This window comes from Camelina sativa, chromosome 12, assembly GCF_030686135.1.
Source record: "Camelina sativa cultivar CO46 ecotype springtype chromosome 12, ASM3068613v1".
In the NCBI taxonomy this organism is placed as follows: domain Eukaryota; kingdom Viridiplantae; phylum Streptophyta; class Magnoliopsida; order Brassicales; family Brassicaceae; genus Camelina; species Camelina sativa.
This window is the reverse complement of record NC_141891.1, coordinates 18805656-18876641: the sequence shown is the minus strand read 5'-3', so window position 1 is coordinate 18876641 and position 70986 is coordinate 18805656. Positions and strand designations below refer to the sequence as shown.

At 35.9% G+C, this 70986-nt stretch overlaps 5 protein-coding genes, 3 long non-coding RNA genes and 4 pseudogenes across 13 annotated transcripts; 7 read left to right on the top strand and 5 right to left on the bottom strand.

Annotated features, from left to right (window-relative positions):
• Window positions 1-6774: 6774 nt before the first annotated feature.
• On the top strand, window positions 6775-8507 carry LOC104723661 (uncharacterized). 2 transcript variants are annotated; one of them, XR_015574256.1, is made up of 6 exons: window positions 6775-6941; window positions 7301-7335; window positions 7470-7568; window positions 7706-7816; window positions 7899-8067; window positions 8237-8507. It is a non-coding gene; the product is annotated as an uncharacterized LOC104723661 (long non-coding RNA). The 2 variants fall into 2 exon arrangements; XR_757393.3 differs by lacking the exon at window positions 6775-6941 and having other exon boundaries at window positions 7197-7335.
• A 1393-nt stretch (window positions 8508-9900) lies between these two features.
• Window positions 9901-12209, top strand: LOC104723660 (putative F-box/LRR-repeat protein At4g15060). Its single transcript, XM_087478504.1, has 4 exons — window positions 9901-10075; window positions 10398-11386; window positions 11474-11614; window positions 11712-12209. The coding sequence occupies exons 2-4, from the start codon at window positions 10451-10453 to the stop codon at window positions 12006-12008; spliced, it is 1374 nt and encodes a 457-aa protein (XP_087334630.1). The 5' UTR covers window positions 9901-10075; window positions 10398-10450; the 3' UTR covers window positions 12009-12209.
• Window positions 12210-13142: 933 nt separating this feature from the next.
• LOC147930726 (uncharacterized) lies at window positions 13143-13658 on the top strand. The gene has a single exon (XM_087477002.1). The coding sequence runs from the start codon at window positions 13143-13145 to the stop codon at window positions 13656-13658; it is 516 nt and encodes a 171-aa protein (XP_087333128.1).
• Window positions 13659-25861: 12203 nt separating this feature from the next.
• Window positions 25862-28129, top strand: LOC109127298 (uncharacterized; annotated as a pseudogene).
• A 282-nt stretch (window positions 28130-28411) lies between these two features.
• Window positions 28412-30258, bottom strand: LOC147930725 (uncharacterized). Its single transcript, XR_015575547.1, has 3 exons — window positions 30040-30258; window positions 29477-29883; window positions 28412-29262 (listed from the first exon to the last, which is right to left on the bottom strand). It is a non-coding gene; the product is annotated as an uncharacterized LOC147930725 (long non-coding RNA).
• Window positions 30259-30518: 260 nt separating this feature from the next.
• Window positions 30519-32002, bottom strand: LOC104723658 (DNA-directed RNA polymerase V subunit 7 pseudogene; annotated as a pseudogene). Of its 2 annotated transcripts, none has more exons than XR_015574561.1 (2): window positions 31805-32002; window positions 30519-31222 (listed from the first exon to the last, which is right to left on the bottom strand). The product of XR_015574561.1 is annotated as a DNA-directed RNA polymerase V subunit 7 pseudogene, transcript variant X1 (transcript). The 2 variants fall into 2 exon arrangements; XR_015574562.1 differs by having other exon boundaries at window positions 30519-31384; window positions 31805-31935.
• A 1706-nt stretch (window positions 32003-33708) lies between these two features.
• LOC147930724 (uncharacterized) lies at window positions 33709-35643 on the bottom strand. Its single transcript, XR_015573845.1, has 2 exons — window positions 35428-35643; window positions 33709-35271 (listed from the first exon to the last, which is right to left on the bottom strand). It is a non-coding gene; the product is annotated as an uncharacterized LOC147930724 (long non-coding RNA).
• Window positions 35644-35879: 236 nt separating this feature from the next.
• LOC104728076 (DNA-directed RNA polymerase V subunit 7 pseudogene) lies at window positions 35880-36772 on the bottom strand (annotated as a pseudogene). Its single transcript, XR_015573685.1, has 2 exons — window positions 36750-36772; window positions 35880-36617 (listed from the first exon to the last, which is right to left on the bottom strand). The product of XR_015573685.1 is annotated as a DNA-directed RNA polymerase V subunit 7 pseudogene (transcript).
• A 266-nt stretch (window positions 36773-37038) lies between these two features.
• LOC104723657 (putative protein S-acyltransferase 19) lies at window positions 37039-41635 on the top strand. 2 transcript variants are annotated; one of them, XM_010442048.3, is made up of 10 exons: window positions 37039-37478; window positions 37582-37851; window positions 38031-38144; window positions 38418-38807; window positions 38920-38988; window positions 39089-39160; window positions 39236-39364; window positions 39455-39535; window positions 39847-40047; window positions 40158-41635. In XM_010442048.3, exons 2-10 carry the CDS (start codon window positions 37807-37809, stop codon window positions 41211-41213), a joined length of 2157 nt encoding a protein of 718 aa, XP_010440350.2. In that variant the 5' UTR covers window positions 37039-37478; window positions 37582-37806; the 3' UTR covers window positions 41214-41635. The 2 variants fall into 2 exon arrangements, with proteins under 2 accessions (XP_010440350.2, XP_010440349.2); XM_010442047.3 differs by having other exon boundaries at window positions 37258-37478; window positions 37579-37851.
• A 4793-nt stretch (window positions 41636-46428) lies between these two features.
• LOC104728075 (indole-3-acetic acid-amido synthetase GH3.17-like) lies at window positions 46429-49089 on the top strand. Its single transcript, XM_010447112.2, has 4 exons — window positions 46429-46724; window positions 47303-47404; window positions 47497-48320; window positions 48518-49089. The coding sequence occupies exons 1-4, from the start codon at window positions 46429-46431 to the stop codon at window positions 49087-49089; spliced, it is 1794 nt and encodes a 597-aa protein (XP_010445414.2).
• Window positions 49090-49340: 251 nt separating this feature from the next.
• LOC104723656 (putative F-box/LRR-repeat protein At4g15060) lies at window positions 49341-51014 on the bottom strand (annotated as a pseudogene).
• A 2071-nt stretch (window positions 51015-53085) lies between these two features.
• LOC147930723 (uncharacterized) lies at window positions 53086-55013 on the top strand. The gene is made up of 2 exons (XM_087477001.1): window positions 53086-54843; window positions 54927-55013. Exons 1-2 carry the CDS (start codon window positions 53944-53946, stop codon window positions 55011-55013), a joined length of 987 nt encoding a protein of 328 aa, XP_087333127.1. The 5' UTR covers window positions 53086-53943.
• The last annotated feature ends 15973 nt before the right edge of the window (window positions 55014-70986 follow it).

Sequence of the window (70986 nt, the reverse complement as noted above, 5' to 3'; positions counted from 1 at the left end):
TAGATGGTTGTTTGAAAAGCATAGCCCAGAATGAACCGTAGAGTTTTATCAAGAGCATTACCCGTGAGAAGAGAAAAAACTTCTTGCCAGTGACTTGTGTACTTGTCTGCGAGGAGCTTCTTCACTAGCCCTTCCCACACCAACTGTTAATAAGAACATTGAAAGAATAGGTGGTCTCTTGTCTCTAGCGGGTGGTTGCAGAGAATACAGCTCGCATTAGCCTGTGAAGACCACTGCTGCAGCTTATCCCCTGTTGCGACTCTGTTTTTAAAAACTAACCAAGTGAGGAAGGCATACTTAGGCGTTGCTTGTGGGAACCATATCACTCTGTATTCGGCCATGTGTGGGTGAGAAACATGGATATGTGACCAAGTTTCCTTCGTAGAGAAGCTGTTCCGGTAGTGATCGTTTTTCCCTTTCCAGAGTGGTATATCTTGTGCCTCACGAGAAGGATGTACTTGCAGTTTCTGTATCTCCTCGACAACATTGAGTAATGGGAGCCGATGTCGCTTTCGCCGTTTCCCAGTCAGAACGTCAGCGATGGTGCTTGTCTTTGAGATGCCGAGATCAATGAAACCCCGTTCCCTCAAAACATCATGTAAACATCCCAGTGAACACCAGTTATCAAACCAAAAGGAGGTTGATTCACCGTTGTGCACTTCCATCTTGATAAACTGCTTTGCTAGGCTTCTATATTTCAAAAGCTTTCGCCAAATCCATGAACCACAAGTTGTGCTTCTATATTTCAAAAGCTTTCGCCAAATCCATGAACCACAAGTTGTGTTATCCTTTTCTGCCCAGAAAGAACCACTGCGAATAAGAGATCTCTTTACCCAATCCACCCATAAGGAGCCTCTAGCCGAAGAAATTCTCCAGATAAGCTTAAGCATGCTCACTTTATTTGCTTCCGTAATTGATCTTAGTCCCAAGCCTCCTTCACTCTTTGGCATGCAGACTTCAGACCAAGCCACTTTGGTTTTCTTTGCGTTCAGAGAAGGTCCGGACCACAAAAAAGCATAACATAGTCGATCAATCTCCTGTATACAGGCTTTGGAGAGCCTAAACGCTGAGATCCAGAAGTTTGTTAGACTGAATAGAACTGATCCAATAAGCTGGAGTCTACCAGCAAAGGAGAGCATCCTAGCAGTCCACGAGGCAATCCGAGAATGAATCTTTTCTATGAGTGGGAGATAGTCCCCTGATGTCATCCGTCTTGGTAAAAGCGGTAGACCAAGATATCGTACAGGTAAAGAACCACATGCAAATGGGAATTGGTGCAGGATCTCTTCTTTGATGGTCGAGGGGATGCCAGCCGTATAGATGGTGGATTTTTCAATACTAATGTGCAAGCCTGAGTGAACCGCAAAGTCGTCGAAGACCCGTAGAGCACCCGTAACCGACTGTTTGGACCCATCAACAAACACCATAAGGTCATCAGCAAAACAGATGTGAGTGAGCTTCAACGGTTTACACTTGGGGTGATAGCCAAAAACTCTATTAACCGCAGCCACATCTAACTTGCGAGATAAGACATTCATGCAGATAACAAAGAGATATGGACTAAGTGAGCAGCCTTGACGTAAACCGCGAGAGCTACTAAAGTAACCAGCCAGTTCTCCGTTAACTTGAACAGAGAAAGATGCTGTCGAGATACAAGTTTGGATCCAGAGAATGTACTGCTCAGGGAAATCCATTGCTCTCAAAGTGGTGATTAAGAAGCTCCATTGAACAGAATCGAAAGCTTTTGATATATCAATCTTCAAAGCACAACGAGGGGATACTGTATCCTTGTGATAATCTTTAATGAGTTCTGTGGCTAGCAGCACATTCTCCATAAGCAGTCGATCCTTGACAAAAGTCGATTGATTAGGCGAGATGAACTTTGGTAGTATGATCTTGAGTCGATTAGCCAGGATCTTCGAAATAACCTTGTAGAGAATATTACAGCAGGAAATTGGCCGATAGTCTTTCATGAGCGTAGCTTTCTTTTTCTTGGGAATGAGAGCCAATATAGTCTAGTTAACCCCTTTAGGCAAGAAACCAGTACGGAAAAAAGATTGAATAGCAACCACGAAGTCTTCGCCAATAATTCCCCATGAAGCTTTAAAAAACTCTGCAGTAAACCCATCTGGTCCCGGAGATTTCAAATTAGGCATTATGAATAGCACCCTCCTGATCTCCTCCTTTGATACCTCATGTGTAAGCAAACACTTATCACTCTCTGCACATTTGAAATCCAACATTGCTTCCAAATCCTCTTGGGACCAAGAAGTGTAGTGTTCAGGTCTCAAGTTAAGAAGGCCTTGGAAATAGTTTGCAGCCTCCTGCTTGAGCTGGTTCTGTGTGGTAACAACCCTACCATCATCACATTGAATTTCCCTGATGCTATTACACGACTCACGGATAGTAGCTGCAGTATGGAAAGCCTTATTGTTTTGATCACCCACTTTCAACCAATGAAGCTTAGCTTTTTGTTTCAAGTAACGTTCCTCTATATCAGATAGCATCTTCCACTTATCAAAAGCAGCCGCCTCATCACAAACAGCTTGAGAGGAGGGGTTTGTCATCGTTGCAGACTGCAAATCACACAGAGCCTTATAAGCTGCTTTTGTACGGGTGGAAATTGAGCCCAACCATACGCTTCCCTAGAGATCGCAGAGAGGGTTTCAGTCCTTTGAGTTTCTTGGATAACTTATACATTGCAGATGTAGAATGAAACAGAGATGGTGATGTTTTCTAGTGTTCATCCACTTCCCTGGTGAAATCGGGATGAGATGCAGTGACATTTATAAACTTGAAAGGTTTCTTGATTTTTGGAGCTACTGCAGAGAGGTAAAACCGACAACGGAGGTGGTCTGAACATCCTCCCGGCTTAAAAACAGAGTATGAATGTGCAAAATGCGGCAGCCAGTGCTTATTCATTAGAACTCGATCAAGTTTTTTGCAGATAACGCCGTCCTGCCTCTTATTACACCATGTGAACCGCTGACCATGATAATGCATGTCAGAAAGATCGCAATATCTTGCACAATCCTGAAAATCCCTCATCCCGGGTGTGCAGAAAGGGACAGAAGCATTAAGAGAGTGATCATCACCATCTAAAATTTCATTGAAATCACCACAAAGAAGCCAAGCTTTGTCCCGAAACAAAGGAGAATCCTGGTGGTGTCGAAGATCAGTCCACAATTCCTGTCGCTCAGCAGACAAATTGGAAGCATAAATAAAAGAAACAAAGAACTCCTCCATTCCTTCAATGTAGATTGAGCATGTGATTAACTGAGCAGTTCGATAGACCGGAGTAACCCTGACATTGTTCTTCCAAACCACCCAAAGTCTCCCTAACCGATGCTCATCGTAGTTTGATAGAAAGGACCAGCCTGCAAACACAGATCTCACCACTCTATCCGCACGTCTTTCCTTCACCTTAGTTTCAATCAGACAACCGAAATCAAAATTTCCCTATCCCATCCATTCTCTCACAACACGCTGCTTTTCCTTTTTGTTAAAGCCTCGCATGTTCCAAAAGAACCCTGACATCAGAGTTGTTTTGGGATTTGACGTGGTTTCAGAGAACTAGGAGCTTGTGCCCTGGCACTCTGAGAACTAGTAGTAGTAACAAATTTATGAACCTCTTTAGATGCTCGAGGGAGTGAAGGTCGAAGAGATAGACCAGTCTCCTGACGCTCAGAAGTATTATCTTTTTCTTGTTTCTGCTTTTCCAGTAACAGTTCAACCCCCAAAGTTGCAGTATCAGTAGGGAGAGTCCCCTCTGCAGAATTAGTAATAGTCGGAGCACTACTCTCCGCTACTGTTGTATCGCCAACGCCTCACCCTCTTCCCCTTTGTCACTCAAACAAGAAAAAGAGTTCGACATATTCGACACGTCCATTGTACTAGAAACCTGTTTCATTGGGCTTCGCAATCCTTTGGTAGGAGTCGTCCAACCAAGGTCCCGTTCACCCTCCGTACTTGCAGTATTCTCAGCACCTTTGATGATCTTTAATGATCTTTGATGAACTTTGATGATCGTGATAGTTTTTAGTTTTTTAGTTTTTTTGTTTACGGAAATTTAAAAAGGCCCTTTTGGGTTCGACAAAGATATTGTTATGAGTTATAATTATGTGAGCAAAGCAATTGGTCTCTCACTTCTATTTTCATCGAAAATAAATGTTGGCAACAGTAGAGTAAAGTTTGTTACTTTTTTGAAATTTGTTCTTCATGCACGGTATTTTAATTAAGTAACCAAAAAAAAAATTGGTCAGGCTATTTTTCAATCTCTTACACGAGTTTGATCTAGCTATATAACCCTTATTGATACATGCATTGATAGATTCTCACACCCTCTTACAACTTTTGTAAATAAATACAAACTAGTAAATTTGAGTAAATATAAGTAAATTTAGATTTGTTTGTTACAAAATAATAGTAAAAACTTTATTTATTCTATACATTTTATAAAATTATATATTTAATTTACTTAAGATCTCCGATTTCGATCTGTAGTCAGTACTACTATTTTGGTTTGGGTTCAATATCAAATTTTTTAGTAAATTTGAGTAAATTTACTACTTAAAACTTTTGTAAATAAACACAAACTAGTAAATTTGAGTAAATTTAAGTAAATATAGATTTGTTTGTTACAAAATAATTGTAAAAAATTTATTTATTCTATACATTTTATAAAATTATATATTTAATTTACTTAAGATCTCCGATTTCGACCCGTAGTCGGTACTACTATTTTGGTTTGGGTGCAACAACAAATTCGTTAGTTATACATTCGGTAAAGTCTTAAACAAAACCCAACAAAATGTATTGACATGTGATATGGTATTACAAATTGATGTGATTGTGTTTAAAGATCTTAATATACCAAATTTACAAATTGCAGTTATTGGTATAACATGTTAGTATATATTAACTTTTATGTGAAAATTACAATTAGATTATGTATATGTATATTGTCAACATTATACACATAGTATTATTATGTATAAAAAAAATAAGTTTTAGCCAAATAAATTGTTAGTTATTGTTTCCTAAGATTTCTAAATCAATAAATAGAATCTGTTAAATAAATTTAAAAATATTGTTTCTTAGTTTGTAAACAAATATAAAATTTCTTTTGTTAGTTATTAGATTAATTAAAATAAAATAGCATTTTTTCCTAATATGCCACATCAAAGTTGGTTAAAGTTCTAACAACACTACTCAAATAAGAATATAGAAATATTTTTAAAATATAAGCAATGTTGTATCTTAGTTTTTTTTTTTTTCAACCAAAAATTAATTAAATTAAAAGGTAACTCCAAGATTGGTTGCCCAAACCGGGAGAAAAGAGTTTACAAAAGAATTTTCAGTAATTAAAGATCTTGAAGAACAGGCTAGACAATCCGCCCTTACGTTGAGCTCTCGAGAGATCCTGGTCAGGGAGAAGGAAGGAAAGCGTGATCTGAGCAAAAATAACTCCTCCAACAGGTTCGAAAAAGCTGGCCAATCATCAGGCGTCTGTACCATCGCCACCAATTCTGCACAATCTGTCTCAAAGCTCTGGCAGACAAGTCCAGCCGCCAATAGTGACTCCATAGCCCAGATCAAGGCTTGTAACTCAGGATGTAAGGATGTAGGATCGCGTCTCTGACTCCGTGCTCCCAGAAGAAGCGTCGAATCTTCATCACTACAATACCACCACCCCAGACCCTGTAAAGGATCTGAACCTTTCCATGAACCATCAATCTGACATCGAGGAAACGCTCCCCTGTCCTCCAACAGGGGCGTAGTATGCAAATAACTGTCCGAGTAAGATTTGGCCTCTTTCCACTGTACTTTATCAGTATTCGCCTGAAGTAAAATCTCCATCGGCTCGGCCTCCAACCCCTGAAAAACTTTTTTATTCCTGTCTTTCCAAAGTATCCAGGAAAGACGAAGAGCTACACCAGGATCCCCCGACTGAAAAGCTGCCCGCCAGAAAACAAAATCTAAATTTGCACAGATTGAAGCATATGGGAAACCATCTGGAGCTAACAAAACCGGTGACAGCCCCCAGACATCGCGCGAGCGAGGGCACTCAAAAAGAACATGATTAATAGTCTCTGGTGCATACTCACATCGTTTGCAAAGAGTATCACACCGGACACCCCTATACGCAAGCCGTTCTAACACTGGGAGAGTGCCCGAAGCAATCATTTAAAATATATCTGTCATTATTAATCATTTAGATATGTAAATATTTGATCTTTGTTTTATAAATAAAATGAAGTTTTATAATTGTTCTAAATAGTTTGTTATTGTTTTCTAAGATTTCTGAAACAATAAATAGAAACTGTGAAATAATTTTCAAAATTCTTTTTTCTTATTTTATAGACCAATATAAATTTTTTTGTTAGTTATTTAGTTAAAATGTAATGACATTTTTGTAATATGCCATATCATAGGGTTAAATGTTAACAACATTACTTAAATAAGTATATAGAGATTAATCTGTGTGCAGTAAAGATTTATTTTTAATATTAGTAAAAAGTTATTCCCATTGAGAAAATCACGCAAATGTCCGAGCTTTGCAGTTCGGAATCGGTGTTTCTTCCTGGGTCTCTGTCTTTTTGGTTTTCACTTCTGCTTCCTTATTGTGTGTGTAGTGTTATAGTGTTTGTTGTTCTCCTTAGCTTTTCTTCATTTCTGCTACTTGTAGTTCTTTCAAAAATTTGCGAAAATTGTAAAATTAACTTTGATACGGAAAAAAAAATCATAAGACCATTTCCTGCTATTCTGTTGGTCGAAAAAATAATACAAAAGGTAAAAAAAACATTTCCTGCGATTTTTTTTCTTTTTTCCTCTCTCTCTCTCTCTCTCTCGATTGCGATTGAATCGACGAAACCATTGATGAATTTGGAATCAGAAGCTTGAAGGTTGGCTCAATCATTTGAATCAATTGGAATCAGAAAGTTAAGTTTCTTAGTACAATTGTTTGAATCGGAAATTCTTTTATGATTAGGGTTCTTTGATTTTGGATAAATGAAGGTTATTTGAAGTTTGTTGGAAAATTAGGGTTTTTGTTGTGCATGTGTTCCAAATTGATCATTTTATTTGATATTGTTAGTGAAATTGATCATTTCAATGGAGTGGCAAGAATGCTCGTAAAATAAAAATCTCTTTTTTATTCTCTCTTTCTCTGTTTTGAAATTTAGGGGATTCACGATCAATTGATTTTTAGTGTAATCTAGGTCTCATGTTAGGGACTAAGCATAGTTAAGCGGTAATTGATTTGGTTTTGATTTGTTTGTTGGTCTTGTGTTGTGTTCAGAGAGGAGATAGTGATTTGGGTGCAAAAGAAGACTGGTGTGCCTACTATTAAACTTGATACAGTTGATAAAGCTTCAGGATTTATGAAGAAGCATCATACTGATTTGCTTATCTGCTCTTTGTTTTATGATGTTCTGCTGAGTTATTGACTTTGTTATGTTTCTATATAGGTGATTGCTGAGTATCTCCAAAAGGTGGACCCAGAATCAGATGGTGCAAAGAGAGATTGGGTTGCAATCTATGATGAATGTGCCAGTGTATTGTACGATGTATGGTGATCTGGTTTAATCATTCATCACTTCTTACGAATAAGTTTGTTTGTTTTTGTTGCTAATTGGATCTTTGAGCAGAAGCTCAATCAAATATTCCTTTCTTTTCCCCAATAACAATGTGCTATATTTTTCAGGAAATTGATTACACAAAAGAAGCAGCTAATTCGGAATTGTTTGCTAATAACTTCAAAGACTTGGAGTATGTAAAAGTTCCATCCATCTACTGGGAATAAACAACTCCTCAGGTAATTATTAACTATGACCATTATTTGTTTAGACTAAGACTGGTTTTATGTAATGTAAATTTTGGATACGTTGTTTCCTCAGGCTTCTTCTGGATATGATGAGTTTGTAAAAGCTGCGTCATTAGACAATGAAATCCAGTTTGTAGAAACAACTAGTAGTGATGTCGCCAAGCTTCTCTTCCCTGACCTTAAAACCAACAATGTGTTTGTTGGATTGGTTAAAACTGAGGCTGAGAGGTACACTGCATACGGTAAGCTCCCTGATGTTATAATATTCCCCTCCTTATTTGTAGCCTGAGATCAATTATAAGTTTCAAATACTGCTTCTTTTTGTCAAATTTATTTTGGTGGATGCAAAGCTTGTTGTACTGTTTGGTATATTATTTTCCAAATTATGAGTCTTATGAACTGATCATGCAGATGGACCTTGCCAAGCCGAGAAGATATTGGATTTTCTGAACAGTAATAAATTCCCGTTGGTTACAAAACTGACTGAATCCAACACCGTTCGTGGCTCAAAGCTCTCGTATTCTTGGCTTGCTCGGAATCTTCAGGCAAGAATAAATGAAATGTTTGCATTACACAATGCTCTCAACTATTTGTGTGTTAAACTGTTGGCTTTTTGTTTTTGTTGTTGCTTGTTGCAATATTTATACCACTTCTATTCTAATAAAAATGCAATATTTTCTAATTTTATAAAATCTTAAATGTTTACACATTTATACCACTTCTATTCTATTTCAAATTTTTAAATTTAAAAAAACAATATTTTCAAAAATAAGAGACCCAAAATAAAAACCTACCAATGAAACATAAAATTTTATCTAAGAGATCATGGGTTCTTAAAATCAAAAACTTACACAATTAATTCATATAATACTCAAACAGTGGTTTGACGGGTTGTAAAATTAATTTTGATACGGAAAAAATCACCACTCTTATCTCCAATGGACCTATATTGATTTTCCTTTGTTCCTGCGTCTCCTGTACACGTAGTCCAAACAATACGTACATTGTCCAAAGATCAGGTTCGTCTTTGCATGTTATTACGTTAGTCACCAAGAGGAAGCATTAAAGATGGATTTATAAACTTAACTGAACCGAGGTGTTCCAATTTTATCGGATACGGAAACTGAACCAAGGTATTTTTAGACCGTAAAAGAACACAAATATGTGAGACTAAATAATGAATATTTTTGGTACTTTAAAATAATATATATATTTTGGATACTTTAGATTTACCATACGTTATATTCATACATGAAAATCATTATCACTAGCTAGACAAGAATTACTATTCTCATCATCAATATCAATATTACTCAACATTAGTCAAATAATTACCATTATATACAAATAACTCTCTCTCGAAACATGGTCCGAGAAGAAGCTAAGAGGTTGCTGCAGTCCGTATAGGCTAAGTAGTATCTAAACACGCATGTTTCCTATGTTAAATCACAGTTTTTGGACGGTGTACGTACCTAGTCTATGTACGTACCAGAGGGTTGGGGAGTATTTGATGATTTTGAAATTGCATATATATATTTTTTAATTAGCTCCGAGTTTTGACCGGTGTACGTACCCGTTACCTAGTCTAAAATATCCTGGAAATCAGAGGGTTGGGAGTGTTTGATGGGAGAAGAATGAAGATATACCTATGTAGCTAGAGAAAACTAAAGAAAAACAACTTTTATTTTGTTTTTCAAGCTTCAACATAGTGAAGAAAGTAACATGAAGTGTTTAAACCCCAGCCTCATAGACAATCCGGACATTCTATTAAAAAAAGTGGGCACTGATAGCAAATTATAAAAGTATGGAATTTGTAAGTGCTATATATTAAGATGCTACTCAAATTTGGCCATATACCATGAACGATTACTGAAAGAATCATAGCATTTTTGTTTGACAATTTTAGATTTTTGTTTACATACTTTGACTGTATTTAAATAAGACAAATTGTTATTGAATTCTTACCGGAAATTATTTTATAAAATAGGACGACGTCGTTTTTTTTCTTTTCGAAATGACGTCGTTTGGAAATATTTAAAGCGTATTTAGATACTCCTAGGGTTGGAAGATAAAACATGCTACCTGCTTCGAAGAGAGAGAGAGAGAGAAAGAGAAAAAAAAAGGTAATTTTAATGGATAGAAGAGGGTAGGCGGAGTTTCTAAAGAGTTCATAATTAAGAAGCAAACGAGATCAAATCCGATTCTAAATCAAGACGCAGTTCGATACTCCATTTTCTTTGAGGACATGAGGTAAGTTGATACAATTAGGGTTTTTACATAATCGGAGAAATGGGTGTGACATTAAATTTGTTACACATGAAATTTTTGGTTTGATTTTGAATAGGCTGGTAGAATATATGGAACATAAAAGACTTTGTTGGATATATGTTTGTTCAAGATTTTACATAAATATGGTATAAAATATTGAGTGAACATTTAGATTAAATTTAAGGAATTAAGAGGACAAGCATGTTTGTCGGCCTAGTCCTTATATATATTATTTCAACTCCCAACCTATGACAATAAAAGATTTTCTTCGGTTATCTTATGTTCTTCTTTGTTACTTACTCAGGGAGACCCCAATATTGGTATTGCAAGACGGCGCTTAAGTCATTGACAAGAGAAATGACAAGAGAATCAACGATGATGAGAAAAAAAGAGAAATGTCAAGATTCTGAAGATAAGGATAAGATCAGTGGGTTGCCTGATGAATTACTCTTGAAGATACTACTGCTTCTCCCAACTAAAACTGCAGTTAGGACGAGTATTTTATCCAAGCGATGGGAGTTTCTTTGGATGTGGTTGCCTAAGCTTGAGTACGATTGCTCCGATTATTCTGCTGCTGAGCAAGAGAGATTAAAGCGTTTTATAAATCTGAATTTGCCATTTCATAAAGCTCCAGTCATAGAAAGCTTGCATCTCAAGTTCAATGGACCAGTTCAAACATTTGAGCCTCAAGCTATCGAACTATGGGTTGCATTTGCAGTTTCTCACTGTATCCGTGAGTTAAGTCTTGCCTTCAGAGTAATTCGTGACTTCTTTATTTTTATGAGGCAGCCTGTTAGATTGCCTAGTAGTTTGTATATCTGCAAATCGCTAGTGATCTTGAACCTGAATGACGATGTTCTCATCGATGTTCCTCGCATGGCATGTCTCCCCTTCTTGAAAACTTTGCTCCTTCGACGTGTGACTTACTCAGATGAGAATTCTCTTCAGAAACTCCTTTCCAGTTGCCCTGTTCTTGAAGATCTAGTGTTGGAACGAAGTGAGTTTGACCATTTTGGAACATGGAAGGTAAATGTCCCGTCCTTACAGAGACTAACTGTTGAGATATTAAGAACTAATGATTTTCGTGAGCTTGTGGTAAAAACTCCTTCTTTGAAGTATTTCAAAGTTACTGAGGATTATACTGAGAATGGTAGTTACTCCTTCTCTTCTAACACTATGCCCAAGCTGGAGGAAGTGGAAATTGATTCCGTGTACCTTGGTTTTGACAAGTTTGTTACATCAATCACATTTGTTAAGCGGCTTTCAATATGCGTAGGAGCCAATCCCCTTGAGGTAATATATGTTTTCATTTCAATCTCATTTTAGGACACCAGACCAGGTTTTCTTAATGTTGCATGAATCATTTGCCGTCGTGTGCAGGCTTTATACCGTGAGGGTATTGACTTCAATCATCTTAAACATCTTAAGTTGTGTCAATGTGATTATGATTGGTCAAAGTTACTTGCTCAATTACTCAAAGATTCTCCAAATTTACAAGAGCTGGAGGTCTATCTGCATGATGTAAGTTTGTTCGTTTTAAGTCATTTTTTTATGCTTTAATTTACTTCGATTAATTAATGTTCTCTTTTTTTTTTTCTTTTTTTTTTTATTGTCACAGGGTCATGAAGAGGGTTATTTCCATCCAATGCTTCCCTGGGAGGATGGACTAAATTGTGTTCCTAAATGTTTGTTATCGAGTCTTGAAACTTTCAAGTGGACAAGGTTGTTTGGGACGGAGAAAGAGAGACATCTGCTGAAATATATCTTGAGAAATGCTTGTTGCTTGAAGACTGGGACAATCTTGTTTATGGACGCTCCAGAGAGACAAGTTCCAGTTGAGATGATGATCCAGGATTTGTTACTCTCTCCTAGAGGTTCAACAACATGCCAACTCGTACTTAATTGTGAATTTTGATCAGTGGCTGTTTTACTTTCTATGAACTTTGATGAACTTTGATGATCGTGATAGTTTTTAGTTTCTTCCCTCCCAATTGTTTACGGGAATTTAGAAAGGCCCTTGGGTTCGACAAAGATATTGTTATGAGTTATAATTATGTGACCAAAGCAATTGGTCTCTCACTTCTATTTTTATCGAAAGTAAAGGTTGGCAACAGTAGAGTGAAGTTTGTTTCTTTTTTTTGTGTCAACTTGAAATTTGTTCTTCATGCATGGTATTTTAATTAAGTAACCAACATAATATAAAATTTGGTCATGCTATTTTTGAATCTCTTACACGACTTTGATCTAGCTATATAAACCTTATTGATAGATTCTCACACGCTCTTACAACCTTTGTAAATAAACACAAATTAATCGGTGTGCAGTGTAGATTTACTTTTAATACTACCAAAAAGTTATTCCCATTGAGGAAATCATGCCAATGTCCGAGCTTCGCAGTTCGGAATCGTTGTTTCTTCCTGGGTCTCTGTCTTTTTGGTTTTCACTTATGCTTCCTTATCTTATGTGCAGTGTTATAGTGTTTGTTGTTCTCCTGAGCTTTTCTTCATTTTCTGCTACTTGGAGTTCTGTCAAAATTTTGCGTCAGATAACAAACTGAAAAAACAAAAAAAGCTCTCTGGTTAAAAAAGGAAAGTGCGATACACAAGGCGATTCTAGGGTTTGCAGTACCTCCCTCTCGCTAGGGTTTGTGACGGCTCCGCCGGGGTGCTCTCATGTCAGAGCTGACTTCTTCGGGCCATCCTCAGGGTGACAAGGCCTCTTCTCACAATAAGCAACAGTCCTATGCAGCAGTGGTGAATAAGCGTGCATCGCTTAAGAAACATGATTTTGAAATAAGTTTGGTTGATGGTGTTCCAACGATTGCGGTCCTTGATGCGGTGCTTCAGGGCTCGGTTCCTCTGTGGGATGACTTTCTGGTGGGGAGGTTCCCCTCCACGGCTCGTCATGTGCCAAAATCCATGTGATTGTCAATAAGATCTGGCCTCTTGGTGACAAGTCGGTTCGCGTTGACGTCTATGAAAACTCAACAACTTCGGTTTGGTTTCGTATTCGTGATGAGGCTACAAGGTTAAGAGTTTTATGCCGAGGGATGTGGAATATTGTGGGGGTTCCTATGATGCTGGCTAAATGGTCCCCTATTCCCGAAGATGCACAGCCGGTGATCACCTCAATGCCCTTGTGGGTTACTCTGAAGAATGTCCCTCATTCTCTTTTTTCCTGGGAAGGTCTTGGTTTCTTGACTAGATCTATAGGAAACCCTATTAGGCTACACCCGGATACAGAGCTCTGTAGTAAATTTGATGAGGCTAAAGTTTTTGTGGAAGTTAATCTCACACGAACCTTGCCAAACACGTTTCGGTTTCAGTTAACGAAGGAGGAGGATGTCACCGTAGAGTTTCTTTACCCATGGTTACCACCGCGATGCTCCCGCTGTCAAAGGTGGGGTCATTCCGATGACAGTTACGTGACTACACAAGTTTCCCCAAAAAAGGGTGCTGCAGAGGTTATCGAGGAGGGTGAGATTGTTTCTCCATCTAAGATTCTTGAGTCTGAGGTTCCACCTCCGGTTTTGCCGACTGCAACTTGTGCACTTCCAGAAGGGTAGGGACAAACATCTAAACAATTGAAGGAGGATGCAGTGGGTTGGTCAGTCGTCTCTCCAGGGAAGGGTTGTAAGAGTGTTGAAAATTTTTGTAGTAGGTCTGCTGTTAGCCAACCTATTCTCGGGTTGTCTCGGTACTCTGTTCTACAAGACACTGGGGAGATTTAGAGGATGTTGGCGAACCGGCAAAGGATACAGTTGACTCTCGGGATTTGGCTCCCACAGGAGCACCTGTAACTGTAGCTGTTTAGGATAAGCCGGATCCTGCAGTGGAGTCAGCCATTCGAGTTTTTTTAACTCGGCAATCTAAGATAATTCATAAGCCTGCTTCGGAGTCCTCTTCTCAGCAAGCCAAGAGTTTCCCTCCTGGCATATCGAGCAAGAAGAACTCCAAACCGCGTCGTTAATGTCTGGTTTCTCCTGGAATATGCGTGGTTTTAACAAATAAAAAAAACATTCTATTGTTAGGGACTGGGTGCAAGCTGAATCCTTGCAGTTTGGATGTCTACTTGAAACACGTGTCCAGGACATAAGGCCTCTCGGATTATCTCTTCTGTTTTCCGTGGTTGGTCTTCACTTAATAACTATGAGTTTAATCATCTTGGGAGAATTTGGGTGGTGTGGAAGGAGGATGTGCGAGTTACCCCGGTTTTTAAGAGTGGTCAGGTTATTACCTGCTCAGTTCTATGGAGTTTTTTTTGTCTCTTTTGTGTATGCTTACAATCTGGCTGATGAAAGGAGGGAGTTATGGGAGGATCTTAAGCATCATTTTGATTCTCCTTTGTTCGCTAATAAACCTTGGATGTTAGTGGGAGATTTCAATGAAATCCTTGACAGTGAAGAACATTCCAACTATGAGCAATCTCCCTCTCTCACAGTTGGAATGAGAGATTTTCAGGATGTGGTGCGTCACTGCTCTTTATCATATATGAGTTCTCATGGTCCTCTGTTTACGTGGGAAAATAAGAAGGATGAGGGACTTGTATGCAAGAAGTTGGATCGTATATTGGTTAATGAGGAATGGAGTCAACTTTTTGGTGATACTTATGGTGTATTTGAATCCGGTGGGTGCTCTGACCACCTCCAATGCAGGTTTACGATGGGAACTCTAGTAAGTAAACCGAGGGGGCCGTTCAAGTTTTCAAATGTTCTCACGTCTTTCACAGACTTTATGTCTACGGTGTAGACGTTCTGGGACAGCTCAGAGAGCCTCTATCACTCCACCTCAGCAATGTATCGCTTTGCCAAGAAGCTTAAGGCGCTCAAGCCAATTTTGCGGTCTTTAGGTCGTCAAAAGCTGAGTAAGCTTTCGAAGCAGGTCGAGGATTCTCACAAGATCCTCTGTGAGCGACAGACTACTACATTGCTTACGCCGAAAGCGGATTCAGTGGAGGCTGAAGAGCAAGCGTTTCAACGATGGGATCATGTTTCTGACTTGGAGGAGAAGTTTCTGAAACAAAGATCGAAACTGCACTGGTTATTGGTTGGTGACAAGAATAACAAATTCTTTCACAATGTTGTAAAGTCTAGACAAGCTCTCAATGTCATTCGAGAGATACTCTGTTCTGATGGAACTATAGTTAAAACTCAACCTGAACTAAAATCCGAGGCGGTGAGATTTTTTGAGGAGTTTCTAACACATACACCTTCGGACTACAGGGGCACTAGTGTTGACCAGTTGCAGGAGTTGATGGCGTATCGTTGCTCCAGTACAGATCAAGAGGGGTTACTGAAGTTGGTTTCGACGGATGAGATACGTCAAACACTTTTTAAGATGCCAGTGGGTAAATCTCCGGGGCCTGATGGCTACACTGTGGAATTTTTTAACCAAGCATGGCCGATTTTAGGGGACGACTTCATAGTCGCTGTTCAGTCCTTCTTCCTGAAAGGGTTCCTTCCCAAAGGTGTCAACTCAACAATTCTGGCCTTAATACCGAAAAAGACTGATTCTATGGAGATGAAGGATTATCGTCCCATTTCATGTTGTAACGTGTTATATAAGGTAGTCTCCAAGATCATTGCTAATCGATTGAAGGTTATTTTGCCCTCATTCATTGCTCCAAACCAGTCCGCGTTTATCAAGGACCGACTTATGATGGAAAATTTGCTGCTTGCTTCGGAGCTGGTTAAAGATTATCACAAGGAATCAATATCACCTCGTTGCATGATGAAAATCGATATCTCCAAAGCTTTTGACTCAGTACAATGGCATTTCCTCCTAAAAATTCTCAAAGCCATCAACCTTCCTGATATCTTCATCCATTGGATTGAACTTTGCATTGGTTCAGCTTTGTTCTCCGTACAGGTCAATGGAGAGTTAGCAGGTTACTTTCAGAGTACAAGAGGGTTGCGACAGGGATGCTCCTTATCACCATATCTTTTTGTCATTTGCATGAATGTGTTGTCCCTTATGCTTGACAAGGCTGCACTCGATCAACAAATTGGATACCATCCTCCTGCAAAACAATGAGACTCACCCATCTTTGTTTTGCATATGATATTCTATTTTTCTCTGATGGTAGCTCTCGATCTGTCGAAGAAACATTAGCAGTGTTTGATCGGTTTGCAGCAGCCTCTGGTCTCAAAATAAGCCTTGAGAAATCAACTCTTTTTATGGCGGGTACTTCACCGCAACACCAACAAGCTATTCTTCAGCATTTTCCGTTTGCAGTTGGTTCTCTCCCTGTCTGGTACCTGGGACTTCCGCTTCTAACTCGATGTATAACACCCGCTGACTATCTGCCACTCATTGAGAGAATTCGCTTACGTATAACGTCCTGGACCGGCCGCTTCCTGTCCTTTGCAGGTCGACTACAGTTGATTAAATCAGTTCTTTCTAGCCTTACCAACTTCTGGCTCTCTGCTTTCAGTCTGCCGAAGAAGTGTCTTCAAGAGATTGATAGCCTCTTCTCCGCTTTCTTGTGTTCTGGTCCGGCTCTGAATTCAAAAAAGGCAAAGATTTCTTGGTTTGATGTGTGTAAACCAACACGTGAGGGTGGTCTGGGGCTTCGTCGTCTGCAAGATACGAACACAGTCTGCATTCTGAAACTTATTTGGCGTTTAGTGTCCGCTGGAAACTCCCTGTGGGTTAATTGGGTTAGGCGAAATCTGATACGCACAGTTTCCTTTTGGTCAGTAAATGAGCGTAGTGTCGGGGGATCATGGATGTGGAGGAAAATTCTAAAGTACCGTAATGTTTCTTCAAGTTTTCATAAGGTGGAGGTGAAAACGGGTCAAGCGACGTCCTTTTGGTTTGATGTTTGGAGCCCTCTAGATCAGCTATTTGCTAAACTTGGAGAGCGTGGTAGTATTGACATGGGAATTCCGAAGCAGAGTACTGTCGCGGAGGCACTTTCAACGCATAGGAGGCGTAGGCATCGAGTTGATTTTTTAAATCAGCTTGAAGATGTGCTTGACTCCGTTCGTCAGTCAATACAATTGCAGGGTTGTGATCGTCCTCTATGGAAACAGAAAACTGGCTCATTTAAAGGCAAATTCTCATCATCTGATACGTGGTGTTTAATTCGGCAAACAAGCCACTACTGTGAATGGTCGGCTGGGGTTTGGTTCCCCCATGCTACACCTAAATATTTTTTTGTCACTTGGCTCGCTTATCACAACAGGCTCTCCACGGGAGACAAACTGGTTCAATGGAACACTGCTGCGAATGGTGATTGTGTTCTCTGCCAGGGACAGGGGGAAACAAGGAACCACCTGTTTTTCACCTGGACCTATTCCTCCCACATTTGGTCTGCTCTAGCTGACGGGTTGCTCGGCGTCAAGTTTACCACGGTTTGGGACACATTGACACCTCTGCTTCTTGACTCCTCCACTCCAAGGCTTCACTTGTTTGTGTTGCGGTATGTTTTTCAATCTGCCATACATACCATCTGGCGAGAACGTAATACTCGACGTCATGGAGAACCTCCAACCCCACCCTCCAATCTGATTCGCTTCATTGAAAGGACTGTTCGTAATCGGCTGCTCACATTGACGACCACCTCCGGTTTTGAAAGTGGTCTTCAGTATTGGTTTCAAACCCATCCCAATTAAGGATTCTCTCTGAATCACTCTCTCTTCAACTGTTTTGCTTATTTTCAATTTCTTTGAAGCTCTATTAAACTCTAAACCTGTTTTGTAACACTGTTTTTTTGGTGAATATAATTTAACATTCATACAAAAAAAAAATTGCCAAAATTGTATAAAAACTTAATATTGATACGGAAAAAAAAAATCATAAGTACCCAAACTCACCACTCTTATCTGCAATGGACCTATATTAATTTGCCTTTGTTCCTGCGTCTCCTGTACGTACACGTAGTCCAAACAATACGTACAGTTTCCAAAGATCAGGTTCGTCCTTGCATATTATTACGTTAGTCACTAAGAGGAAGCATTAAGGATTGATTTATAAACTTAACTGAACCGAGGTGTTCCAATTTTATCGGATACAGAAACTGAACCGAGGTATTTTTAGACCGTAAAAGAACACAAATATGTGAGACTAATTAATGAATATTTTTGGTACTTTCAAAAATTTTATATATATATGTTTTGGGTACCTTAGATTTACCATACGTTATATTCATACATGAAAATCATTATCACTAGCTAGACAAGAATTACTATTCTCATCACCAATATCAATATTACTCAACATTACTCAAATAATTACCGTTCTCTACTTGTTCACTAAAAAAACAAATGTCAAAATCTGAACCAAGTGGACAAATAACTCTCTCTGGAAACATGGTCTGAGAAGAGGCTAAGAGGTTGTTGCAGTCTGTATAGACTAAGACCATCTCCAATGGTTTTCTTTATTTTTTTCTCTATAATAAAAGAACTCTATAATAGAGATGAGTGTTACTCCAATGGTCTTTTATAAAATAGAGATTGCTATTTTTTCCTCTATATATAGAGGAACCTTTGTAAAAAAAATAGGGTTCCTCTATAAATAGAGGAAAAAATAGCAATCTCTATTTTATAAAAGACCATTGGAGTAAAACTCATCTCTATTATAGAGTTTTTCTATTATAGAGGCAAAAGTAGAGAACCATTGGAGATGCTCTTAGTGACTAACGTAGTAACATGCAAAGACGAACCTGATCTTTGGAAAATGTACGTATTGTTTGGACTACGTGTACAGGAGACGCAGGAACAAAGGCAAATCAATAGATATAGGTCCATTGGAGATAAGAGTGGTGAGTTGGGTACTTATGATTTTTTGTTTCCGTATCAATATTAAGTTTTTATACAATTTTCGCAAATTTTTGAGAGAACTACAAGTAGCAGAAATGAAGAAAAGCTAAGAAGAACAACAAACACTACACATACGATAATTAAGGAAGCAGAAGTGAAAACCAAAAAGACAGAGACCCAGGAAGCTCAGACATTTGCGTGATTTTCTCAATGGGAATAACTTTGTAGTAATATTACAAATAAATCTGCACTGCACACCGATTAGTCTCTATATACTTTTTTTTTTGTTAAAGAAATCTCTATATACTTATTTAAGTAATGTTGTTAACATTTAATCCTACTATCATGTGGTATATTATAAAAATGGCATTACATTTTAATTAAATAACTAACAAAAAAACTTATATTTGGTTTATAAAATAATAAAAAAGATTTTCGAAATTATTTATTAAAATCATTTAACAGTTTCTATTTATTGTTTCAGAAATCTTAGGAAACAATAACAAGCTATTTAGAACAATTATAAAACATCATTTTATTTATAAAAGTAAATTAAATATTTACATGTCTAAACGTTTAATAATGACAGATATATTTTAAAACAAAGATACAACATTGCTTATATTTTAAAAATATTTGTATATATTTATTTAAGCAGTGTTGTTAGAACTTTAACCCGCTTTGATATGGCATATTACGAAATATGCTATTGTATTTTAATTAATATAATAACTAAAAAAAGAAAATTTATATTCGTTAACAAAATAACAAACAATATTTTTAAAATTATTTAAATATTCTATTTATTGTTTTAGAAATCTTAGGAAACAATAATAAACTATTTAATTGGCTAAATCTTATTCTTTTTATTTACATAATATTCACTTTATAAATAATACTAAGTGTATAATGTTGACAATATATATATATATATAATCTAATTGTAATTTTCACAGAAAAGTTAATCTATACTAACACATTATACCAATAACTGCAATTTGTAATTTTGGTATATTAATATCTGATCACATCAATTTGTAATAGCAGATCACAGGTCAATACATGTTTTGTTGGGTTTTGTTTAAGACTTTACTGAATGTATAACTAACGAATTTGATATTGCACCCAAACCAAAATAGTAGTACCGACTACGTGTCGAGATCGGAGATCTTTAGTAAACTAAATATATAATGTTATAAAATGTATAGAATAAATAAATAATTTTACTATTATTTTGTAACAAACAAATCCAAATTTATTTAAATTTATTCAAATTTACTCAAATTTACTAGTTTTTGTTTATTTACAAAATTTGTAAGTAGTAAATTTACTCAAATTTACTAACGAATTTGATAGTGCACCCAAACCAAAATAGTAGTACCGATTATGGATCGAAATTGGAGATTAAGTAAATTAAATATATAATTTTATAAAATATATAGAATAAATAAACTTTTTACTATTATTTTGTAACAAACAAGTCCAAATTTACTTTATTTTACTCAAATTTACTAGTTTGTGTTTATTTACAAAAGTTGTAAGAGGGTGTGAGAATCTATCAATGCATGTATCAATAAGGGTTATATAGCTAGATCAAACTCGTGTAAGAGATTCAAAAATAGCCTGACCAAATTTTTTTTTTTTTTTTGGTTACTTAATTAAAATACCGACTTCACTCTACTGTTGCCAACCTTTACTTTCGATGAAAATAGAAGTGAGAGGCCAATTGCTTTGGTCACATAATTATAACTCATAACAATATCTTTGTTGAACCCAAGGGCCTTTTTAAATTTCCGTAAACAGTTGGGAAGAAACTAAAAAACTATCACGATCATCAAAGTTCATCAAAGATCATTAAAGATCATCAAAGTTCATAGAAAGTAAAAAACAGCCACTGATCAAAATTCACAATTAAGTACGAGTTGGCATGTTGTTGAACCTCTAGGAGAGAGTAACATATCCTGGATCATCATCTCAACTGGAACTTGTCTCTCTGGAGCGTCCATAAACAAGATTGTCCCAGCCTTCAAGCAACAAGCATTTCTCAAGCCTTTTTCTCTCTCTCTCGAAGCAGGTATCATGCTTTATCTTCAAACCCTTGGAGTATCTAAACACCCTTTAAATATTTCCAAACGACGTCAGTTTGAGAAGAAAAAAAAAATGACGTCGTTCTATTTTATAAAATAATTTCCGTTAAGTATTCAATAACAGTTTGATTTATTTAAATACAGTCATAGTATGTAAACCAAAATCTACCATTGTCAAACAAAAATGTTATAATTCTTTGGGTAATCTTTCATGGTATATCGTCAAATTTCGAGTACCATCTTAATATATAGCACTTACAAATTCCATACTATTATAATTTGCTATCAGTGCCCACTTTTTTTTATATAATGTCTGGATTGACCAGTGCAACAAGTGCATTTGTACTGGGACCAAAAAAATTAAGACCCAATAAATTTAAAGTCCAATGAAATAACACTAACCTAAAACTAAACTATTGCTGTTTCTTTTCCTCTTTTGATCAGTGCCCACTTTTTTTTTATATAATGTCTGGATTGTCTATGATGCTGGGGTTGAAAACATTTCATGTTATTTTCTTCTCTATGTTGAATCTTGAAAAACAAAATAAAAGTTGTTTTTCTTTAGTCTTCTGTAGCTACAGAGGTATAATCTTCATTCTTCTCCTATCAATCTCGCCCAACCCTCTGATTTCCAGGATACTTTAGATTAGGTAGTTCAAAACTCAGAGCTAATTAAAAAGAAAACTATGCAATTTCAAAATCATCAAATACTCCCCCAACCCTCTGGTACGTACGTAAACTAGGTACGTACACCGTCCAACAACTGTGATTTAACATAGGAAACTGACGAGTTTAGATACTACTTAGAGGAAGCATTAAGGATGGATTTATAAACTTAACTGAACCGAGGTATTCCAGTTTTATCGGATAAAGAAACTGAACCAGGGTATTTTTAGACCGTAAAAGAACACAAATATGTGAGACTAATTAATGGATATTTTTGGTACTTTTAAAAACATATATATATATATATATATATATATATATATATATTGGGTACTTTAGATTTACCGTACTTTATATTCATACATGAACATCATTATCACTAGCTGGACAAGAATAACTATTTTCATCATCAATATCAATATTACTCAACATTACTCAAATAATTACCATTCTCTGCTTGTTCCCTAAAAAAAGAAATGTCAAAATCTGAACCAAGTGGACAAATAAGTATCTCTCGAAACCTGGTCCGAGAAGAATAAGGGCAATCTCCAACCCAGAAATGGCCGAGAAATAAGTATAAATGTTTTATTCTTTTATGTTTGTTTTAGTATAATTTTATTTATATTTAGATTATGGATCGTACTTTTTGTTTTTGGTATTGATTAGGTTTGGAATAACACTTCTCGTTAACTTATTTGATATCAGACTAAAACATTTTGTATATTTTAGTAGACCAATTCGTAAAAAGCTATATAATTATATTTATGTAAACCCGTAAAAACCTATATAATTATATTTATGTAAACTCTAACCCGTTTCATAACATGATTTGGAAGATTTTGTTTTTTTTTAACAAGTTTAAAGTAACTAGCATATTTAAACTATATATACTAATTTCTTTTAGAATTATTTTAAGTATGTTTTTGGATATTACAAATAAATAACTTCAAGTTTTGATATTTATTCAAATGACAAGGTTTAATTATGTAAATCATACAAATAATAGGTTACTTTACCAAATGTACTTCCAAATTAATAATAGGGAGACTAGGAGAGTAACCAGTGCCCTATGCACGATCAAATTTAATTTATAAAAATAGTCATCTGCTAAATATTTTTTCTTTTAACATGTACTCCCTCTGTCTCACATAGTTTGATGTTTAGTATATTTCACACATATTAAGGCAACAGAAATATAATCAATTCATTATTTACTTTTTCTTTCAATTGGGTGAAGTTGTACGTTTAGAATATTTTTAAAGTATTTTAATACATTATTTTTAGTATTTTTAATATTTAGTAAATACCCCCTCCCCCTCCCAAAAAAAAATTCAAAATCTTCCAATTTTTTTTATTTAATACCTCGCCGCCCTAAATATTTTAGAGGATTTTGATTAAAATCCTATATTATTCAATACTTTTTTTAGTTTTTTTTTACAACAAAAAAGATCAGCTCATGAGAGCCAATATGAGGAAAATTCGTCTACAAACATAACATGATGCGGTGAGGTACGCGTTTGGCATGCCAAAGAGTCTGCACTTACATTAGCATTTGTTGAAATTAAAGATAAAGAGAAAGAAGAAAACTCCTCCATGTCCATCTTGATATCGTCGAGGTAGGGTTTGAAGGCCGGCCAGTCCTGAGGAAAAAACATCATCTTCACCAAATCTGAGCAATATATATAAAAAGCGACATCTCGATAGTCATGTCCAATCATGCACTGCAAAGCCTAGACAAAGGCTTCTACTTCAGCATGCAATAGGGAAAGACTATGTCGGAAATTGGTTGTGCCCCTCGTCGTCGAAGCTTCCTGAAAGGATGAACACACCCATCCTACACCTGCAAAAGCATCACCTGCTTTCCACGAACCATCTACAAAACACCAGTAACCTGAAAAAACAGTGGGCATATGACCGACGCGCCCTGAGTCCGGAACACATGGAACATTGAGAGATGGGGATAACGCACACCTTCCAAGGTGATTTTGAGAGATTTCAAAAATAAATAAATAAAAATTAGATGACATAAAAATTGCAGAGATAATAACTCATCATCAATCCTATCATCTTCTTCTTCCACATCATCAATCCTATCTTTTCGTTAAATTGCAAGATCGTAAGCGAGTTCTTTATATAGAAGTAACTAATCTCTATAAATAAATGAATTTATCTTAACTATTTAACGAAAATATAAAATTTAATTGACTTTGCTGTAACTAATTTTCCTATTACTAGAAAATGGTTTCATATATTTTAAAGTAAAAACTGAAACTGAATTAATTTATGATAGTCTAATTTAAAAATAAAGAAGATTTTCTAATATATGAAAAACTCATATTATATTCAATAATCATATATATTGTATTAAAGACACAACTTAAATAATTTTTAATTCATATTTAATATTTTAAGTTACAGTTTGACTGTATTCAAAACATATGTACTAAAAGAAAATATATAAACATAATGTATCATAACATAACATATTTTAAAATAATTTATTTTTAAAAATACTATCTATTTTAAAATGATCAGAAATACAGATAATATATAGAAAAATTTTAAAAATTAATTTGACACACTTTTATTTTCATGAATTTTTATTTAAGAAAATAGTTAAACTTAGAGCATAAGATATTTGTTTTGTGATATCGTTTTAATAAATTATTTTAAAATTGACTTATCATATAAAAAATTATTTGTTGTTAACTACTACTTTTAGATGATGACAGTAAAAATTAATATATAGGACAACATTCAATTATCTATCAAAGTAATTAAGCAAGGTCTTACTCTTTTCTTTCTAGACTACTTGTCTGTTTTTTATTTTCAAAAAAACAAAAATAAATATAAATATAATTTATCTTAACTATTTAACAAAAAGTCCAAATATAATTGGTTTTTTGTGTAATTAATGGTTCTATTACTAACATATTTTTAAATAATTTCAACAATACATTGTAATTACAAATATTTAGTATACTTAACTTTTCTCTGTATCTCTTCGTGACCCTTCTATGAAGCACTATATAACATGTATAAATTTAATATTATATTGTAGTTTAACCGTAGTATTATGAAAATTATTTTGCAAGGGATATATTAACAATTGCATGTACATCTCCTATATAATAAAACGGAAGTACACAATTTTTTTTTGTAGACTATATAATTTTTATAAGTTGATTACAAAATAGGTTATACATTAAAAATATATTGGTTATAAAAAAAGTTATAGATTAATTAGTTATTCTGTGGAATATATGAATATACTTAAGAATATCCCAAATAGTCATCTAAAAATGAATATTCTAATGATTTATACAATTTCCAATAAAATATTTAGTACTCCATGTATTGTTACAAAATAGATTCAGTTAGAGGCATGAAATATACTATTAAGCATAAAAAAGAATAAAATATTGGCAATTTATCACACTTAATCATGATTTCCGAGATCTTATTGTGCATTTGAAAATAAAATCTTACCTGAGCACGGGTCATATTAAGACACTTTCACCAAACATGTTCAAAAATTAAAATAAAAACAAACAACAAACATAATCATTTCTCATACACAAAATTAAAAAATTGACAATATAAAACTTTCAAAATCGATATTTATTTCAAACATCATATTTAGTATATGATTTTATTACATAATGTTTTATCCAAAAAAAACTTATAAAAATAATCATATAAATTATATTTTATTCTAAAATTATAATATAAATAAAAGAAATTTCAACCCGTGCTCTAGCACGGGTCCTAATCTAATTTCTATATAATTGAATAGAAACTTCATTCTAAATTTTAAGTTAATAATGCATACATAAAAAAAAACATGCATATATATCCACAGGCGGAGGCAGAGAAGAACCATAGGGGTCAACTGACCCTGATGAATTTAAGAAAATTTACTGGACGTTAATTAAAATTTTTATATTGACCCATGTCCAACAAAACAAATGACCCCTATAAATTAAAAAATTTACATTGACCCATGTCCAACAAGACAATTGACCCTGTAAATTTTTTACGATATATTACTTTATAATTCTTAAGCCCAATAAAATATATTTGAAGTACATATAATATAATTAGGCCCATTGATAAGTTTGTGATTGTCGTTTACCTAAAAAACGATCCAGCTTCTTCTTCTTTGCATATTTTTTTTTTTAGTAGAAGGGGCCGAAGGACTGCTTCTTCTTTGTTTATTTTCCAAGCTCAGTCAGATCAGATCATAACAAATTGATGGATCGTTTTTTGAAGAGGAAAACTCCACCGTCTAATATTGATTTGGATGATTTGCCATGGGATCTATCAAAAAGAAAAAGTATTCTAACTTATCATCCTAACCAAAGGGATGAAGTACAGCATATATATTTGACCAGAGGACCTTGTCAACCTCGTGGTCATAATTTTAAACAAACAGCAATTGGAGGAATGCTACGACGTTTTAATCCAAAATGGTTTGATAAGTATGGAGATTGGTTTGAATATAGCGTGGAGACAGATAGAGCTTTTTGCTTGTGTTGTTACTTATTTAGAGATCAAGCTCAAAATCAAGGTGGAAGTGATAGTTTTGTATCAACTAGTTTTTGTGGTTGGAATAAGGAGTTGGATCAACATGTGGGAGATGGTGTGAATACTTTTCACAAAAATGCCAAAAGGAAATGTGAGGATTTGATGAGACAAGGTCAGTCTATCAAACATTCTCTTCATAAGCAAAGCCATGTTGTGAAAAATGATTACAGAATCTGACTGAATGCTTCCATTGATGTTTCTAGACATTTGTTATATCAAGGATTACCATTTCGTGGTCATGATGAGTCAGCATATAGAGGCAATTTTTTAGAGCTTATGAAATATACGGCTAGTCAGAATGAGGCTGTAAAAAAAAGTTGTGCTGCATAATGCTCCTAAGAATAATCAGATGACATCTCCTCCAATTCAAAAAGACATTGTACATTGCTTTTCAAAAGAGGTAACTAAATCTATTATTGAAGAAATGGATAATGATGTCTTTGGTTTGCTGGTAGATGAATCTGCCGATGTATCAAACAAAGGGCAAATGGCAGTGGTGTTTCACTTTTTTGATAAGTATGGGATAGTCAAAGAAAGATTTATTGGCATTATACACGTCAAGGAGACATCTTCTTTATCTCTTAAGTATGCTATTGATTATTTATTTGCAAAATATGGATTGAGTTTGAAAAAGTTGAGAGGACAAGGGTATGATGGAGCTAGTAATATAAAGGGAGAATTCAATGGACTAAGATCTTTGATTTTGAAAGAAAGTAGCTCTGCATATTATGTTCATTGCTTTGCTCATCAACTTCAATTAGTTGTCATAGCAGTAGCAAAAAAACATTTTGAAGTTGGAGAATTTTTTGAAATGATTTCTGTTTTGTTGAATGATGTTGGAGCTTCATGTAAGAGAAAAGATATGATCCGGGAAAACTATAGGAAAATAGTGGAAGAAGGGATTAGCAATGGTGAGATTAAGACTGGAACTGGGTTGAATCAAGAAGTTTCTCTTCAAAGACCTGGAACTACTCGTTGGGGTTCACATTATAAGACTCTATTGCGACTTGTTGAGCTGTTTTCTTATGTAGTTAAAGTTCTTGAGTATATCCAAGATGAAGGCATAGACTCCAGCAAAAGACAACAAGCATATGGTATTCTCAAGTATTTTCACACCTTTGATTTTGTTTTCTATCTACAGTTGATGTTGCTTGTTATGGGTTTTATTGATAACTTATCAAAGGCTTTACAAAGGAAAGACCAAGATATCTTGAATGCTATTTCATTGGTGGAATCTACTAATAATCTGTTGCAAAAGCTTAGAGATGATGGATGGGATGCTTTACTGGCTAAAGTTAGTTCGTTTTGTGAGCAAAACTACATTGGAATGCTCATAATGAAGGAAGAATTTGTTGATTCATGAAGACCAAGAAAAAGGACCGGCATAACTAACTTGCATCACTATAAGGTGGACTGTTTCAACACTGTTTTAGATATGCAACTTCAAGAGTTTAATGATTGTTTTGATGAGGTAAATTCTGAACTACTTGTTTGCACTTCATCCTTGAGCCCAACTGATTCTTTTCGTCAGTTTGATAAGTCGTTGCTCATGAGATTGGCTGAGTTTTATCCAGATGATTTTAGTTTTATAGAGCGTAAATCTCTTGATCATTAACTCGAGATCTATCTTGATAATGTGACAAAAGATGAAAGGTTTACAAATTTAAAGAGTCTTGGTGATCTTGCTCGTGTGACAAGAAAGCAACTGCGACTGCAATGAAGCTATCATTATTCTTCCTGTTGCGACTGCAACGGTCAAAAGATATTTCTCTGCAATGACTTTTGTAAAGACGACCTTGCGGAACTGTATTGGTGATGTATTTTTATGTGATTGTCTAGTTTGTTTTATTGAAAAAACATGTTCTTAATACTGTTACAAACGAAGCGGTGATAAAACGATTCCAAGACATGAGTGAACGTCGAGTGTATCTTTAAGATTTGTATTTGTAATGACTTTAAGTTTGTGTATTTTTAGTTAAAGTTTTATTATGACCCTGATGAGCAGAAATCCTGGCTCCGCCACTGTATATATCCCACCTGTTAATAGATATAAACCACGACTATGTAGAGATGTATTGACTTTTATTTGATTAACTTTGGTTAGAGATCTTTGTTGTTGATGACTTCCGGTTGGAGTTTGGTTGGAGTTATATGTCCTTTTTATAAAACTACTCGATCTAGTATATGTTTTTACTGGCTAATCTTGTCTGTTTAAAGTTTGGTAGCTAACCAGAAAAAGTAATCATAGAAATCATTTGGAGTATTACAAACACAAGCATATGATGATATGACCAAAAACTATATGTTGAATACAATTTTAAAATCCAAACGATGTCTATTCCTTTAATCATGGAAATTAAAACTTGGTACGCTACATCCACTTCGTTCCCATCACCCCAATTCTAACCGTAGTCTCAACCGAATCCAAGACATCTTCTCATTCACAAAGATCGTATTCAAGAAACATATGAAAACATCAGGAAAATAAGAGAGACGCACAGTATAGGGGGAAGGAGATCCAGGACAAGAATTAATAAATAACCCAATTAATACCCTGCCATCCACGAAACTAAACATTGAATCTTTTTGTTTAGGATTTTAGACCTGCCAAGCAAGCGCACCTGTCATGGCAAAGGTCATATGCATCCCCTTCTTTTTCAGTTTGGAAGCCCAAACAAGAAAGTAAATCTATGGAGATAGATTCAAGTTCCTTCTTTTTAAAAACTCAACAAGGGACGTTGATTAGAATCAACAGAGTTGATGATGAGAGGGTCAGCGAGAGTTGATGGTTAGAGGGTCAACGAGAGTTGATTAAGATCAACGAGAGTTGATAATCAGATACTCCACTTATACGCGTAGCCGTAGCCGTAGGGTCATATTATTTAGGGTCTTAGGCCTGCCAAGCAAGCGCACCTGTCATGGCATAGGTCAAATACATTGCAAGATCCTTGCTTCTTTTATCAAAGAGAGGATTGATTAGGATCAACGAGAGTTGATATCTGAGCATCAACGAGAGTTGATATCAGATGTTGTGTTTGTCCCAAGTCCCAACACGCTCATGTTGATCCCTACAAAAAAAAAAAACATGGTTTGGATTTAGACCTGCCAAGCAAGCGCACCAGTCATGGCAAAGGTCATAGACATCCCCTTCTTTATACATCTGTTCCTTCTGCTTTTCAAATCAACGAGAGTTGAAATAGAGGATCAACGAGTGTTGATGATGAGATCAAAGAGAACTGATCACATATTATTTAGGGATTTAGACCTGCCAAGCAAGCGCACCTGTCATGGCAAAGGTCAAATACAAACCCCACATAATGCAAGATCCTTGCTTCTTTTGTCAACAAGAGTTGGTCGTTGAAGCATCAACGAGATTTGATGATATTAGAGCATCAACGAGAATTGACGAGGATCAACGAGTGTTGATGATGAGATCAAGAAGAGTACTTGATCGTGAGAGCATCAACGAAAATTGATTAGGATCAACGAGTATTGATGATGAGATCAAGAAGAGTACTTGATCGTTAAAGCATCAACGAGTGTTGATCGTTAAAGCATCAACGATAGTTGATTAGGCTCAACGAGTGTTGATGATGAGATCAACGAGATCAGTTGATCGTTAAAGCATCAACGATTGTCGTTGATATCAGATGTTGCGTTTGTCCCAGCACGGTCATATATATTGATCCCTACAAGAATACGAAACAGATTGAGTCAATTTTACAAGATATATATCTGTATAAGCACAAGATCCGAGATATTTAGACACATAGTAAGAATGAAACAGAGAAACCCTAGGCTACGCATGTAAGGAAAAATATAGACATAGAAGATAACGTATATACCTTGATGACAAGCCGAACCCTAACAAGAAGAACATCGACTTCTGGTTGTTAATCAACGAGGGTTGATCATGGAGATCAACGACAGTTGACAACGAATATCAACAACGAGAGTTGATTAGATATATATCAACGAGGGTTGACAACGAAGATCAACAACGAGAGTTGATTAGATATATAGATCAACGAGGATTGACAATGAGGATCAACGAGAGTTGATGAATTGGACGATGTTATTTGTCACAATATATATAGAGAGAGCAAACCCCATAATCCTAGTTGATTTAGGAAAGATCCTACGGTTGTTATTTATTATGAAACACAATGAGGAAAAGTCGGTAAGAAAGACATAACAAAAGTCGGTTAATATAATACAAATCTGTGCCCTGAGATTGGTTCGGTTAACTTTGGTTAGATAGCATATTTCTTATCAATCCAGTTAGACCTCGATCACGAAAGAGGAAACACTAGCAATATTTCTCTTGCAGGTGGAGAAGATGATTACATTCACAAAGATCACAAGGTTTTCATTTTTTGGTACGACTTGAGAGAGTAACCAACACACATTAACTAAAGATTGAGTTATATAGACATAAGAGATTGCCCAAAAACCCCACACCACATGAAGAAATGATAGCAGATCACTCTTCGAAGATTGGTCCAAGATAGTCACCTTCCAAGCTAGCCAACGCCTGAAACTCTCTCTCTGCCTCCATCCACTTCGTCCCAAGCACCACGACCCTCACTGTAGCCTCAACCTGGATCCTAGACATCTTATCATTCATGAAGATCGGGTTTTCTCCTGGGATGTACTTGTAATCCGGCATCTTCGTGTATGAGAGGTATACATTCTCGATAGGACCACACCTCATGAACACACCGTGCTTCAACACCTTGTGCACCACACCGTGAATGATCTCTCCTTTAAAGATCTTGAAAGTCATTCCGCTGAACATCACCGGGAACAGAACTTCACCCGTGTGCTCCCTGATTTTGCCTTCTCCAATCTTGTCCAGTGCTGTGACTGCCACGTAGTAGCCAAGCTCCTTGGTTGCTTTCTTGGAAGCAAATGCGTCTAGTAACTGGACTAGTATAGCCCTCTTTAGAATCAGCCCTTTTGCGTCCATGTTTTCAGCTGCAATCATCACGTTCCATGGTAACTTGACTTTGATAAACATTTTTGAACCTTCAAAAACAAAACCAAAAACATTGTCAAATAGCTAATAGCTAAGTAAAGGAACAAAATCAGAACTGAAAATATCATAGAGAAAGAAAAAAAAAAGATAGTAAACAGAGACTTCTAGGTTCTTCTCTGAAACATCTATGTTTACGAATCATCATCAGCAACCTAAGATCAAAATGTTGTGTCTTTATTTAAGAATCTGGATCACAATCTATAAATGCACCAGCAACGTACCAATTCCACCTATCTAACAGTACTCAGAACAAAACAAATCATAAACCGGTTTCACATTACATTAAACATCAACCAAGACGAACAGAATGATAAAAATGTGAGCTTTTTCAGTCAGGCATTTAAACAAACAGTAGGCAGGCCTGTAAGTTAACCAAGGGAGAATCATCAAAAGCTAACAACTTTACAAGAAACGAAAAGACCCACAAAAAGCTTTGAATTTTGCATGTTTACGATTAAGTACTCAGACCATCAAACCACATTTTCTCTATCAACCCACATCGTTCAAGACCACATACACTGAAAATGTCTGAGAAGTTAGTTGAGATAATCGGCAAAATAAAGAACCCATACCTTTGTTTTGGATTCCGAAGGTAGGAAATGAAACGAGAATCGTTTAAGAGACTGATTTTGAAGAATCAAAACGATGCGGGGCGAGAGAGAGACGACGAGACGAGAACACTCACTAGTAGACTGAGAGGAACAAACAAGCTCAAGAGACTTCAATTTTAATTAGTTTACATGTTAATGGGCTTTAAAGGCCCATTATTACTGAGACTATATTATTGACCCATTCGTATGCGTATAAAGAAAAGAAAAATATATATAATCTGGTTTGTATTTTGGCAAACAAAAAACGATTAAAGTCAAAAAATAAGATTTTACATTTTTTTTTCTAGTAATTTTTACTAACACTAGGCGCTTTAGCTAGTTTCATAGTTTCAGCAGGAATTAAAATATATATAGATATAGTTTCAGCGAGGTTTTGATTATTTTTTTTAGAAGAATATCACAACTTAATTATTTGGATTTAGGGTTTCTAAATTCCAACGAATTTTTTTTGGAAAATCGAAGAGCTTCTCAGCAAATTCGGAAATCATAATTCGTTAATCTTCGACGATTAAGGTAACTGAGATCAATATTTCTTGATTAAGGTAATCCGACAGATGATTGCTTTTGTTGTGGGTGAAGTCGATATCAACTCTTTAATATATATATAACTTATTTACAAATTTAATCCTAAAATATTTCCAAAATAGTATTACTTTAGATTTTGTTTCCTAAATATTTTACATTTCATTCTAAAAAACAAAAATTACAGCAAAATCAATAAAGAAACAGAAACTATGATATATTTAACCACACATTCTATTGTGTTTTGAAGATATTCTATCTCTGAATCATTTGCAAACAAAAAAAACAACAATTTGATTTCCATTTTGTTTTCCAATACATGTGATCTTATTCACATTTATTTAAATATCATAATTAATGTATATATAAACTTAATAAAATTTTAAAATACTACGAATATATAAAATTAAAAAAGTTTAAAGTAATATATAATAGGGCAATTGTCATAAATACCACTAAAATAGGTTTTTATTCCAAAAATACCACAATTTAGTTTTTTTTCCAAAACTACCACTAAAATGTATTTTTCCAAAAATACCACATAATTGAACTAAAGTTCTAATACTAAAAACTAATTCCTAAATTATAAATATTAAACCCTACCCCTAAAAACTAAACCCTAAAACTAAATTTGTCAACCCAAACATAAAAAAAAAAATTTACATTCTTAAAATTCAATTTTTTGTGTTAGTGGTAATTTTGGAAAAAAAACTTTTATGGTATTTTTGGAAAAAAAAACTAAAATGTGGTATTTTTGGAAAAAAAAATCTTTTTAGTGGTATTTAAAGGAATTTCTCTATATAATATGGTTATATAGTAGATGAGTTATAAAGAGAACATATCAGAATTAATAAAATATCATTAAATTTTTGCTAACATGGTTAAATCCTCATTTTATTATTTTCAACATTATTAATATTAGAATATTTGACATATAAAATCAAGTTGGTTTAACTAAAATTGTGTAAAATAATTAAATCATTAGGAATAATGTGACTTAATCATAGCATATAAATGACTTACTATGTATTTAAATCCCTTTTTAATTATAATAATTAAAAATCAAAATAGAATTTCAAACACTAAACAAAACAAACTAAATATAACAAACAAATGGTCATGAAGTATATTGCAGGTTAAAAAAATTAATATAAACATTTAACCATACAAACGGCCAGAAAATTTAGTTATTCATCTATTTACAAAACATTCAATATTTAACAAATAAATTCAACAAAAAATATAAATAATAATAAAAATTATATGTATGTGGTATACCGCAGGTTAAAATCTAGTGTCCTTTACAAAAAAGACTCATCATGGCCCTTCTATATATGAAGCACTATATTTAACATGTATTACAAACACAAGCATATGAGATTATTTTACAAACACAATTGTTAATTGTTAATATATATATATATGTCTTGCAAAGTAATCATAGAAATCATTTTGAGTATAACAAACACAAGCATATGATGATATGACCAAAAACTATACGTTGAACAATTTTAAAATCCAAACGATGTCTATTCCTTTAATCACGGAAATTGAAACTTGGTACGCTACATCCACTTTGTTCCAATCACAACAATTCTAACCGTAGTCTCAACCTGAATCCAAGACATCTTCTCATTCACAAAGATCGTATTCAAGAAACATATGAAAACATCAGGAAAATAAGAGAGACGCACAGTATAGGGGGAAGGAGATCCAGGACAACAATGAATATTAACCAATTAATACCCTGTAATCCACGAAACCAAACATTGAATCTTTTTGTTTAGGGTTTTAGACCTGCCAAGCAAGCGCACCTGTCATGGCAAAGGTCATATGCATCCCCTTCTTTTTCAGTTTGGAAGCCCAAACAAGAAAGTAAATCTATGGAGATAGATTCAAGTTCCTTCTTTTTAAAAACTCAACAAGGGACGTTGATTAGAATCAACAGAGTTGATGATGAGAGGGTCAACGAGAGTTGATGGTTAGAGGGTCAACGAGAGTTGATAATCAGATACTCCACTTATACGCGTAGCCGTAGCCATAGGGTCATATTATTTAGGGTCTTAGGCCTGCCAAGCAAGCGCACCTGTCATGGCATAGGTCAAATACATTGCAAGATCCTTGCTTCTTTTATCAAAGAGAGGATTGATTAGGATCAACGAGAGTTGATATCTGAGCATCAACGAGAGTTGATATCAGATGTTGTGTTTGTCCCAAGTCCCAACACGCTCATGTTGATCCCTACAAAAAAAAAAACATGGTTTGGATTTAGACCTGCCAAGCAAGCGCACCAGTCATGGCAAAGGTCATAGACATCCCCTTCTTTATACATCTGTTCCTTCTGCTTTTCAAATCAACGAGAGTTGAAATAGAGGATCAACGAGTGTTGATGATGAGATCAAAGAGAACTGATCACATATTATTTAGGGATTTAGACCTGCCAAGCAAGCGCACCTGTCATGGCAAAGGTCAAATACAAACCCCACATAATGCAAGATCCTTGCTTCTTTTGTCAACGAGAGTTGGTCGTTGAAGCATCAACGAGATTTGATGATATTAGAGCATCAACGAGAATTGACGAGGATCAACGAGTGTTGATGATGAGATCAAGAAGAGTACTTGATCGTGAGAGCATCAACGAAAATTGATTAGCATCAACGAGTATTGATGATGAGATCAAGAAGAGTACTTGATCGTTAAAGCATCAACGAGTGTTGATCGTTAAAGCATCAACGATAGTTGATTAGGCTCAACGAGTGTTGATGATGAGATCAACGAGATCAGTTGATCGTTAAAGCATCAACGAGTATTGATGATGAGATCAAGGGTTTGATCGTTAAAGCATCAACGATTGTCGTTGATATCAGATGTTGCGTTTGTCCCAGCACGGTCATATATATTGATCCCTACAAGAATACGAAACAGATTGAGTCAATTTTACAAGATATATATCTGTATAAGCACAAGATCCGAGATATTTAGACACATAGTAAGAATGAAACAGAGAAACCCTAGGCTACGCATGTAAGGAAAAATATAGACATAGAAGATAACGTATATACCTTGATGACAAGCCGAACCCTAACAAGAAGAACATCGACTTCTGGTTGTTAATCAACGAGGGTTGATCATGGAGATCAACGACAGTTGACAACGAATATCAACAACGAGAGTTGATTAGATATATATCAACGAGGGTTGACAACGAAGATCAACAACGAGAGTTGATTAGATATATAGATCAACGAGGATTGACAATGAGGATCAACGAGAGTTGATGAATTGGACGATGTTATTTGTCACAATATATATAGAGAGAGCAAACCCCATAATCCTAGTTGATTTAGGAAAGATCCTACGGTTGTTATTTATTATGAAACACAATGAGGAAAAGTCGGTAAGAAAGACATAACAAAAGTCGGTTAATATAATACAAATCTGTGCCCTGAGATTGGTTCGGTTAACTTTGGTTAGATAGCATATTTCTTATCAATCCAGTTAGACCTCGATCACGAAAGAGGAAACACTAGCAATATTTCTCTTGCAGGTGGAGAAGATGATTACATTCACAAAGATCACAAGGTTTTCATTTTTTGGTACGACTTGAGAGAGTAACCAACACACATTAACTAAAGATTGAGTTATATAGACATAAGAGATTGCCCAAAAACCCCACACCACATGAAGAAATGATAGCAGATCACTCTTCGAAGATTGGTCCAAGATAGTCACCTTCCAAGCTAGCCAACGCCTGAAACTCTCTCTCTGCCTCCATCCACTTCGTCCCAAGCACCACGACCCTCACTGTAGCCTCATCCTGGATCCTAGACATCTTATCATTCATGAAGATCGGGTTTTCTCCTGGGATGTACTTATAATCCGGCATCTTCGTGTATGAGAGGTATACATTCTCGATAGGACCGCACCTCATGAAGACACCGTGCTTCAGAACCTTGTGCACCACACCGTGAATTATCTCTCCTTTAAAGATCTTAAAAGTCATTCCGCTGAACATCACCGGGAACAGAACTTCACCCGTGTGCTCCCTGATTTTGCCTTCTCCAATCTTGTCCAGATTTGTCACTGCCACAGTGCCACATAGTAGCCAAGCTCCTTGGTTGCTTTCTTGGAAGCAAATTCGTCTAGTAACTCTACGAGTATAGCTCTCTTTAAAATCAGCCCTTTCGCGTCCATGTTTTCAGCTGCAATCATCACGTTCCATGGTAACTTGACTTTGAGAAAAAATTTCAACCTTCAAAACCAAAACCAAAAACATTGTCAAATAGCAACATAAAGGAACAAAATCATATACATCCAAATATGCATAACAAAAAAGGAACATTCTTCTTTCTTTTTTTCTTTATGTCATTTTTTTCCCATTTACACAAAAACATAACAACTGTCCATGTGAAATATGAACTGGACTCATAAGAATGAAAACTACACATTTGTCAATCAGTCAATGAAAAGTTCTGTATGGTCTTTAAAGTCTTTAGAATTATCCAGAAAAACATACTAAACCCTAAAAAGTTCTCAAAGATAAGAAGTGTTGTTCCCACATCATTATAACAACAAACAACAACAACAAAACAAGTAAAGATTTTTAGATATGGGTAATTTTTAAAAAAATGTAAACTTTGTAAGATTAAAAGTTACCTCTTTAGCGTTAGGATGAATATATCCAAAATGTAAACTTTTTTTTTTGGCTTAGCAAATTTAGCATAACAAAAAAGTACTCATATATCCAATTAGTTCTATAAACTTTTTTCTTTATAAAAGAAAATCCAAATTATAAATTATATACAAAATATTCTGACCCAAAAACAAGAAAACACAAAGTCTATATCAATATTCTCTTTTAATCATTACACATAGTTTCTTTCTATCTTTCTAAAATCAAAAAGAAAAAAAAAAAGAGAAAATATCCTAATAGACACGTCAGCAGAGAATACAGCTTTGGTACTACTAACCAGTAACCACTTTCATTTGTCCGTCTCGCACTCTTTTAGCCTGTCAACGCTTTTCTATTTTGTCTTTTTTCTCTCTTCTTCTTAAAACATTCTCTCTTCATCTTCCTTCTCCAGCTACTTTGGTCTTCCGCCATGGCTACCCAGTAAGTTTCTTTTTTTTTTTTTCACTCGAGTATATATTTGTTTGCTAATTTTGAAATTGCTTAGCTCATCTCTAATTTTCACATTTTATTTTATTTACAGCAGTCTACTTTCCTCTTTCGTCACTTGACTATGACTGACCTACCATAGTTAGAGAGAGACGAAGACAAATAAGATATTTTCTCAGTTGGGTTTCCCTTTTATTCTTCTGGGTTCTACGATACTGCGAGCAAAATTGTATCTTTTTCACGATTTGCGGCGGCGTTAGGGTTTCGCTTTGGATTTTCTGATTCTTGAAGTAGTAAGCTTTTTTTTTTGGAGATAGCAAAAATGGTGAGGAAACATGGTTGGCAACTTCCTGCTCACAAATTCCAGGTTTTTATTTCCAACCTTGTCTCTTCCTTTTTTAATTGCGATTTAGGCATATCATTGGATTGATTCTCTCTGCATTGTGTGCTTCTTCGTCCTATTTTGAGGTTTAGTTGATTTGTTTCTTCTGATGTTTATATTGCTTTGATGCGTTTGCTTAATGAAATTTGTGAATTTTTGTGCAGGTGGTTGCGATTACGGTGTTCTGCTTGTTGGCTGTTGCATACTATGCTTTCTTTGCTCCTTTTGTTGGAGGACGCATCTGGGAGTATATTCTTCTCGGTGTTTACTCTCCTGTGGTATGTACCATAATCTCTCAAGCTTTGGTTTTATGATGTATTGGATTCAGGCTCGTTGTTGGGTTGAATGAAATCAATGATGACTCATATAAGTTTCTTTCGTTTTTCTATTGGATATTGCTAGGCTTTTAGATCACTTTAGGTAATGACATGGAACTGCTAAAGAGTTAGGGAACATGGCAGATTAGGTGGCTAACCGGGTTTATTTGATGTTTTTCTAACGAGACAATCATATCTGACGCTCTTATGCTGCTTTGTGTCATGTGTTTGCAGGCCCTTGTTGTTTTCATTCTTTATGTTCGGTGTACTGCGATCAATCCTGCAGATCCAGGGATCATGTCGAAGTTTGAAAGAGGTGCATACAGAGGTGATGACTTACCTGCTGCCAAAGATATCTCGAGAAAGTTTGATGAAATGGGCAGCCAGCTGCAGTCTTCTCCTTCGGTTGCCTCGAGGACTTCTACTTTACCAGCAAACTCTAGTGTGAAAGGCTCTGTAGGAGATGCTCAAAGAGTTGAAACTGTTGGGAAAAAGTCTTGCTTTAATCCTTTGGCAATATGCTGTGGCGTGTTTGTTTATGAAGATTGTCGCGGCAAGGAAGAGAGCGATGAACAACAGGGGGACAGGGAAGAAGCCCTGTTTTGTACGTTGTGCAATGCTGAGGTATTATGTTTATAATTGCTTAGTTCGTTGCTTTTGGACGCTACATCTATTGCTTAATTATTTCATGTGCATATATATGCTCTTAATATTCATTTTGTGTTCTCTGTTACAGGTCCGTAAGTTCAGCAAGCATTGTCGAAGTTGCGACAAATGTGTAGATTGTTTCGATCATCATTGCCGGGTAAATCTTTTACATGACAATTGACTGTTTCTTGGAACTTATTGACTAGCGGTTTATGGGTGTGATCATATAATGACACAGCTGTATTTAAATGTAACAGTGGCTTAACAATTGTGTTGGTCGCAAGAATTATATGACGTTTATATCACTGATGGCTGTCAGTCTTCTCTGGGTACGTATATTCTCCTGATATGCTATTTCTCACTGTTTGCTTAAATAGTAATAAATAACATTTTCTCCTTCTCAGCTCCTTATTGAAGCAGGAGTTGGAATTGCTGTTATAGTGCGTGTATTTGTTAATAAGAAGGACATGGAAACCGAAATCGTCAATAGACTTGGGAATGGATTTTCTCGCGCACCTTTTGCTACGGTCGTTGTAAGTATTCTTAGTGTAAGGCTGAGGCAGTTGCAATAGGGTTAGCATCTATTGTTGATATTCCTGATTTTTTTCTTACAATTTATGTAGGGTGTTTGTACTGCTGTTTCCATGCTGGCGTTGTTTCCACTGGGCGAACTTTTCTTTTTCCACATGCTCCTCATTAAAAAGGTGAGTATGGAAGAAGTCAATATCGCTTTTATATGCTTGTAATGTATTTGCTTTATTGGAATGAATCTTGGTAAGAAAGTATAAAAAGAATTCATTGTTATTTTAATCTTGTAGTCAACATGGTTCCCAAAATAATTGAGTAGCACATGAAAATGCATGCTCTTCATAGTTGTGAGATAGAATTTGTTTCTCTTCATGATGAAGTCCATGTGATCCATTCCTCTAACTCGTCTCACTCTACTTTGTTTGTAATTGGGCTGATCATATGTTCTAAGCTATGTGAACTCATTTTTCGTGTGTAATACGAATAGGGCATTACAACTTACGAGTATGTTGTGGCAATGAGAGCAATGAGCGAGGCACCAGCTGGAGCTTCTGTCGATGAGGAACTTCCTAACGTGCTGTATTCTCCCTCTGGATCTGCCACGACTGGCTTTAGTGGTGGAAGCTCCCTCGGTTTACCTTACAAGGGAGCCTGGTGCACTCCTCCTAGAGTGTTTGTTGATTATCAGGTATCATTTGCTTTTCCAAGAGCTCTAGTTACAACAATTTTCATAGAGCTTCCACTAGGTTCCTGTTTGGTTATAATATGTCTGCTTGGTACTTGTTATCTATGTTACAGGACGAAGTGATTCCTCATTTGGACCCCAGAATGATTCCATCGACTGTAGATCCAGATGCAACTGAATCAGCAGAGAGGGGCAACAAGATTCCAAAGAGACCTGTCAAAATTAGTGCTTGGAAGCTTGCAAAATTGAATTCAAATGAAGCTACAAGGGCAGCAGCCAGAGCCCGAGCATCCTCATCTGTCCTAAGACCAATAGAGAACCGTCATCTACATGATGATGAACTTAGTTCCAGAAGTGGCACCATCAGTGTTGTCAGCAGTGTAAGCACAGATGCAAATGGGGGTGTGTTGAGTAAAGAGATGAGAAACAATGATCCAAGGTTTTCTCATTCTAGAAACTCTTTTGCTCCAAGCCAAGGTAGTCGGGACGATTACGAGACAGGGACTCAAAGTATGAGCAGTTTCAGCAGTCCAAGTCATGTTCACGAGACTGTCTCACTTAGTCCTCTCCCACAGTATCATACAGCTGGCCACCGCTTCACTGCAGCGGCTGTGTCGAATGCTTCCCGGCCACCTCTTAATCCAGCAACTAATCACATGCTCCACTCAACCTTTGATGAAAAGATAATGCAGAAAGGAAACCATCCTGATCCACTGCTTTTACCTGCTCCTGCCGCTTCTCTTCTGAGAGATGTGAGAAGAACATCAGTTGTTTGGGACCAAGAAGCAGGTAGATATATATCAGTTCCTGCAACAACATCTGAACCAAAAACCAGATTGTCCTCACAGAACCAGCCAATTCCTAGCTCACACATTGGTAACACTCAGAATCCAAGACCAGTTGTTCTTCCACCTCAAGATTCTTCTTCATCTGGAAGGGCTCAACAACCGCAGCAGCAAGGAGAGAGGCTGACGTATACAGGTGACTCAATCTTCTTTGGAGGCCCTCTGGTAAATATCCCGAATAGAGATAGCCTAAGACACGAAGGAGACTCGGGAAGAGAGGGACAAGACAGAATGACATTGACATTGCCTCGGGAAGCTAGATTCAAAAGAGACACAACCTCAAACCAGCTTCCAGTGTTTGCTCCTGTAGGTACCCGCAAGTAAAACCATCACCTCTTTCAAGGCTTTGATCTTGCCGATATAAGGACTGACAGGACAAGGACATGTAGCTGCTTGAGGGCCAAAACCGGTGGAGTTAGCTTAACGGTTGCAGGAAAGTCTCTGGGATTGATATGATTGTGTGAATCCCTTGGATTGGTTTGCAGATGAGTTGATGAGGTAGAAAGTAGAATCCCTTGTGATAATTTCTTCTTCCACGGGTTCGATATTCTTAGCCAGATATGACTCTTCACAATTCGCTTTTAAGAACCAATATTTGTTGTATAACTCCATGAATCTCTAACCTCTTCCTTTTATTGCCATCTTTTATTTTTAAAAAAATCCAGAAAATTGAGTAATATTTTGTTCTATCTCCAAAAATAAAAGAGTGAACATTTTCTAACATATATGAACAAAGTTGGCCACGCTGAAAATGAAAATCTACTGATTATGAACAAAGTAGTTATATAGGTTTTGATTTTTGAATGGATGTTATGGACGATGCGGATTAAACCGTTAATGGATTACATTAGTCTATTTTTTTGGACGGGCAACAATTTATCTCAGACCAATTTTATATCTATGCAAAAGCAGTATATAATTGGTGTGCGGCAATTTTTTTTCTTTCGACATTTCTCTTAGTTCGTAGTCGTACCACTACATACTATAAGTTATAAATTGTAACTAACAATTGTCCAATTTACAAATGGATTTGTCGGCCATAACTATTCGAATCCATAATTTATAATTATCATATTTTATTACTTATTGGCATATTAATTATTTTGAACAATATATTTATCAATAAGTTAAAATTTATTTTCTCTTTTAGTAAAAATCTTAATTTCTCTGTCAGCCATCTTATTATATAAAGTTGGGTTTTGAAAGTTAGTCATTAATAAGATTTTGACATGTGTCAAATTATCAATCTAAGATTTTGATATGTGTAAAAGTTAATATTTTAATAGGAGTAATTTGATTCCAACAAAAATAAAATATTTGTTTAAAACATTATTAATAATACAAATAGATAATTATCAAAATTACAAAATTTATAAAAATAGAAAGTTTTTAAAAATAATTATAAGGAGATCATATATATATATATATTTTTATAAAATTCGAAATTATAATATTATATACTTATTTTTAATTTTAAGTTATTAATTCTACAAAAATAATAGGAAAAATAGATTAATGAAAGTATACAATTACTTATTAATTCTAAATTTTGTAAACACTCACTTATTAAACATAGATCGTCTCATATTTAGATCATTTATTCAAAAACACTGCTTTCAATTTTTTTAAATTGGGAAATTTTTTAAATGGGAAGGTAAATTTTTATTATTTTTTTAATCCAAAATTTTCTCCTACTTTCTTCTTTTTCAGTTGGGAATAAGTAAGATTAATATATTGACCCAAAAAACAGATTAATATATGCGTATTCTTTTCGTACTACTTTATTTTAAAATTTATTGAACTATTTTTAGATTGTTTTATTTAATTTATATTTTCATCTTTGAATTATTTGTGATTCATATACTACAGTGCTTATAATTTTCTATTGTTTCTTTCATTATGTCAAATTAATTTTCTTTTAATTTCTCAACCTTGATTGTTTGGTCATAAACCCTTTTTTTTTCAAACATAATTGTTACCATTATTCATTCAATTCCAAAGAGAGATAACAAGTAGAAGCTCATCAATCTAATGGATGTAAAATTTTCTCCTACTTTCTTCTTTTTCAGTTGGAAATAGGTAAATTTAATATGTTGACCCAAAAAAAAGATTAATAAATGCGTATTCTTTTCCTACTACTTTATTTTAAAATTTATTGAACTATTTTTAGATTGTTTTCATTAATTTAAATTTTCATCTTTGAATTATTTGTGATTCATATACTACAGTGCTTATAATTTTCTATTGTTTTTTTAATTATGTCAAATTAATTTTCTTCTAATTTCTCAACCCTGATTGGTTGGTCATAAACCCTTTTTTCAAACATAATTGTTACCATTATTCATTCAATCCCAAAGGGAGATAACAAGTAGAAGCTCATCAATCTAATGGATGGATAAAATAGGCTAATCAAACATAAACTTACAACAAACATAGATATATAGATTGGAAAAATTTAAATTGTTGTTGATAGATCTACAGGAGCTCAAAAGCTGTGACAGCTGGTTTGCGAAAATGTTTAAAATAATTGATTTGGCCACATATGTCACCAAAATGCAATTATTTTTTGGTCAAGGGTCCTGAGAGAACTTCATGATGGGTGACCTTCCTGGAAGTGATTGTCGGAACTGTGCGAGTAAGGACAAAACACAGAAAAATATCATTTGTTGATTTGTAAGGACGGTAAACAAGTTTTTAAAGCCTCTCAGACGTAACAAACCGACTATTGAATATGGGTGGGTCCATGGGCCGAGAATAGATGTAGGGCCCACTTAGGAAGGTGGGCCTATGGACTGAGAGTGGACTTGGGCTCACTAAGCATAGTGGCGGTTGGGGCGTTACAGAGACAGAGGCTACATCATGGTGTGTTTTTACGCGAATACATTGGGAAATATAGCATTAGAGCAAGTTTATTGGGGGGTTCATATAAGGAGAGTTCTTAAATTTTTTATGAATTAATTGTGTACTGTTTGGAATATAAGAACTCATGATCTCTTAGATAAAATTTTCTCTTTTATTGGTAAGTTCTTATTTTGGGTCTCTTATTTTTGAAAATATTATTTTTTAAAATTTTAAAATTTTAAATAGAATAGAAGTGGTATAAATGTGTAAACATTTAAGATTTTATAAAATTAAAAAAATATTGCATTTTAAATAATTTTCAAACATACAAAACATAATTTGATACATGTTGCCTATGATGTTTCTCTCTTGGCCAACAAGAAAAAACAATCTCTTGAAAGAACTGAAGCCCAGTTGAATGCACGTTTGGCAATACTTGTGACCTTGGGGGAGGCTTTGAGCGGGAGGAACTCGGATTAGTTTGTCTTCAAACTTTAAAACAAAACAAAACTTTAAAACAAAACAAAACAATGTATTTTGACATCTATAGTCTACACCAAGTATGATCAATGCACAAATCATCATCATCATTATCACTCACAAACAAATATCAAAGATTTGTTTACCTAAGTAGCGCCGACGATGATGTTGTTGATTGGAATAAAGATGAGCTTCACAAAGAAGCCAACGAATCCCATCACTACAAACCCAATCGCAGTACGAATAGTCACTTTCGTGAATTTTACAAACAGAAACGAAAGAAAAAATCAAAACATATTCTCACCAATACACAGATCTATCTTCCCAATTGAAATCATACTATTGTACTGAGAAACTAACCCTCTCAATCGAATTAATCCAATCTCTTCCGATTGAATCGCCTATTCCTTCAAATCGCCTCCGATACAATCTCCAATTTGATTCAAATTGCCGCCGCTACAGTCGCCTCCGATAAGATCTCCGTCGATTCAAATAGCCTCCGACCATGGACTTCACTGATTCTATAACCTCCGATTAAAGCAGATTTTCCTTTCTAGGATCGAGACTTTGATCGGGAGAGAAAGAGAGAAATTGATCGGGAAGAAAGAGAGAAAGAGAGAAAGAGAGAAAGACAGAAAGATTAATCGGGCAAAAAAAAAAAAATTCCCTTTTCTATTATTCTCTTGACCAACGAAAAATAGACACGTACCAGTCTCTTATGATCGATTTCAGGATGTTATATAAGGGAGCCTCTTCCTTATTTTCTTTTCTTTTGATTTAATTTTAATACACCAAAAATCTTACAACCCCCCTTACAACCCCCGATAAACATGCCTTTAGTTATTATCAAAAGATTTTATGACGTTAGAAAAAGTTTTTACTTTCATTGGTTGTTGGAGCAAACCAATTTGAGATAGCAAAAAGACGTGAATATGTTCTCTCCACACAAAAGGAGGGAAAAACCGAGGTTCTTTCTATGGTGTAGAAGGTTGGACACAAGGTTATCTCTCCAAGGAAGGAAGGTGGAGGAGGTTGGATGCAATGTTATCTTCCTAAGGGAAGAAGGAAAAGCCAAGGTTTTCTCCATGGTGGAAGAGGTTGAACGCAAAATTCTCTCCATAAAGGATGAGGGCAGAGCCGAGGTTTTCTTCATGGTGGTCACACATTATTATGATGATGCATCATTGATTAGTATATTGTGTAATATATTTTTTATTCAAAATATTTTTTGAGCCAACAATTTTACTAACTAAAAAAAGATGCAGAAGTGAAAGTAAAATAGTTGGATTAATGTGTTCATATAGACATTTTCTAGGTGGTGATAAAAATATATTTGTAACATAAAGTATATTTAGGTGTAAAAAATACACTTTTAATAGTAACATACATAAAAAATTTGTAAATAAATATAAATCAGTGTATTATAATAAATTTTTTTTATAAATAACGTACAACAAATTTTAATATATTTTTATTAAATTTAGGTTAATTTATAAAATTTCAAGCCGCACATCGTACGGATCCTTATCTAGTTCCTTTAAAAAGCCAACTGAGATACGATGGACACAGCCCGTAAAAAGAAAAATACATAAATGTTCAGATATTTTCCAATTATATTAAGAAGACAATATATTAATTTTACAAGACTATTACTTTTATTTAAGAATTTCGAATCATGCATAAATAGTTTTTTTTTTTCAAATTTTAAAATAATATAACTGTATGTATGTATTTAGGATTCTTGAGATTTATTGTTCCGTTGGTCTATAATTGACTAATTATATCATGTATTTACGATTCTTTGAGATTTTTTTTTTTAATTTTATGATAAATGAATTGGCAAATTGATTTCCATTTTTTACAGTTGACTAGAATATGGAAACATGGAATATAATTCGAACTTGGAAATAAGAAATTTTCTTCTCTTCTGTCAACAAATATTTTCTACGCCAAAATATTACTTTCTATATTTTCTTAAATAATTCTAAATTGAATATATTCCAATCAATTTTTTTTATACCAGTCAAATTCTAATTTTATTTTCTTATTTACAATACTTTTCTTATTTTGTAACAATTATATATTTTACCATTTCCTATAAATCTTATCACCATTTTACTATATAATCTCCCTTGCCTCCTTCTCCTCGTACAATATATCCCAAACCAACCCTCAAGAACATAGAAGTGATTCTCTCACTCAACAAACAAAAAAACTAATGATTCCAAGTTACGATCCAACTAATACAGAGGCTGGTCTAAAGCTTCTCGAGGATCTAACCACAAATGCAGATACAATCCAACAAGAAGTTCTCCACCAAATACTCTCTCGAAACTGTGGAACCGAGTATCTCAAGTCGTTTCTTGATGGAGAATCTGACAAGAATCAAGAAAGCTTCAAGAACAAAGTCCCGGTGGTGAATTACGAGGACATGAAGCCTTTCATCCGACGAATCGCTGATGGAGAATCATCTGATATCCTAGCTTCTCAACCCATCACTGAGCTCCTCACTAGGTAATCACATTCTGTGTATATCAAAATACATAATAATGATATATACAAATATAAATAACTCTACAAAACTATGTTATACTTTGTCATCTCCAAATTAATTCTTGAAGCTGTCTTCCTTTTCTTCGTATCTATTACCACATGGTTTTAAAATAATAACTTTCTAAAACATCTATTCTCATTTATAACCTATTTTTTGTTGATGAAATGTTTAAACTTATAAACTATGTTTTTAATCTATTTTTTAAATCAAAACGTTCATCAAATAATTTTCATAATTTTAGCATGTAATATCAAAACTTAAGAAGTATTAGTTTTGTGCATTACGTAAGTTTACATGTAACACAACTATTACGGTAGTACCGTATTACCTATTTTTTTTTTGTATTTTTGACATCATATTTTGTATAAAAATATAATTCTAAAATATTTCTGAAAAGAGTGAAATAAACCAGGTTACATTTGTTTATTCCCCGAATGGCTTTGCACGTCCTTGTATATCATCAAACTCTCAAGTTCTTAAATTATTAGGGTTGCATTTAGTAATTGCTTAGTAATTCTTGGATAAATATATGATGCAGCTCGGGTACTTCTGGTGGCAAACCGAAACTGATGCCTTCTACGGCTGAAGAATTGGATAGGAAGACGTTTTTCTACAACATGCTTGTCCCCGTCATGAATAAGTACGTCTAGTTATTTCTTGTTGATTCATATCCCAATTAAGAGTAATTAAAAAGGGAATGAGATTAACAGTGTTATATATGGGTTTTTTTAGGTATGTGAATGGACTAGACGAAGGTAAGGGAATGTATCTTCTGTTCATAAAACCAGAGATCAAGACTCCTTCAGGTCTAAAGGCTCGTCCTGTGTTAACAAGTTACTACAAAAGTCAACAATTCAAGAACAGACCATTCAACAAGTACAATGTTATCACTAGTCCTAACGAGACCATTCTTTGTGAAGACAGCAAGCAAAGCATGTACTGCCAGCTTCTTTGCGGCTTAGTCCAGCGATCTCATGTCCTAAGACTCGGTGCTATCTTCGCCTCTGCCTTTCTCCGAGCCGTCAAGTTCTTGGAGAATAATTTCACTCAGCTCTGTGCTGACATCAGGACAGGTACTGTCGCGAGCTGGATCACTGACTCGACATGTCGAGAGTCGGTTTTGTCAATTCTTAATGGTCCAAATCCTGAGTTGGCTGATGAGGTTGAGGCTTTGTGCTCTGCTATGTCATGGGAAGGAATCTTGAGAAGGATATGGCCTAAGACCAAGTACATAGAGGTGATTGTTACTGGCTCAATGGCTCAATACATTCCGACACTCGAGTTTTATAGCGGAGGTTTGCCTTTGGTTTCGGTAATGTATGCTTCCTCTGAGTGTTTCTTTGGTATCAACATTAATCCACTGTGTAAGCCATCTGATGTCTCCTACACACTTCTTCCTAACATGGCTTACTTTGAGTTCTTGCCTGTCGATGAAAAATCACATGAGGAGATTCACTCTGGCTCACATGATACTCTTAAGGACGAAGATCGTATTGTCGATCTTGTTAATGTTGAAACCGGCCGATACTATGAACTCGTCATCACCACGTTCGCAGGTCAGTTCTCTCTTGAAATTGACACGATTAACATGTTTACAATACCAAAAAAAAAAATGTTATGTTCTGTAAACTGTTTGAAGAAATTTGAATCAGTTCAGTTTAGTTTGATTTTTATATATGTTCAATTTAGATTCTTTAACCTAGTGAGGGAAACGTGTAACACAAGAGTTCTTTGGGCTCTTTTTTCTAAACAGGTTTATACAGATACAAAGTAGGAGATATTCTGAAGGTGACCGGTTTCCACAACAAGGCGCCTCAGTTCAGTTTCGTGGAGCGAAGAAACGTTGTCTTAAGCATCGACACAGACAAAACTAGCGAAGAAGACTTAATGAAGGCAGTGGCACAAGCCAAACCCTCAAGCTTCTTGCTCACTGAGTACACGAGCTATGCGGACACGTCATCAATGCCAGGGCATTACGTGCTCTTCTGGGAGCTGAAGCCACTTCACGATAACGACTCACCAAAGCTAAACGAGAAGATGATGGAGGATTGTTGTTCTGAGGTGGAGGATTGTTTGGATTACGTGTACAGGAGATGCAGGAACAAAGACAAATCAATAGGTCCATTGGAGATAAGAGTGGTGAGTTTGGGTACTTTTGATTCGTTAATGGACTTTAGTATCTCTAAAGGATCTTCAGTGAATCAGTATAAGACTCCAAGGTGTGTTAAATCTGGAGGAGCTCTTCAGATTCTCGATTCCAGAGTTATTGGGAGGTTCTTCAGCAAAAGAGTTCCTCAATGGGAACAACTTGGTTTAGATTCTTAGCTTTACTTTATTCCTCAATGGATTTATCCCTTCCCAATTCCCATAGTTGCTTTTGTCTTAATTTTTAATTGTTTTAAGAGGGAGTGAGAATCCTCTAATGCAACTTCTAATAAGAGTTCTCATAGTCATGTGAGATTACGCATGAAGAATAAATTTTAGACTTTATTGTAGCAAACTTTTATTTGGGTGAAAATGCAAGTAAGAGACCAAAGTGATGTGGTTTTCTTGATGTGTTACATGCATCCTTGGTCACAAAAATGGCTTTCTCGAAACCAAGAGTTTTTACTAAACTGGAAAATCTGAAAAATTAAGAAGAATTTTCATACCGATCCACAAAACCGCTGTTTAAGATCATCAATATTCATATAAATGCAAGTGAGAATCCTATATTCGATATCTTCACTCAAGCACCAGTTGGCATGTTGCTGAACTTCGAAAAGAAAGTGACAACTCCTGGATCATCACCTTACGTTTATCCTCTGTCTCTGGAGTAGACCGAGACGAGATTGCCGCAGTCTTTAAGCAACAAGCATTTCTCAAAATGTATTTAACCACATCTACCTCTTTCTGCGATCCATGTATCCCTTTCCACTTGAAAGTTTCGAGACTCGACCTCATGCACTCAGGAATAGGACTCAATTCACTCTCCAAGGAAACCAGTGGTGGATCCACACAACTATCTTTATGATCCTGAGATCAAACATGAGAGTTTGGCTTAAAGATTAGTTGCAGTAAATTAAACCAAAAGAAAAAGGACTATATATATTGAAAAGAACTTACATCGTTCAGATCAATCTCTAGCTCTCGTAAATTAGGAGATTTCTCGAGCAACAGGGGAAGTAACTTTGATCAATTTGTATCACATGGACATAGCTTCAAATTCTTAAGCTGGTTGAAGACAATACCGTCACAATTGAAAGCCTGCACAAGATGGAAAACGAATAAACAAAGGTTAAAGAATAGGCAGGTTAATTAAAAATTAGTGTTCTAAAATGAGAACTATAGATGGATGTAAACAAATTACCTCTTCCGCGTTGAATGATCTTATGCATAACGAAAGCCGCTTGACGGATGTGATTGATCTAATAAAGTTGTTGGTATCAGGGTATCTAGATTCGATATCAGCATCCTCTAACTTAGGCATATCTTTAAAATCGTAAAAGTAGCTAGGATTAACTTCACTTTCACAATCATAGTGTGTAAGTAATTTGAAATACTTCAAACAAGGAGTGTTTATGACAAGCTCACTCAAATCAACATATCTTCTTATTTTTAGAGCTAGTCTCTGCAAGGACGGCATGGTTACATTCAATGGTACTAAATCCTCCGGATAGCCGGGAAAGTCCAATGAAACTCGTTCCATAACAAGATCCTCAAGAACAGGGCAACTGGAAAGAAGTCGCTGAAGAGACTTGTCATTTAAGTAAGTCACACGTCGAAGGAGCAAAGTTTTCAAAGACGGAAGATAAGCTATACGAGGAACGTCCACGAATATTTCGTCTATCAGTTTCAAGACCACTAGCGATTCGCAGGTATACAAACTACTAGGTTGATACTTAACTCACGGAGGCAGCGAGAAACTGCAATTACAACCCACAGTTTGATATCCTTAGACTTAATTGATCCAACGCTATTGGTCAAGTTGAGACGAAAGGTTTCTATGATGGGAGCTTTATGTAAAGGCATATTTAAATTAACAAAAGCCCTTAAAGTCAATTTTTCAGAGGATGAGAGATTGGTATACTCGTACTCAAGCTTAGGCAAAAACATCCAAAGAAACTCCCATCTCTTCGACAAAACACTCGTGCTTACAGCGGTTCTTGTTGGAAGAAAAAATAGTACCTTCAATAGCAATTCATCAGGTAACTGACTGATCCTGTCGGCCATCTCTTCACAATCTCCAAGATCTTTTGTTGATTTTTGACCAAGATGCTTTTATCATTGAAATAAACACAACCTTGTAGAAGAAAACCTAATATTTGTAGCTTAGGGTTAATGATGAACAGGCTTCACTAGGGCCGGGCTCTAACATATCTAATTATCTGGGCTTGGGGCAGACAACAATTCTTTAGTCCTTTAGTTAATTATTTCAATGAATAAAATTTATGGAAATTGTTTTATAAGAAACTTTGGGTTTTGAATAAAAAACAGAAAAAAGAAATGTGGGAACTGTTGTGTTCGTACTTCGTAGTGGTTATGTAAAGAATCCATCATAAAAATAGTATAAGTATACCATTTTTAGTAAACTTTTGTAATACGGATATATAGAATTATCCATTTGTCTATGAAATTTTTTTCAGTTTAAATGTTACATATAAGTATATATATATTTTTTTGGGTTTGTTAGATTTTTAGTACATTTAGAAAACATAATAGGGAAAGTAGTACTAGTACTATTTACAATTGGAGAAAAGGGTGGGTGTGAGATAGAATCCCGTAGAGATAGACAATAATGTGGGTCAGAGTGTTTTGGTTGATATTACATTTTAACCCTGGTCGTTTGTTTTGCGGAAGAGAGAGGAGAGAGGGAAGGAAGAAGAGAGTGAAAGTACTGTACAATCGTTTCATGTCTCGAAATGGGCTTGAGTGAAAATTATTGTTGGGCTATCTCTTTGAATTAAGCTATCTCTTTGAAGACTTCTTCGAAATTTTGGTAATTCGTTTAAATTAACTTAAATCGAGGTAGATATTTAAGCAACTGGATTGTACAGTAGGTTCGAAATTGTGATAAAGTCTCTCATGGGGCCAGTAAAATCCTATAAGAAGATTTCATAGGGAAGAGTTATCTGGAATAAACAAGATTAAGAAAGAGATACAAAAAAAGAAAGAAAAACATAAAGGAGAGATGGAAGGTAAGTTTATTATAATTTGGAAGTAAGGTTTCATGATTTTTCGTACTTACTTGTTTACTGATGGGCAAAATGTACTCAAACTGTAGTGGATGATGCTGTCGTTGTCCAGTCGGGGAGGTGGATACTGTCGAGCAGGGGGGAATGGGAGTTCCAAATGAACAAAGTATTACGTGGTAGATGTGTACGGCTGACGAGTGTGAAGAGTTTGAAAAGCTTAGAAGACAAAATCAAGGAGCTTTACGGGATTGAAAAATTGCCAAATATTATCGAATTAAGCTATCTCTTTGAAGACACACTAGCTCAGATGCATGGTACACCTCCAGGTCCGACGTTCATTAAAGATGACAGAGAGTACAGGTGTTTCAAATCTCTCAGTCTTGCAGATAAATCTATAAATTTGTTTGTGACAATTAGAAACATTGATGGGAGCTTTGTATGGGAAGGTGGGAATTGTGAAGAGATAAGGGATGGTGAGAACAATAAAGTAACTGCCAGATTAGGATACTTTGGAGGGTTGATGTCATCCGTAATGCAAAGTATGATGGTAGGTGAGGTAGAGAATCAAACAACAGTCCCTGTTTTAGATGATGGGGATGGTTTAAGTGAAGACGTACTTTTGAGTCATGTTGAAAGTGTTGAGGAACTACTTAGAGGTAAAGGACCTAGTGCTTTCATTCAAACTGCACCGTCTTCACAAGAAAGTTTAAGTGAAACCATACTACTGAACCATGTGGAGAGCGTTGAGGAACGATTAAGATGTCAGGAAAAGGGAATAGGTGGGGGAAGTACTGATTTGGGAGACGAATTGTTGCTACAATACGTTGAGAGTATAGAGGTGTTGATGAATGAGGAAGAGGAATCAGATTTAGAAGAAGACAATGGAGGTAGGGAAAGTGGGGACGACAATGGAGTTGGTTCAGAGTCAGAATTTAGTAGTTATGGAGGTAGTGAAAAGGAGGAGGATGACGCAGTGTATGCTTCGTGTCCCAACTTGGGGGAATCAATGAGAATCGAGAATGAGTTCGTCGGTGAGAGTTCTAGTATTCCTCCGCCACAAAAGAAATTGAAAAAAGTCAGCTGGATGGGCGATGATTATCCTAATCCAGGGAGTAGGGACGTTATGGGGGAGCTAAGAGAGAGTTTCGAGAAGGGCATAACTATCCACAATATCTATGGGTTCGAAGACTTAGAACCCATGTTTGATGAGACGGAGATGAACGAGAAGACTGCGCATGTTGATTTGTCTAAAGAAGACGACAACATATACGTTGGGAGGACATTTGCAACCCGAGAGGATTTCAGGGTTGGTTTGTCTATATATGCAATTAATCATGTATTTAGATTCAAATTCACACGGTACGAGAAGGAGTCATTGGTTGCGGAATGCTATGATAAGAAAGGGTGTGACTGGCGAGTGTACGCTCACCAGGTTGGGGGGTCAGAGGAATATGAGGTGAGAAAGGCACAGTTAACCCATGTATGTGATGTACAAACGCGTAGCAAGTTCTCCGCACACGCAACATCCAGGGTAGTAGCCGCACTGCTGAGGTCAAAGTATGCAAAGGCATATTGTGTACCAAGAGCTAGAGATGTACCAGAGATAGTACTGGCAGAACACAACATCCGCATGACTTACTGGAAGGGTTGGAAAGCGAAAGAACTGGCAGTTGTAACAGCTAACGGTACAGAGGAGAATAGTTACTTATTGTTGCCTGTGTATTTGCATGTCCTTGAAGTGGCTAATCCAGGAACGGTATACCATTTGGAAACTGAGGTGGATGAGGACGGAGAAGATAGGTTCAAGTACGTGTTTTTGGCTTTCGGCGCAAGTATTAAGGGCTTATCATTTGTCAGGCGAGTTGTGGTGGTGGACGGTACACACTTGTGGGGTAAATATAGGGGATGTTTACTAACTGCAAGCTGCCAGGATGCCAATTTCCAGATTTTTCCAGTAGCTTTTGGTGTGGTGGACAGTGAAAACGATGATTCATGGTTATAGTTTATGCAAAAGCTCAGCGAAATAGTTAGTGACGGGGGAGATTTAACATTCGTTTCTGATAGAAATGTTTCCCTTTTAAAAGCTATTTCAGAGGTATTTCCCCAGTCACATCATGGAGCCTGTCTTGTCCACATCAAAAGGAATGTTAAAGGAAAGTATAAGAAAAAAAGTGGACTACCATCGCTGGTATGGAGGGCAGGGAACATGTACAGAAAGAAGGATTTCGAGACTGAGTATGCAAGAATAAAGAAGAGGAATAGAGGATGTTGGGAATACTTGGAAGAAATCAGGGTGAAGAATTGGAGCAGAGCTCATTTTGAAGGAGAGAGGTATAATCTAATGTCATCTAACATAGCAGAGTCCTTGAACAATGCTTTGATACCAGCTAGGGGTAGTCCAGTATTAGCATTGCTGGAGTTTATTAGGAAAATGCTTGCTAGATGGTTTGAATCACGTAGGAAAAAAATTTCTAGAACTGTTGGTGATATTCCTATAGCGGTAGAGAAGCAGCTGTTAAAACGGTTCAAGGGGGGATTAGGGATGAGTGTCCTGGCTGTAGGGCAATGGGATTCTGAGGTTACAGCAAAGGATGGAAAGCAGTTTGTTGTATCATTGGAAAACCGAACCTGCACATGCTTGGAGTTTCAGAAGCTGAAGATCCCTTGCTTTCACGCCATGGCTGCCGCCCATGACAGGGGATTGGAGTACATGACACTTGTTGGAGAAATGCATAAGATCTCCATGTGGTCCCCCACTGTAGCAGAAGCTATACTTCCTGTCCAAGATCCAGCGGAAGTAAATGTACTAGATGACATAAGGGTCTTGTGCCTCATGCCTCCGATTTCAAGGAGACCACCAGGAAGACCACCGAAGCTGCGCATACATTCTGTAGGGGAGTACGAGGTAATACCTCCCTCTCCATTGTAGAATAATGTGTTAAATAATAATCGCTATGCCATGTGAATGTATATGCTGTTAAACTGCAGGGGAATAACAAGTCGAGACGTCCAAATAAGTGTGGACGTTGCGGTGGGTTTGGACACAACACGGTGACTTGCAACGCCCCCCTATGATGATGTTAATCGGGATTATTTTGATGTATTTGTGAGAAGTGGACACATCTCATATGTTTATTTTGGGAAATTGGTATCTTTAATTTAAATTCGCAAGTTTAACTTGATGCGAATTTTTTTGATGTAATCGAATATTGTTTAAATTAATCCTTTAGGGATGAAAGTAGTCGGTATGTATTGGTCTTTAATCCTCAGTTTTTGGCAGATTAATACATAAATCTGATTTCATGTTTATGTATCGAGTGTGTTGTAGGGTACTTCATACCACTCGTACATTAGAGTTTGGGGACGGTTATTTATATTGTGTACACTTAATTAGAGTACGGGTAATAGGACATTAGATATGTTGTATGAGGGATAGAAACATGAAAATATATGTATAGGGATTTAAACAAATCGGTATGAATTGGTCTTTAATGCTTAGTTTTGGTCAGATTAATACATAAATCTGATTTCATGTTTATGTATCGAGTGTGTTGTAGGGTACTTCATACCACTCGTACATTAGGGTTTGGGGACGGTTATTTATATTGTGTACACTTAATTAGAGTACGGGTAATAGGATATTAGATATGTTGTATGAGGGATAGAAACATGAAAATATATGTATAGGGATTTAAACAAATCGGTATGAATTGGTCTTTAATCCTTAGTTTTGGTCAGATTAATACATAAATCTGATTTCATGTTTATGTATCGAGTGTGTAGTAGGGTACTTCATACCACTCGTACATTAGAGTTTGGGGACGGTTATTTATATCGTGTTCACTTAATTAGAGTACGGGTAATAGGACATTAGATATGTAGTATGAGGGATAGAAACATGAAAATATATGTATAGAAATTTAAACAAATCGGTATGAATTGGTCTTTAATCCTTAGATTTGGTCAGATTAATAACATAAATCTGATCAAATGTTTATGTATCGAGTGTGTTGTAGGGTACTTCATACCACTCGTACATTAGAGTTTGGGGACGGTTATTTATATTGTGTACACTTAATTAGAGTACGGGTAACATGACATTAGATATGTTGTATGAGGGATAGAAACATGAAAATAAATGTATACGGATTTAAACAAATCGGTATGAATTGGTCTTTAATCCTTAGTTTTGGTCAGATTAATACATAAATCTGATCAAATGTTTATGTATCGAGTGTGTAGGAGGGTACTTCCAACCACCCGTACAATGTAGGTTGGGGACGGATATTTCGTTTGCGTACACTTAATTATAGTACGGGTAAATGAAGGTATTTAATCCTTAGTTCTGGTCAGATATAACCATGAATCTGATTTCATGTCTTTATCAGATATACCAGATGATATTTTCTTGGTAATATTGAAGAAGCTTGGAGAAGAGAATTTTTATTTTCTTGGTCCAATAATAAGGAGTAACAAACGAGGAAGGGATTTGTCATTGTCAGAGGAGGTGTTACAGTCAGCCAACATCTCCACCTTGTGCCACATCCCTATGAACATAAACGAAGGTGAGATGGGTAGGACATTCTTTACTCGTTGTTTAAATTTTGAGAATGAGATGGCAATATATTACGAATCAATCAGACTTATAACTAAGGCACAAGATGTACACGGGGCTATAAACCTACTAGATCAACTTGTCCCCACCAATTCGAAGGCCACTGTTGCCTATGCCATGTTTCAGATGTGTGCGGGCAGGGGTGATATTGCAGGGGCGGTTTTTGAAGAAATATTTGAAAGATTTGCTGGTATTCGTGATCATGAAATCCACTCGTTGGTCCTAGAAGAAATGTGTGAAGATCTAGTCGACACTTTGATTAGTTTTGATCCTCCAATGGAAGAAACATTCGGCTATTTGTGGGAGTTTCCTTCAATAGAGAAATTATACACCCCTGATTGTAGTGAGTCCCATAGCGAGATCTATTATTGCGAAGGGTGTTACATTTACTCGTGTGCGTTGCGTATTAGTGAGCTATTGTAATAATATTGTTATGCATCACTAGTTGTTTATATTGTTGTCATTGTTTATGTTCATTGGCAAGTTGTAAGATTGCAATATTAATGGCGAACTGGTTGGTTTCATGTTTTAAACATCCTCATTAGGGGAGAAGGTGTTAAGAAGGAAAATAGTTTTTAATAAACAATAACTCAAATTTGTGTGGATAGCAGTTGTACAAAATAGAAATTGGCAGTGTATACTTTTAACTGTGTCAGAATTAAGGGTGATATGACTTAAAGGTTGGTCCCCTTTATCATTACGCACGGTTCTTCATGTTCTATTAAATCAATGGAAGATTAATTTACTTGATTTTTGGTATAATAACCAATGTGGGGTATAGAATGTCTAATCTAGACAATATGGTCGCTCATCAATCTATAATAACATAAAATATACTTAAAACATTTACCTCATAATTAACAATTGGCTGATCAAACATTTATACAATCAGATAATAATGCAGAGATACAACTAAAGTGGTTTGGAGGATCAAGCCAAACCGGTAGACATAATATAATGAAGCTGAAAATAAGATGAAAACAACAACGGAATAGCATAACATTACATTAAAAACGACATAAGAGTTATGTCCTTAAGAAAGAGACATAGCCTAACAGACATACCATACATACTAAATCAACTCTGAAATTTTATTAGCCAACCACCAAATGTAGCAAGCAGGGCACATAATATCATAGTCACGATACATTATACTATGTAGACCGAATTTCAAACAACATTGAAGAGCACAATCAGGGTTTGGGATCGATGGGCATGAAGGATACTTGAACGTGTTGCCGAATGAATGACTGAACCGGGAATCAAATTTAAGAAAGTCTCGTTTCAATTCCTCTCCGCAAATCCTTAGACCCTCAGACAACAACGGATGGTGATTAGATCCAAATAGGTGCAGGTAGTAGACCGCCAAGTCCTCGTCCCCGTCACAAATTGAAAGCATAGCACAAGCCAAAGTGTTCTTTGCTGCTTCAGGAACATTCCGGATAAGTAGAGACATCCCACGTTTAATGTCCCTCTCAACAACCACAACCCTTAACCCTTCTTTGAAAATAACTTCAGGGTTCTCGGCATCGAGACACTTTTTGAAGAAGGGACGGTAAATTCCAGGACCGGCAAATCGACCACGTTGGTGATAGGATGTGTAGAAGTGAGAAGGATAGCTAAACAAAGCGGATACAGACGCCTCCTTCAGAACATCGTTTCTGTAAACGATATTCTTCCCCCTCTGGCCAGACTTCAATATAGGAGCAAGCAACGTCACATCATCTTTGGCAATTCTTCCGTTTGGCAATTCTTCCGACAATATTTGCGAAGATATCGTCGGGCAGATCTGGCAGCGGTTGGTTGACATGGGCCATTGTTGAAAAATTTGAGAAGGGAGTAAAGGGAAGGTAATGATAGATGTTTATCTGAAAACTATTGAGGGTATGCTTCTTCCAAACCCAATATAGAGTAATAATTTAATAATTTAACATTAATGAGCAGTAGTCTAAATCCCCGGTAACTAAGTTTTGAACATTTGTTGTCCTTATCTGTAAGTAACTAGGTTCATCTATTTAGTACACTACACGTGCTCCAAGACGAATATGTGGAAATCAAATCTTCAAAGATAGTGCGGTATAACCCTATTTAAAAAGGTCTACAAATGATGTGACTGATAGAGAGTGTAGTAGATCTTATTGAAGCATAAAGGTTCAAGTGTCTTTTGATCAAGGGGAAGAAGTGTAAAAGTTGTGTTTTCCTTTCTGTTTGTGATGAATTAAATTTTCTTGTGTATCAAAGTAGATCTTGTTAACTAAGGAAGTTGACAAAATATTTACATTCTTTCAAATTTATTGAATAATAAAGGTTACAGTATTTGCCGCAAGGATACACTTGAATTGATGTTAAATTATTAGCCAAGCTGATAATTATGACATACTACCCAAGCTGATAATTATGTTAGATGCATATGTTTAATAGATTAGATTAAATACAACAAAAATATCTAACAAACCCATAGATAAAAATCTCATGGAATAGTGTTAACAACCATCACCAGCGCAGGAGGTAGGCATCCCGACTTCTGTACAGTTGCCAAAGTCCTGTCCAGTTATAACAGAGGATGATGGCAACAAAATCCTGTCCAGCCGTACCAGAGGATGGCTAAGTCAGACCTGTCCAGCCGTTATAGAGGATGGCTAAACTAGCACTAACTATCTATAAAAGAGGATGTGTTACCAAGTAATGTCCACTGCAAATAAAGTACGGTAGTTCAATGTAATATGCATAGGGTTAACTTGCTTGTGTACGGTCTTTGCGAGGTCGTTATAAAGGGGGAGAGATTTAATTGAGTTACCATATTATTAGAGGAAACATAATGAAGACACTTAATATTAAAAATAAGTTAAATATTATGTTTACTTCCTTACATAAGGAACAAGATCTAGTTCGATTAAAGTTGTCCTTCTCATCACTTTTGGTAAAATCTTCATGATGTGTAACAATCAAGGCAACAAACCAAGGGTCGAGAAAGGCAAGCCTTTTGGCTGCAAAAGCAGATGCTCTACGTCTCATAAGCATTGACGTAATGACCTGGATATGCTATGTTTGAAAAGTATGAAGTCAGGTGCAGATCCAATGTTAAAACAACGAGACATATATAAGAATTAATGTTACCTCTGTTGTAATCCATCTATATTTCGTGCAATGTCTAAAAAATGTCGATTGGAGAGTTTGTGCCCAGTGCATAGTGTGTAGAACCTATCAAACACCAAATATGTACAGTGAGAGAGAGAAGAAACTAAATTAATTGTTTGAAACATTTTAAAACACACAAAGTTACTTACTGATCCGTATTCTCATCCAGTACAGCCTTCCATTTCTGGAACTCAGATTCATCCACATGGGGGAATGGAGAATATGTTGGTTTCTTCTTACGGCTGTTAAAAAGAGCTCGGATACGAGGGTCCCCAACGAAATCTTCGTCATCAAGCAACCGAGAACGTCTCGGAATCCGTTTGGGTGGTAAGGGTAGACAAGGTTTCGTTGTTTCATGAACATAGTATACTGGGGCAACCGCAACAATGGCAGACAAATGTCGGTATTTGGGTATATAATTGCTACTTCCATGGTCGTCTAGTTCATTGAGAAACTGAAATGATTTGTTGTTCCGTAATTTACAAAAATGTCTACCCAAATATTACAACGGTTAAACCAAATAACATGGGGTTAAACCAAATAACATGGAAGAACATGATTAAACATGAACAGTTGTGGGCGGTGTAGTAGGGGTTAACACAGGGGAAGCATCCATGCTGTCCGGAACAACTGCATCCACAAAATCAGACACATCTTCAGGATCCTGATTTTCATCGTCTGTAGGGGCTGCTACCTGATCAATTACCTGAGGAGGGGAAATAAACAAATCTAATTAGTGTGTTGATAAAGACGTGTAGAGTAACAATTTAATATAGTAAAAATAACCGGAGAGTGGTTCATGATTGGTGGAAGTGAAGTTGTCGGCGCCCAAGTATAATCATTACTACAGTTTAAAGGTGATGGCCCTTGATTTGCAGGAACAGTGTCATGCGGTTGTTCATCACTGATGTCTTTAGCAATCCCATGGAGATCACACCTCTCATCAAGTACGGATGTTCTCTCATCAACTATGGATGTGTGAATAGCCTGAGCAGGAGAACAACCGCCGGGTACACCGGATTTGGGGGATTTTGGGGAACTACCAGTAGGGCAAGGTTGAACTGCAGGGACCTCCTCAGGTTGACGTGTTGGTGAATCAAGTTGAACTCCTGTTGTACCCATGGTTTCAAGAGAGTGTCCCAAAAGATCCTACACATCAGTACTACAGGATCTAGGTGATTCGGATGGTTTTTGATTTGCAGAGACAAATCCATCTCCCTGCAATATGAAACGGTGTTCAGGTTGTTAGCCATATGGAACAGGAATAAAAGTTGAAAACGAAAAAAAAATTGGTATAATAATTGGAGTGTACAAAACAAACCGTGTCAGTGCCATGCGATTGTTCATCACTGATGTCTTTAGCAATCCCATAGAGACCCCACCTCTCATCAACTAGCGATGTGTCAACAGCCTGAGGAGGAGAACAACCGCCGGATACACCGAATTTGGGGGATTTTGGGGAACTACCAGTACGGCAAGGTTGAACTGCAGGGGCCTCCTCAGGTTGACTTGTTGGTGAATCAGGTTGAACTCCTGTTGTACCCAGGGTTTCAAGAGAGTGTCCCAAAAGATCTTGCACATCAGTACTACAGACTAAAGGTGATTCGGATGGCTTTTGATTTGCAGAGACAAATCCATCTCCCTACAATATAAAACGGTGTTCAGGTTGTTAGCCATATGAAACAGGAATAAAAGTTGAAAACGAAAAAAATTTGGTATAATAATTGGAGTGTACAAAACAAACCGTGTCTGTGCCATGCGATTGTTCATCACTGATGTCTTTAGCAATCCCATAGAGATCCCACCTCTCATCAACTGTGGATGTGTCAACAGCCTGAGGAGGAGAACAACCGCCGGATACACCGAATTTGGGGGATTTTGGGGAACTACCAGTATGGCAATGTTGAACTGCAGGGGCCTCCTCAGGTTGACTTCTTGAACTCCTGTTGACTTGGTTTAACAGGTTGACTTGGTTTAAAGTCTTGTTGACAGGTTGACTTGGTTTAACAGGTTGAACTCCTGTTGTACCCATGGTTTCCCGAGAGTGTCCCAAGAGATCCTTTAATTCAGATATAATATTATTTCGCTGGACGTCTAGCTGGGACGAAATCCAAGACTTTAAATCAGCCAAATCAGATTGGGTCACAAGCTGATCCATCTTGGATTGCCTGTTTAACTCGACTGAAGCACCTGAAGAGGAAAGACCTTCTTTGGTCTGTCGATCACTCCCTTTCCTTCGTTTAGAGGGAGGTTTGACACCTTCCTTAGGATTGGAGGATGATCTGGTGGACGGTTTACGTTCCACAGGAGGGTTACGAGTTTTAACCTTTTTGGTAGGACGACTATCGTCGGTAAGATCCACAACATGAGGTTCAAAATCATCACCTCTACCTTCTGTGTCTATAGGAGGTTTAGTAACGCCAACTGGCCATTGAGATGGTGTGAACTTGTGTCCAGAAGAAAGCAGGGACAGGATAGTGTCCACCTTAGTATCAATCTCCTCCTCACCCCAGGCCAGCTCGGTATCATTGGCTACAAACTCTGGGAATACAGTAAAACCTACAGACAACTAAAGGAAAAAAATAGGACGGCTCAATCTTAGTTTACATGAAAGACATATTTAACTAATAATAAGAGGAATTAAAAATGCAACTGGAAACATAATAAGAAGTCTGTATTTTTACTCACATTGGGATCGATTTCAGCTTCGTTGACGTCAGACTCGCGAAGGATACTAGGGCTGGCTACAGACTCGGAGGACATCTGAATGAAGTTTCTCATATCTAAGGGATCCTTTAACTTACAACATATCAGAGGAATGGAATTGAGTACTTGCAGTTGGAAAGCCAGTGGAAAACCGTAACAACAAGATGTTTGCTGTGCTAGCCTTTTCTTAAGTTCATCAAATGGATCGGCCTTGCCATATACAGGACCAAATCGAGACAATGTTTGAGTAAATGACAACCGACCCCATGGGTATGAGAGGAAGAAATCGACATCATGTAACATCTCCACATATTCTCCAGAAACACGACCACTTAAGGTGTTGCTGCATACTACGACACCATCCACTAAAACAATTAAAGCTAGGGTTAACTTTTTCCAATGCGAAAGATGGTTCTCGGGATCAGCAGATATATCAGCCCTAAGCATATCCAAAACATCTTGAACCATTACAATCTTCTTAAATCCAAAGAGCCTATTCCATACAGACAAGTAGGCAGGATCGTGGTGTTCCGCTATTTCAGCCTCTGAAGGTAAGGGACCACAAAACAACCCGGTAGTAAGGTGGAACTCACGCAGTGAAAAACGGAATGGGTATCCTCCATAAACAAACCACAATTCGTGTTTTTTTTTAGTCACAAGCTGACGAGACAACATACCATGAATCAATTTTGCGGAGTGCGAACATCTACCAACGGGAAGACCGAAAAGTGACCCAAATTGGGAGGATCTAATAATGTCCCAAGCCTCAGATCCATCGAGGAGTTTAACTAATACACCCAATAACTCGGGTTTTGAGTGAATATTTAGCCGAGCACGATCGGGTATTTGATCCACCGCGAATAGACGAGAGGGAAGATTAGGATTCCAATGAACTGAGTCCGCCGGCACTGAAACGAATTGGAAAAACATAAGTCGCGGAAACATCAGATATAAGTATAGAAGGTTTTCGATGGGATGAACCGACAATAAGATTTTCCAATTCTAAGAAAAAAAACACAGAATTATTCAAAACTTTAACAAACCTTCTCCATCCGCAGAAGTTTTAGACTTCCCGCCCTTAGATTTAGACGATTCCGACTTTCCAGGGTCCAATGAGTGCGAACCTTTCGACTTCTACCAATCTGCAGATCTAGTCGACCGCGATCTACCGGCTACAGGTGACTGCAATACTACACGACTCTTACGTTCTTTCATCATGATAGAGCTTTCACTATACTAGATTGGGGATTTACCCTATTGCTGCGGAAACGGTTTTTACGGTGGTACCAAAATAAGACGAAGGAGTCGTTTTAGGGTTAAAGAAAACAAGGTAAAGGAAGGTAGAAGGATTTATTACTGTAGAATGGCATGCTTTGTAAATATGAAATATGTCTGATGGCAAAAAAGATAAGTGAATAGGACGTAACAATGTAAAACGGGGTATTTGATAATTATAAATAGTGAATGTACTAGTATCCTAATTATATTTTGAAAACGTACTAAATCTCCTATTATCTCTATTTTTCTTCGTGAATGTCTGAATGAGATTATATATTTAATAAAAAAAATACATATAATGATGACGTAATATATGACCAAAAAATAAAAACCAATCATCGTACCCCTTAGGGAGAAATAATTGGTCAAAGAGCCAATGAAAAAATGATCGTACAACTATACAAGCCACATTTATTCACAGTGGCGGATCCACGATGAAAAATAATATGGGGCACAAAAATTATATTTATGTTATAAACCAGTTAAGGATGGACTCCATAACCAAGCCCATACACGGTCCATAGGTGTTCAAGACTTAAGGCCTATCGGCCAAGGCTTCTCGGCCATGTCCTATTACTAAGTCAGTTTAGGTCTTTGTCTTTGTACTACTATATATATGTAACCTCAATGCTTAAGATGAATAAGAATAAGAATTTCTAGACTTTGAATCCTCTTGTTTTACAACACGTTATCAGCACGATTGTCCTAAAGATCAAGCTGAGTAAAACCCTATAAACCCTAAACCGCCGCCTCTCCTCTTTTGTTCTTCCCGAACCCTTCTTCCCTTACTAGCTCACGATCAACTCTTGTTCGTGACTAGTTCTTGTTCGAGATCAGTTTGAGCAGCCTGTGCTCGTGATCAAGTTCCATCCGAGACTTGTTCGAGGTTCGCAGTTCCGGTACGTGAGCGATACAAGGAACAGTCCGAGATCCGTTAGTGGGAAGCTGTTGCGGTTTTGTTTGAGGTTTGTGGTCCATCCAAGCTCAAGGTTTGTGAGAGATATCTGAGGTCTTTAGCTCCCAGATCAAAACCGGTTAGACCTCTTTGGTGTTAAGGTAAAATCGAAACTTATGGGACCATATAATCGAACTCGGATCTAAAACTATTGAACCCTAAAACTACAAAGTATACAATCAACAAACAAGTTTTATGCAAAAACCATATAACTTAAAAAACTTAAAATCAGATGTATTGATGCTTAGGGTTGCATAGATTGTTTGAGAATTAAACCAAATTATACTATGATTAAAACTTGGTTGATTGTTATTGCTTGGTTGTTTATGCATCATATGAAAATCGGATCATGTATAGGATATTATAGAATCGGTTATTGCATAAACTGTTTCTGCATATAATCAAGCTGCATGAACCTTTAAACTCGAGCATATAGAATTGTTCTTAGGTTGTTAAAACTTCCAATTCAATCTTAGTAATCATCCAAAAAACTTAAGAAAACATTAGCTTTGTTGTTCTAGGATTGAATCCGATTGATCTTAAAACTTTTGTTAAAATCCTAAGAAACTAAAACATGAAATCGGAATTAAAACATAGATTAGGATAACTCCTAAAATTAATTCAAGTAATTATCTAAAAGCCTAGAACAATATTTACTAAAATCCTAATTGGAAAAGGAAAACTTAAGAAAAGGAAATTCTATCTAGTAAAAAGGAAATTGTTGCATGCTAGTATCTATCTAGGTTTGTTGTCTTGCATGCATGAATTAAACCACGAAATTTGAGTGAAGGCAAGACATGTTTCGGTCTCAAATACCGCATGGACTAAGGCATGTTTCGGTCTCAAATACCGCATGACCTAAAGTTTAAAATTTATTGCATAAATCGGTCTCTTACCGAATGCTAATGATCGGTTGTCTATTTCTGTGTTATACAGATGGCAAGGCTCAACAACTTAGACTATGGTGCCTTGAATGCTTCTGGAGACAACTACTTGCAATGGGCATTGGACACTAAGATCCATCTAAAATCAAAGGACTTGTTTGAATGCATTGAAGAAGATTATGAGTGTACTGACAAGCAAAAGTACAAGGCCATTCAGCACATACGCCATCACCTTGCTGAGAGTCTCAAGAATCATTGCCTCACCATAGAAGATCCTCTTGGCCTTTGGATAGAGCTTAAACACAAATTGCATCGATCCCACATAGAAAGACACTATGGCCGTGGCCGTGGTGGCAGAGGACATGGTGGTCGAGGAGGCCAAGCTAGCCGTTTTGATGGTTACGGCCGTGGTGGTAGGGGCCGTGGTGGTAGGGGCCGTGGGTCCTTTAAACCATAATCCAAGGCTAAATCGGTTTGTCACCGATGTGGTATGTCTAACCATTGGGCCAAGAATTGCAGAACACCCAAACATCTTATTGATGCATATCAAGAGATCTTGAAGAAGAACCCAGAAGCCAACTATGTGGATCTCGATGGTGAAGGTGACTTCGACTATGAGAATGATGACTCACTAGCATATGAGACTTCCGATTGCCTTAAGGATGATGACTAAAATTTGGTTTTATTTTGGTTTAATTTCTATGCTTTTATGATTTAATTTCGGTCTATCTATTGGATAATTACTTTGGTTTAAATTCAAAGATTTTATTTTATATACTTGATTGCCTTATTAAGTCAAAATACAAATTATTGTTCTATATAGAAATGGCTGAGGACATGAGTGTACTAGTGGTGGACAGTGGATCCAGCCACACAATATTGAAGGACAAGAGATATTTTATAAACCTCATAATGAAAAGTGCCAATGTTAGTACAATTGCGGGTATAGCAAGCTTAATAGAAGGCTACGGCCAAGCACCCATATTATTACCTAATGGCACACATATTGAACTAAGTGATGCCTTGTACTCACCCAGCTCTAAGAGAAGTTTATTGAGCGTTAAAGACATTAGATTGAATGGTTATCATATTGAAACTAAGGGTGAAGGAAATAAAGAATTTCTATACATTACAGAAATTGTGAAAGGACATAAGAAAGTCCTAGAGACTATACCTGCACTAGCCACTGGTTTATACCATGCTAAGATCAATATGATAGAAGCTAACTTGCCAAACCATAAAATGTTCAATGAAAAATTCACTCGATGGCATGACCGGCTTGGCCATCCGGGTTCGAACATGATGCGTAAATTGATTAAGAATTTGAATGGGCACTCTCTTAAAGAGAGAAAAGTTATCCCTAAACATCTCACTTGTGTAGCATGTGCACAAGGGAAACTTATCATAAGGCCATCACCAGTAAAAGTCACTAAAGAGACTTTAAACTTTCTGGAAAGGATACAAGGTGATATATGTGGACCAATACACCCACCTTGTGGGACATTTAGATATTTTATGGTTATGATCGATGCATCAACCAGGTGGTCACACGTTTGCTTGTTATCCACAAGGAACCTAGCATTTGCTAGGCTGTTGGCTCAAATTATAAGGCTAAGAGCACACTTTCCAGATTTTCCACTTAAGACTATACGTCTAGACAATGCTGGTGAGTTTACATCCCAAGCGTTTAATGATTACTGTATGTCCATGGGGGTGAGTGTGGAACATCCTGTGGCACATCTCCATACACAAAACGGATTAGCTGAATCCTTCATTAAACGAATACAATTGATAGCTCGGCCATTGTTAATGAGATCGAAGCTCCCTGTATCGGCTTGGGGACATTCAGTCTTACATGCTGCAGAACTATGACAACCTGTCCCGTGGACCCCGCTAGCCTCACTACTAGCCCACTAGCCTCACTGCTAGCCGTCCAAACGGACCCCAAGCTGGCCCTGCAGGGCATCGATCCTAACCCCTCACTGTGGAAATCCACATCCACCAGTAGGTTATTGGTGCGCCAGGCGTTCCTCGAACCCTGGTCCTCACCCTTTAACAACCTTCCCACAGGACAAGTTGTCATCAATTGATCTGCAGGTCAATAGATATAGGTCCATTCAGCCCCGTCTCAATAGTTTTTTAGACCCTAGGTAAACTGAACTTTTTGGACCTCTTTCACAAGAATTTTTTTTATTTTTATTTATTTCTGGTCCCCTTTGTTCAAAGGGTTTTTATGAATTTTGGGATTGTCCCATGGCATTCGCCCCTCCCGCCGCCCCTTGAGCCGGGACTGGGTCCATTGGAGATAAGAGTGGTGAGTTGGGTACTTATGATTTTTTGTTTCCGTATCAATATTAAGTTTTTATACAATTTTCGCAAATTTTTGAGAGAACTACAAGTAGCAGAAATGAAGAAAAGCTAAGAAGAACAACAAACACTACACATACGATAATTAAGGAAGCAGAAGTGAAAACCAAAAAGACAGAGACCTAGGAAGCTCAGACATTTGCGTGATTTTCCCAATGGGAATAACTTTGTAGTAATATTAAAAATAAATCTGCACTGCACACCGATTAGTCTCTATATACTTTTTTTTTTTGTTAAAGAAATCTCGATATACTTATTTAAGTAATGTTGTTAACATTTAATCCTACTATCATGTGGTATATTATAAAAATGGCATTACATTTTAATTAAATAACTAACAAAAAAAACTTATATTTGGTTTATAAAATAATAAAAAAGGTTTTCAAAATTATTTATTAAAATCATTTAACAGTTTCTATTTATTGTTTCAGAAATCTTAGGAAACAATAACAAGCTATTTAGAACAATTATAAAACATCATTTTATTTATAAAAGTAAATTAAATATTTACATGTCTAAACGTTTAATAATGACAGATATATTTTAAAACAAAGATACAACATTGCTTATATTTTAAAAATATTTCTATATATTTATTTAAGCAGTGTTGTTAGAACTTTAACCCGCTTTGATATGGCATATTACGAAAAATGCTATTGTATTTTAATTAATATAATAACTAAAAAAAGAAAATTTATATTTGTTTACAAAATAACAAACAATATTTTTAAAATTATTTAAATATTCTCTTTATTGTTTTAGAAATCTTATGAAACAATAATAAACTATTTAATTGGCTAAATCTTATTCTTTTTATTTACATAATATTCACTTTATAAATAATACTAAGTGTATAATGTTGACTATATATATATGTATATATACATAATCTAATAGTAATTTTCACAGAAAAGTTAATCTATACTAACACATTATACCAATAACTGCAATTTGTAATTTTGGTATATTAATATCTGATCACATCAATTTGTAATACCAGATCACATGTCAATACATGTTTTATTGGGTTTTGTTTAAGACTTTACCGAATGTATAACTAACGAATTTGATATTGCACCCAAACCAAAATAGTAGTACCAACTACGTGTCGAGATCGGAGATCTTTAGTAAACTAAATATATAATGTTATAAAATGTATAGAATAAATAAATAATTTTACTATTATTTTGTAACAAACAAATCCAAATTTATTTAAATTTATTCAAATTTACTCAAATTTACTAGTTTTCGTTTATTTACAAAAATTGTAAGTAGTAAATTTACTCAAATTTACTAACGAATTTGATATTGCACCCAAACCAAAATAGTAGTACCGATTACGGATCGAAATTGGAGATCTTAAGTAAATTAAATATATAATTTTATAAAATATATAGAATAAATAATTTTTTTAATATTATTTTGTAACAAACAAGTCCAAATTTACTTTAATTTACTCAAATTTACTAGTTTGTGTTTATTTACAAAAGTTGTAAGAGGGTGTGAGAATCTATCAATGCATGTATCAATAAGGGTTATATAGCTAGATCAAACTCGTGTAAGAGATTCAAAAATAGCCTGACCAATTTTTTTTTTTTTTTTGGTTACTTAATTAAAATACCGTGCATGAAGAACAAATTTCAAGAAAGTAACCAACTTCACTCTACTGTTGCCAACCTTTACTTTCGATGAAAATAGAAGTGAGAGGCCAATTGCTTTGGTCACATAATTATAACTCATAACAATATCTTTGTTGAACCCAAGGGCCTTTTTAAATTTCCGTAAACAGTTGGGAAGAAACTAAAAAACTATCACGATCATCAAAGTTCATCAAAGATCATTAAAGATCATCAAAGTTCATAGAAAGTAAAAAACAGCCACTGATCAAAATTCACAATTAAGTACGAGTTGGCATGTTGTTGAACCTCTAGGAGAGAGTAACAAATCCTGGATCATCATCTCAACTGGAACTTGTCTCTCTGGAGCGTCCATAAACAAGATTGTCCCAGCCTTCAAGCAACAAGCATTTCTCAAGCCTTTTTCTCTCTCTCGAAGCAGGTATCATGCTTTATCTTCAAACCCTTGGAGTATCTAAATACCCTTTATATATTTCCAAACGACGTCAGTTTGAGAAAAAAAAAAAATGACGTCGTTCTATTTTATAAAATAATTTCCGTTAAGTATTCAATAACAGTTTGATTTATTTAAATACAGTCATAGTATGTAAACCAAAATCTACCATTGTCAAACAAAAATGTTATAATTCTTTGGGTAATCTTTCATGGTATATCGTCAAATTTCGAGTACCATCTTAATATATAGCACTTACAAATTCCATACTATTATAATTTGCTATCAGTGCCCACTTTTTTTTATATAATGTCTAGATTGACCAGTGCAACAAGTGCATTTGTACTGGGACCAAAAAAATTAAGACCCAATAAATTTAAAGTCCAATGAGATAACACTAACCTAAAACTAAACTATTGCTGTTTCTTTTCCTCTTTTGATCAGTGCCCACTTTTTTTTTTTTATAATGTCTGGATTGTCTATGATGCTGGGGTTTAAACATTTCATGTTATTTTTTTCTCTATGTTGAATCTTGAAAAACAAAATAAAAGTTGTTTTTCTTTAGTCTTCTGTAGCTACAGAGGTATAATCTTCATTCTTCTCCTATCAATCTCGCCCAACCCTCTGATTTCCAGGATACTTTAGATTAGGTAGTTCAAAACTCAGAGCTAATTAAAAAGAAAACTATGCAATTTCAAAATCATCAAATACTCCCCCAACCCTCTGGTACGTACGTACACCGTCCAACAACTGTGATTTAACATAGGAAACTGGCGAGTTTAGATACTACTTAGAACATTTCCAATGGTTCTCTATTTTTGCCTCTATAATAGAAGAATTCTATAATAGAGGTAAGTTTTACTCCAATGGTTTTCTATTCTCACTTCTAAAATAGAGATTGTTATTTTTTCCTCTATTTATAGAGGAATCCTATTTTTTCTTACAAAGGTTCCTCTATAAATAGAAGAAAAAATAGTAATCTCTATTTTATAGAAAACCATTGGAGTAACACTCACTTCTATTATAGAGTTCCTT

What these genes read in the sequence shown, in the direction of transcription:
- LOC104728075 (XM_010447112.2), top strand. Translation starts at nt 46,429, where the DNA reads ATGATTCCAAGTTACGATCCAACTAATACAGAGGCTGGTCTAAAGCTT. An exon ending in ATCACTGAGCTCCTCACTAG is followed by an intron (nt 46,725 to 47,302) that starts GTAATCACATTC and finishes TATATGATGCAG; the next exon opens with CTCGGGTACTTCTGGTGGCA. An exon ending in CGTCATCACCACGTTCGCAG is followed by an intron (nt 48,321 to 48,517) that starts GTCAGTTCTCTC and finishes TTTTCTAAACAG; the next exon opens with GTTTATACAGATACAAAGTA.
- LOC147930726 (XM_087477002.1), top strand. Translation starts at nt 13,143, where the DNA reads ATGTGGAATATTGTGGGGGTTCCTATGATGCTGGCTAAATGGTCCCCT.
- LOC147930723 (XM_087477001.1), top strand. Translation starts at nt 53,944, where the DNA reads ATGCAAAAGCTCAGCGAAATAGTTAGTGACGGGGGAGATTTAACATTC. An exon ending in ATTCTGTAGGGGAGTACGAG is followed by an intron (nt 54,844 to 54,926) that starts GTAATACCTCCC and finishes GTTAAACTGCAG; the next exon opens with GGGAATAACAAGTCGAGACG.
- LOC104723660 (XM_087478504.1), top strand. Translation starts at nt 10,451, where the DNA reads ATGACAAGAGAATCAACGATGATGAGAAAAAAAGAGAAATGTCAAGAT. An exon ending in TAGGAGCCAATCCCCTTGAG is followed by an intron (nt 11,387 to 11,473) that starts GTAATATATGTT and finishes CGTCGTGTGCAG; the next exon opens with GCTTTATACCGTGAGGGTAT. An exon ending in TGGAGGTCTATCTGCATGAT is followed by an intron (nt 11,615 to 11,711) that starts GTAAGTTTGTTC and finishes TTATTGTCACAG; the next exon opens with GGTCATGAAGAGGGTTATTT.
- LOC104723657 (XM_010442048.3), top strand. Translation starts at nt 37,807, where the DNA reads ATGGTGAGGAAACATGGTTGGCAACTTCCTGCTCACAAATTCCAG. An exon ending in GTTTCGATCATCATTGCCGG is followed by an intron (nt 38,989 to 39,088) that starts GTAAATCTTTTA and finishes TAAATGTAACAG; the next exon opens with TGGCTTAACAATTGTGTTGG. An exon ending in CACCTTTTGCTACGGTCGTT is followed by an intron (nt 39,365 to 39,454) that starts GTAAGTATTCTT and finishes CAATTTATGTAG; the next exon opens with GGTGTTTGTACTGCTGTTTC.